This window comes from Cervus canadensis, chromosome 26, assembly GCF_019320065.1.
Source record: "Cervus canadensis isolate Bull #8, Minnesota chromosome 26, ASM1932006v1, whole genome shotgun sequence".
NCBI classification, from domain to species: Eukaryota; Metazoa; Chordata; class Mammalia; order Artiodactyla; family Cervidae; genus Cervus; species Cervus canadensis.
Window position 1 is genome coordinate 44,598,899 of NC_057411.1, and position 71,917 is coordinate 44,670,815.

Below are 71,917 nucleotides of genomic sequence, written 5' to 3' on the forward strand. Positions count from 1 at the left end.
GATGTGGGTATGGATCTAGGAGGATCCCAAAGATGAGAGTGCAGGAGGGCATCCCCGGGACAGTGGAGAGAGGAGACCCAGGGCGAGACGGCAGCCAGCCCAGGACGGAGGAGCGACTCAGACAACTGATAGGCTGGGAGCTGTCTTCAGCCAGATCCTCCCGGCCTCGGAGCATCTTTTACAGTCTAGCAGTGACTGCGAGAGTTTGGCCTGAATTCTTTTGGAGACTTGGCTGGCCTGGGTCATGGGCTGATACAGCTAGCACTTGCTTTCTTCTCCGTAATCTAAACGTGGGAGGCAAAAACTTCAAAACTTTTAGGAGGTAGCTAATTGCTCTTGAATCTTAAGACATAACAAGATCTAATTACAAAATGAAATTTATATTCAATTACATTAAAATTAACCAAAAAGTATCGTAAAGAAAGTGGCAAGATAAACCTGTGTGTGTGTGTGTGTGTGTGTGTGTGTGTGTGTGTGTATTTGGCAGAGTGGTATTTGCAACAGGTTTACATGAAGGTTTATTGTGCAATACATAAAGACATGGGCTTCCTTGGTGACTCAGTGGTGAAGAATCCACCTGCCAAGGCAGGAGACGTAGTTTCAATTCCTGGGTCAGAAAGATCCCCGGGAGAGTCTGGTGGGCTACAGTCTGTGGGATTACAAAGAGTCAGACACAACTTAGTGACTAAACAATAGCAACAACAATACAAAGATATATTCAATATATTTATAACTTTATATAAAACAGTGAATATTTATATTAAATATATAAAGGACTCCTACAAGTCAATAAGAAAAACAAAGAACCAACTGGGAAAATGACATGAACAGGTATATCAGAAAAGAGGAAATAAGGATAGAAAAGAAACACATGAAAAGATGTTCATCCAATGCAATTGGTTGTAAGCAATGCAAATAAAGACCACAATGAGATATTTTATATCCACTCCATGGGCAAAAATCAGGAAGTTCTATCTCACCAAACATCAAGGGAAGGAAACACTGCTGGTAGGAGTACAACATAGTAAAAGCATTTGGAAACAAACTGGCATTATCTTGTGAAGCTGAAAATATGCTTACTCTAGGAATCGGTTGTCGGACACTGAAGCAGAAAGCTGGGTGTGTCTCAGTGTGGAAAATGGGGACATAAATTAATCCTTTAGCCTTTGAAGTTGACTGAGTGGCCTCTGGTTCACAGGCTAATGGTCATCTCAGGCAGCCCTCAGCCTGCTTTTTCTGCTTTCCTTGTTCAGTTCAGTTCAGTTCAGTCAGTCGTGTCTGACTCTTTGCGACCCCATGAATGGCAGCATGCCAGGCCTCCCTGTCCATCACCATCTCCTGGAGTCCACCCAAACTCATGTCCATCGAGTCGATGATGCCATCCAACCATCTCATCTTCTGTTGTCTCCTTCTCCTCCTGCCCTCAATCTTCCCCAGCATCAGGGTCTTTTTCAATGAGTCAGCTCTTTGCATCAGGTGGCCCAAAGTATTGGAGTTTCAGCTTCAACATCAGTCCTTCCAATGAACACCAAGGACTGATCTCCTTCAGGATGGACTGGTTGGATCTCCTTGCAGTCCAAGGGACTCTCAAGAGTCTTCTCCAACACCATAGTTCAAAAGTATCAATTCTTCAGCGCTCAGCTTTCTTCACCGTCCAACTCTCACATCCATACCTGACCACTGGAAAAACCATAGCCTTGACTAGACGGACCTTTGTTGGCAAAATAATGTCTCTGCTTTTTAATATGCTGTCTAGGTTGGTCATAACTTTCCTTCCAAGGAATAAGCGTCTTTTAATTTCATGGCTGCAATCACCATCTGCAGTGATTTTGGAGCCCAGAAAAATAAAGTCAGCCACTGCTTCCCCATCTATCTGCCATGAAGTGATGGGACCGGATGCCATGATCTTAGTTTCCTACTTTCCTTGATGTGACTATAAATGTCATTTTCTATGTGTACAATGATAAGTTTGGGAGGCTCTGCCCACAGAATATCATAGAATATTCACAGAAGCACGGTTCCACCCTGAAGCAATCCAAAGGCCAGTAACAGGCAAATGAACAACTTAGTTTATTGTGATGTACTCTTTCAATGGAATACTATACAGCCTTGAAGATATAACTGAAGCTATGCACATTACTATGGATGAATTTCAAAGCACAGCATAGAAGAAAAAAGCAACTCAAAAGACCCTTAAAATAGAATTCTGTCTACATAGTTTAAAAATGTATTCAAAACTTAAAATATTGCTTACAGATGTGTGTGTGTGCGCGCGCGTGTGTGTGTATAGAGAGAGAGTGTAATGTGATAAACTTGTATTCAGAATGGTGGTAACCTTGGAGGCATGCGGGAAGCTGCCAAGGTGTTAGTTAATAATAGTATTGGCCTATGCTTTCAATGTGTTAGGGGCTGCAGCTGCTGTATTAAACTACAAATAAACAGATTACAACCTGCTGAACGAGGAGGCGTAGATTACCGCCATGGGGTTAGCAGTAGCTCCCCCGCATTGGAGCTCCCACCCTGGGGAGGTGAAAACCCCTGGGTCACCTTGATCACACGTGTCCTGTGTGACGTCTGGACAGCAGTCCAGCGCCCCACAGTTGTGTTCTGCACGTCTGGCCGCCCTTGGGGATGTGGCTCACACTTGCGGCCCCGGTGCTCAGCGAGGGGCAGCGCAGATATGCATCTTCCCGCCCAGCAGGCCCAGTGGGAAGACGCTGGCTATACAACCATCTCCTTCCCCTGAGAAAAATGCCTCTGTCAGGGTATGGTCAAAAAGGTCTTGTTCTTGATTTGACTGCACAAAAATAGCTCGGCCCCGATCTTAGGAAATGTTAAGATGATCTTGCAGGTGGAATGAACAGTGTGTAAAAAACAAATGAAAATCAAACCACTGAGGGGACCTCCCTGGTGATCCAGTGGTTGATTCTGTTTCCAGTGCAGGGGGCATGGGTTCAATCCCTGGTCAGGGAACTAAAAACCCACATGGTGTGGGATGCATGAAGGAAAAAAAGTAACACACACACACACACACACACACCCCATTATTGGGCTGGAATCGCCCCCTGCCTCCTCAGATCGTGTAGGTTTCATCAGCTGTGATGTCTGGGAAACCTCCAGTCTTCTGGTCCAGCCGTCAGCGAGCTGCTGTGGAGGTAGGGTCTGTCCTCCCCACCGTGGGGCTTGGCAGAAAAGAACTCAGACCCGGGGTTAGAAGACAGGAAGGAGGGCTGTCCCATCTTGGCTGTCACTGCGAGATCACCAGATGGCCATGCTAATGGGCGGCCTTGGCACGCCAGAGCCGGTAGGCTCTAGTCTTCAAGGGGTCCACGTGATGGCGGTCTAGCAGGATCACCCTGAGGAAGGAGGCCTGAAGCAGGGCGGGAAGGGCCAGCTTCCGCTGCAGGGGAATTGGCCATGTCACTTTCACCCTGGGACACGCTGCCCCTTAGGGACGCCTTGCTGGATAGGCCCAGCCTCATGCCGGCTCCTCAGATGGGCCACTGTTCAGGTTCTTTACAGAGGAGCAGGGAGGCATGGTCATGGTCAGTGAGACCAGAGCAACGTGGGTCTGCAGTGGTGTGCTGTGCTTCTCGGGGGAAAGCCCCAGCATCTCGGGCTGTGGAGTCGGGGGCTGTCCTGTGTCTTGCAGAACACTCGGCACTTCAGACCTCTTCCCTTCTACAAACGCGGACCAGTGTTGCCAAACATCATGATGCCGAGAACCACTTGCGTGTATCTCTCTTGCCCCTCAGGGTACTCGCTCCCCCTACGTGGCTGTCGGAACTGCTGGAGCTGAAGTGGCCCAGCTGAGTTCTCCAGCAGACAAGTCCTTATGCAGTGCTGAGGCTTCCTTCAGCTGTGTTAAGGGACCTGCACCCCCTTACACCCCAGCTACGCTGCTCAGTCAAGGCTGTGCCCAGGGCGGGCGGGACTAAACTCAGTAACTCGTGGAGAACACCGTGGATAAGCAACTCTGGTGAACCAACCCAGAACCATCGAGTGAAAAGACGGTTCACCTAGGAGTATAGAGTCTTGCAACCTGGTCTGGCTTCTTACCCTTAACTAACTTTAAGACAGACCACTTTAGAATTCTGAGCTTTGGTTAAATTCAAACAAATCATGTTCTTGTCTCCGAAGCCCCTTCCAGATATAACATTCAGTTCTACTGAGAGAGGCCATTGCCAACTCAAGTCTGAATGTGAAAGTGGAACAGTATATCTAAGACCAATTATTTAAAGAGATGAAACAGCTTTCACAGGGAGACATTTTAAAATAGGGGAAAAAAAAAACTCTTAACACTCAAGTTTTGGGAAACATTTTATAATTTATATATAAAATCTCAGTAAGAAACAATGTAAAATGACAGAAATATCCACCTTACATTAAGAGTCCAAAAAAAAAAATTCACACACACTGAATGTAAATTTTAATTATAAAACAAGAATATGAACAAAACATTTTAAAATAATCTCAATTATTTGGCAACTCATCACATCATTGCTAGAGACAAATTTGATCTTAAGAAAAGTTTAATTTTATGAAAAACTTAAGTTGGACAGTTTGCTCATATGGGAGTTAAAACATGTTTAAAAAAGAATCTGGCAATAAAGCCAGGTTCTATCTTGAAATAATTGTGTATAAAACAACATATAATCCTGAAGCTCGACAGACAGGAGTGACCTAATCTTCAATGCATTTCTCTTCGCTGAAAAGGACACTGTGGGAAGAATATGGGGCAGCACAGAGAGACATGGGTACCGACAGAGGGGTTTCTGCTGCAGGTGACGGACCCAAAACCCCCGACGCCGGAGGGGCTGGTAGTAAAGTCACAGATGCGAGCATCACCTACAAACGAGTTACACTGTTAAAAAGCAGTCACGACTGTGAAAGGAAACGCAATGGAGACCCTTTCTTGAGCTAACCTACTTTACCCGGATACATGCGAGAAGCGTCTGCATTTCCTGCCAGATGAGATTCAGATAGTTACGGGGGAGGCAGAGTCCTAAAACATCTCTACTGATGACTGCATAGCATTTAAAACCCCCTTTTTTATTTAAAAAAAAAACAATAATAATAAAATAAAATAAACAGATATATAGTAAAGTTCACAGATAAGTTTTCTCTGTAAAATAAATAAAGTGTTCATTGATTAGCATCATACATAGAGTAAAATACAACCTATTTTTACATGTTTATATACTGTACACAGATTACCAGTGGGCAGCCTGGTGTCTGATGGGCTGGAAGGGTTTGCATGAGTGACGTGTCACATCGGGAAATCCCAATTTCGAATGTTAAAATATACAACTACTTTGTTTTGAGTTCAGATACAAAGTAAACTTATTTTCCTTTACCTGAAATTAATGTACATAATACCTCTATGAACAATAGTTTATAAAGCTGTTTAGAACGTAACAAGAAAAAGCTTGCACCTAGGTACTTGGCGCACATGCACAGCCTTCCCCCGGTTAAACGCTGCAGCTCGTGGCCCCGTGGCCCCTGCGGACCGGCCGGGGTGGCCGCGGTCCCATTACCGCTTCGCCTTCTTCACCGGGGCCTCCTCCACCCTCTGCTGGCCTCTGGTGCGCGCCCCGGGGGGGCTGGCTTCTCTCTTGCGCTTGGCAGAAGGGGAGAGCTGTGCCTTTGATCTGCAGGAAACAGAGGTCAAGGCTGTGGTTAGGACTTGACGAATAGGACCTGCTTCAAATAATTTGGGAGTCCTTCAAACACTGGAAGGTTTTTGAACTTGAGAGCCAAGAAGAGGAAAGCTGGATAAGGGCTACACGGGAAAAGGGGACCCTGGAAGAGCCTGTGCTGACTGGCTGTCTACCGACAGCCTCGTTCCTAACAGGCCATGAGGAGGAGTAGGAAGCCCCAGCCGAGGTTCTGGGTGGGTGTTGACCTTGGTCAAGTCCACTTTCTTCTCTAGCTCCTAGTTCTGGTTATCTATACAGTAGAGACATCAACAGCTGGTCCCGCGTTGAAACAACTGTTAACACAGCAGGATGGCATGATCTGAGCACACGCACACCTGTGCTCACAGGATGCTCCCAGAGGAGAGCTGGCAGTCTTGGAGATGACGCTGGAACTCGAGAAGAGCTCTCCATCCAGTCTCCCCGCCAGCAGCCCAGCCCAGCCCTGCTCTCCGTCCTGCCCGCAGAATGACTTGTCGGAAATGTCAAGTTAATCGCGTCCACGTCACCATCTTGTTTATCTCCGTCCTCAGGCTCTCTGACGCCTTCAGCACAGAATCGTCCGCGGCACACAGAGCCCCTTACCACCTGCCCGCGACACCCGCCCGCACTGCAGTCCCGACAAAGCAGCCTGGTTTCCAAACTCGCAGTGTGTTTTCACACTGTCTCCTTTGGCACCTAATATTTTTTGGCTTCCCCGTGACTCAGCAGTGAAGAATCTGCCTGCAGTGCAGGAGACACAGGTTCGATCGCTGGGTGGGGAAGATCCCCTGGAGGAGGGCATGGCAACCCACTCCAGTATTCCTGCCTGGAGAATCCCATGGACAGCGGGGCCTGGCGGGCTACAGTCCATGGGGTCGCAGAGTCGGACAGGACAGAAGCAACTGAGCACGCACGCAATTTCTAAAAATAACCCACACCTCCGATCTGGCAAACTGCACTCTGGAGCCTCAGTTCAAAAACAGCTCCTTCTGGGGAACTCCTTCTCATCACAGAGCAACCTGCCCTTCGGAAAGCCCGCAGACAGCACTTTGTGACTCCACCACTGCCCTTCTGGTTGTTCGTTTGTCCACTGGGGTTTTTCAAATGGCAGGTTACAGCCATTATTTTAAAACAACGTATTAATGGGACACAATAGAAAATACCATTGATGTCACGTCTATTCAGTTTGGGCATGAAAATTTTGTTTCAGTGACAGAGGCAGTATTGCAAAAGAAATTTTTCCTGTGAGCCGCCTGCTGTCAAGAGAGTTTGAAAACCAGCTACACACGGTCCCCCTAGTTAAGACAGGATGTTTCTCCAGGGCAGCTGTGGAGGTTATTCATTTTCCTCTCTCTGGGGCCTAGTACAAAGCCCGATCTGTGTACACAAGCAATAAATGTTATACCAAAGAATAAAGACACTTGGATAACTAAAATGACAGGAACTGGAGAAATGGGACTTCACTGATGTGAAGACCTGTCTGCTCACTGTTCCTTTGACAGCAGAGGTAAATACGCTCAAGCTGAGTCAGATAAAGCTGAGTCAGATATTGTTGTATACGATGCAGTTTTAACACAGTATTATCTATGCATGTGTTGAGAATGGCTAAAAGGCAGTTGCTTGTCAATATCCCGTTTCAAGCCGTGTCCAGGGAGAGCCATCAGCCAGAGTGACCGGCTGTTTACCCAGGAGTGGGGGTGCGGCAGCACAGTGCTGCCGCCACGCAGCGGAGGACAGAAGCTGGGTGCAGGCGCTTCTGCCCGGGGCGTGAGCCTGGCCAGGGAGGCCCTTTCTTCCCGCCCAGAGGGCGGCCTGTGCCAGCGGCCCTGGCAGCACCCGGGAGCTCGTCAGCAATGCGGACTCAGGTCTTGCCCCAACACTACAGAACCGGAGCCTGCGTCTCAGCAAGAGCCTCTGTGACTGGCCTGCACATTTGAGTTTGAGAAATAACGAACCAGACCTTTGTGATTCTTCTCCTCAAATACACAATAAGGATAAATACTGTGTCTTACCTACTGAGGAATAAGAGGAAAGAATCCATGTGAAAGGTGCCTGGCACTCCAGTTTGCTTCCCTTTCTGTCATGGGGAAATAACAGTGCGTGCGTGCACACACACACACGTATGCTGTGAAGACCTAATGTGATTGGAGACACCTAAACAGCCTTTGTATACTGGGAAGTCTTATTTTTTGATGCTATCATGTACAGAAGGTAAGTCAAGTCCCTGACCTCAAGGAAGAAGCTTATAGACCAGGGAGGAAGACAAAACGAACACCCCCAAAGCAACAGCACGTGCCTCTGCCCACCGCGCAGACTGGGCCGGAAGGCAGAGGACGGGGACGCGGACGGGCGGAAGCAGGCAGGCGGTGTGTGTGCAGGACGGAAGGACCTGGTGAGGGGGGGCTGGTGGCGAGGGTGCTCCTCAGGGAAGAATTGGCACAACCTACGGGACGCGGGGAGGTGACTCGGGCAGCATGAAGGTGCCCGCGGGCCCACGGCTGTGCCTCCGGCGGGGGCCCTCCTGCTACCCCATCGCCTCTCCAGGGCTCTGCGCAAAAGAGACCCGACTCTGGGCTCCGCGCGACCAGGCTGCACTGCTGTAACCCAGCACGCAGAGCCGGGCGCACCTGGGGAGAGCCAAGCCGTGTCTTTGGTCCTGGGGGGCAGGAGCTGACGGTACGGAGCCCAGGGTAAAGCCAGCAGGAGCGCTGGGAGGCAGGGAGGCCTGGCGAGGTCACCGAGACTCCCTCTGGGAGTCCTGCCCGCTCTGTCTACAGTAGGTTTCCACTTGGGAAGCTGAGGACCCCCAAAGACGGCTGTGTGGCAAGACAAGACTCGTACAGAAACTGAGGGAGAGAGTCTCAGGGCGCCACAAAAAGTCTCGGGGTAAAAATGCCTTGAAGTGTCAGCAGGGACTCTCCTTCCTGATGGGGGAAAATTTACTAACGCCTTCACTGGTTGATACTTTTCCTTTTGCTAATCTTTGGTGACATCTAGTAGAAACCATTCCTGGGCTCCCAGGTTTGGACGCTGCGCGTGTAGACAGTGCTCCATGCTGCTTTCTGAAACAGATGACAGAAGCCCCGGGCGATGGCAGCACTGAACGCTCCAGCCCCCGAGACTAGAAAGGGCAAGGATCCTTGCGGACAGGGCAGAGGATGGGACGAAAAGTAGGAAAATGCCTGGTTCTCCGGGTCTTGGCTGATGAGCAGAGCTTCGTGTCACCCAAGACTAACTCTGCTTCCCTGACTCCGGCTTTGCTTTCACGGAGTGGGGGATTTAGAGAAAGATGAACTTGTGACAAACAGAAAATATGCTGGCTGGTGAAGTAAGATCCCCAAGTGCCCACCAGAGCAGAATGTGGGCCAAGATGGATGAAAGCACAGCGCGAAGGCCCGGTAACCGGGTCTAAGCAGTGTGGCCCGCACAAGCAGCAGGTGCGAGAAGGAGTGCCTCGCGGGGACGGGGGATGCGCTGAGCTGGCGCGCAGACCAGGCTGCGGGAGCCCAGCAGGCCGCATGCAGACTGGGCTCGGTCTCTAGGAAACAAGGCGGACAGTCCTCTTCTGGATCCGTCAGCGCATACTTGGCATCAACAGTTGCTTCTTAAACAGAAGAGTCACTAGATAAACTGACGAGAACAAACAGGATGACGAGGGGGCCCAATGCGAGAGGAGAAGACCTGGAAGCTGTCCTCTGGTGTCGGGCCAAAGTTGTACAGGAGGCTCTGAGAGCAGACGCTACGGAAGAAAATCTTTCCCACCCGAGGTAACACGCAGAAGCAGAAAGACCCTTCCAAAACGGCCGGGGCACCATAATCGAAACCCTGACAGGCCAGCAGTAAGTGCGGACCCACCAAGACCCCACGCAACCCTGAGAACCTGGGAGATGATACAGGCGCCACTGCCCGAGAACCAAACCACCAACACCAAGGAATCTAAAGTGAAAAAAACCCACATGCAGACCACAGGCTCCTGCAGTGCATCGAGGAGAAGCATCGATAATCCAGGTGATTACAGAACTGTAAGCTAAATACAATTTACTTCTGAAGAATGGATTTGAAAAGGCACACGTCTCAGCTACTGCAGACGCTCACTTGAAGGTGCCTCGGCGGCCCGCGGCGCGTCCTGCGTCAGGCCCCACTCCACTGGGTGACTCCCCGTGACGCACAAGAGGGCGCGGTGGTGCTGGGGCGTCTGTGCTGGACGCGCCCCACCCTCGGTGCACCGTGAGGGGCACTTCTCGGTCAGCAGGTATCTTGGGTCTGTGATTTCTAGTTATCCGAGCTGGTTATCCCCGCCTGGAGAACCTTTCCTTTAGCCCTGTGAGCTCCTAACGTCTTTTGGCTCTAAAAATCTGACCAGGGCACTAAATCAGGGCACAGAGCTAATGATTTACAAGTTTAGAGGAACTAGAAATAGGCTGATTTTAAGTCTTTACAAAGACACATCAGAACTACAGTGGCAGATGTTAATAAGTGATATTCTTGAAATCAATATTCCTCAACTTTCTAATCTTGGATAATGAAATTATAGAAGATGGTACTAAGATTAACAGCTTGTGAATCACATTAAAAATGGAAAATATTTATGCTTCAGAAGTTATAAAACTGTAAAGTGATGCAACATTTCTCAAAATGTGCTGTGGGAGAGGAGTATCGGTCGATGCCATCAGGTATAATGACACAGGGTGGGGGGCTGGGCAAAGTAAAACTGACAAAGTTGGACAGGTTTCCCTCCCCAGGACCACGGCAAGTGCATTACAGTGGACACTGTGGCTCAGAAGGAGAGGGAACTCACGGGCATTCCCCAGACTCACGAGAGCCCCGGCCCTCTTTTCTCCAGAGGCTTCTGGCCACGTGAGGGCTTGGGAGCACGCCCCGTGGGAAACGTAGGACGTCCCAGCTGTGAGTGGAGAATGGGGGCACTCGGGTGGTCTCTTGGGACGGCCCTGTGATACGGCGCTGGGAGGGGCCCCTGACGACGGGGACGGTCCGAGCCTTCTCCCTCACGCAGCTAAGCAGGCCGCGCACATGGATCACACTGTACACGTCCGGTTTCCACCAACTGCTCAGCACAGTCTCTGAGATCTAATCGTACCTGATAAATACTCATACAGGAACCGAACAGGTTCCACCAAACAGGCTTCAAAGCCTGGCAACGATTCTAAAGGGCTCCTGGAAAATGGTTTAAGAGGGAGAACGGGCTTTCCCGGGGGAACTGAGATGTCAGAGGGCTTGGAGCACATGCTCGCTCTCTGTGGCACGAGTGAGGCAAAGAGGAGAGCACCCATGGAGCCCTCGATGTGGTCCGACGGAGAGCTGGGGGAAGGTTCTGGAAGCCCCCGTGGCCCCGTTACCTCTGAGCCTCTGATCTGGTGCTGGATCTTGTGGTGGCTCCGGATGGCTCCTCGTCTTCCTCCTCCTCCTCCTCCTCCTCAGACTCCTGGTCTTTCTTGTCCTCAGTCGCTTCAGAAACTGATTTCTGACGTTTGCGCTCTGGCTCTGAGGATTCTGTTCAGACAGAAGGGTAACATCTGGACTGTACAATTCCCAAAGACACTTCCAGAGGACAGAGTCACAGAGTTTAGAACAAAGGATATTAGGGACTTGGAGGCAGAAGAAGTGGTTTTCCACTTCCTTTTTGTTTCAGCACTTGCAATTCACAACTGTTTAACTTAATCTCAAACACATTTGGGATAGTTTACTTAGGCAGTTCACAGCCAGCATTTGCGAAAAATTCACATGTGCTCAGAAAAGCATCTGGAATGTGCCATTTCTGACACAGGATTACAGTCATTTCACACATATTTATGTAGCATTAATACTAGCTGGACCCCACTGGATTTTTCCTCATCCAAAGAAAAAGTCTTAAAAAGGTGACTCTGACATGGTAAGAACCTGCCAGGAACATACCAGCATCATCTGACAGAGTGAGCGAACGCTTGGGCTTTCTTCCTCTCCGACGCAGACTTGCCACAGATTTTTCTTCACTATCATCCTAGAAGAAATAAAGTTAAAGTGAAAAGGGTGGTCACTTGAGCATTTACTAAGTTTTATTTCTAAAGGACATGTCTTGATCAGAAAATTAACACTTACATTGCTTCCACTTCGTTCTTGAAGGTTAGGTGTTTCTTTATTGGCTTCATCTTTAAGAAAAGAAAGATTTCTACATTAATATTTTATTACTGTCAAATTAAATTTTAACAGTTTGTTGTCTGTGAATGTACCTAATTAGTGTTAATTAAGGTACCATTACACAATTCATCATTGTTTTTTTCGTATCAGCCAAACAAAGATTGAGATGGAATACCTAAGCAGAGAACACATCAGAATGAAAGTCAGGACACGAAAGTTTGCCTCTCAGACCTGGCATGAATAAGCTATGTGATCCAGGCCAACTACTTAAATTCCTCGAGCCTTGATTTTTTATCAGTGAGAAGGAGTTTGGTTAGAACGCCTTCATGGTCTTTCTCTTTCAGCTCAAATATCTGAACTTGGAAAGGGAGGAGCAAACGGGTATCTAGGGAGCCCCAGAGAAGCAGCAGGAACTGCAGTTCAGGATTACAGACTTCACTCAAATCGTAACATAGCTCTCCAAATAGTTTTTCCAGGGTCATGTACAGATGTAAGTTGGACCATTAAGAAGGCTGGGTGCCGAAGAATTGATGCTTTTGAACTGTGGTGTTGGAGAAGACTCTTGAGAGTCCCTTGGACTGCAAGGAGATCCAACCAGTCCATCCTAAAGGAGATCAGTCCTGAATATTCATTAGAAGGACTGATGCTGAGGCTGAAACTCCAATACTTTGGCCACCTGATGCGAAGAGCTGACTCTATGAAAAAGACCCTGATGCTGGGAAAGACTGAGGGGATGAGGAGAAGGGGACCGCAGAGGATGAGACGGTTGGGTGGCATCACTGACCCAATGGACATGAGCCTGAACCACCTCTGGCAGGTAGTGAAGGACAGGGAAGCTGGAGCGCTGCAGCACGTGGGTTACAGAGCCAGACAGGACTCGGGGACTGAACAAGAACGAGCAGTACAAGCGCCACCTGACAGGGAGGGACAGAGGCTTGAGCAGCTCGGTCAAGGGCGCTGTTCAGAGTTCCGTAACCAGTACGCGGGGTGGGAACTGGGTTCTTAGGACGCACATACTTCCATGATGGGATCTAGAAAACTATATTGGATGAGTCTATTTTAGGTTGTGTATACCTATTCTTTATTTGTTTCCTGTAGACGTTACCATTTTCTGAGATTGTATCTTGGTAAGAAAAGTGAAATTTACTTCAGTGCACTGTTAGAAGCCAAAATTATGAACATGTTGATTAGACAACTCAACAACCCAGAGGTGAACTTATCCGTAATGAAGACTGTGTAGCTGCCCTTTCTGAAAGTTTACTATACTAACGTAGATACCAGAGTTAAAAACCAAGAAAAAGGCCCACAAAGAATCCATTCTTAAACTGGTCATTGTTACTCAGATTCAGAAAACTACTGCTGAACAACAGCATTAAAACATAATCATGTAGCTTAAAATAGAGTCATGTAGCCTTAAAATAGGGCATTTGAGTTATGGAGATTTCTTGTTGTGTGGATTTAAAACATACAATTATGGATAAAACAATGTTAAAAACAAAACATTCTTTTTTTTGTTAAAAATAAAACATTAACTTTCAAAGAGATAAGAAAAAGTAAAGTATGATCATAAGATCCCACACATAGTTAAATGTGGAAAAATTATCAAATTATACATTTGCTTTTATCTTGCTGATCAGAATATATATTTCTTGATATTACCATGCTATTTATTTGAGCCAAAATAGCTGTCATATTCTTTTTTTTTTTTTTGCCTAATCAACATTTAAAAGCCCACCAATGGCTCTTTTTGCTTTTATGTAAAAAGAAAAATTTAAACCATGAAATTAAATATACACATGGTAAAAATTCTGGAAAATGCAGGCACTAGTGAAAACATGAAATCTTCCTATTATCTCACCAAGGTGGCTCAGATGGTAATCTGCCTGTAATGTGTGAGACCTGGGTTCAATCCCTGGGTTGGGAAGATCCCCTAGAGGAGGGCATGGCAACCCACTCCAGTATTCCTGCCTGGAGAATCCCATGGACAGAGGAGCCTTGCGGGCTACAGTCCACGGGGTCACAAACAGTCAGACACGACTGAGCGACTAAGCACAGCACAGAACTAATCATTATCAACATTTTAGAACATTTTTTTCTCCTTGGAATGAGGACAAAAATACCTCATTGAAACAATTTTATCTCTTGCATCCTAGCTCTGTAAGCAGTACCAGCTGCTTTCAAAATTCTTCTGCTGAAAACAACAGGCTCTTGGGCTGAATTCTTATCTTCCTGATAAAAGTTCTCAGTCCCCAGGTTCATCTGTTTTTCCCTTAAACAAGTCCAGGAAAGTAGGGTCTGGACGTGGCCGTCCCGCCACCCTCCTCTCTGAGGCTTCCTGGACTGACAAAGACAAGAATGACTCAGATCACAGGAAAAACCAGCAACTAGAATCTCTCATGGCTACAAGGGCAGCTGCTTTTACCAAGGAAGCCACTCACTTCATTGAGAAGCAAGGACATCCTAAACCGCCCCAACCTGTGGTTTCCCCTGGCCCGCCCCCCTTCCTTAGACCACACACAGAGCAATGCTTTCAGGTACACACCTGTGTGCATGACTTTCAGCTTGCCGCCAGGTGGAGATTGTTCTACCTAAGTTTAAACAAGGAAAAAAAAGTGAAGTCACTGGTGTGTCATCATCACATAGGAAGTCAATCAACAATGTGAAGAAGGGTGAGGACCTCTGTTTATTATGCAGGCAGAATATCTAACTTACTTCCTGCAGTGGATTAAATACACCCAGCAAATATGGATGGCTACGAATCTGAATGCACGGGTCTTTCCACGAGGATTAGGGCTGCCACACACCTCTTCCCCAGTCATGCTCCCGCTGCTGTGAGCACTGGAGGTGACAGAGGCCTGCTGTTCACATCCCCCAGCCTGGCAAACCATGTGTGTGCTGGTACAGGCACTCACACTTTTACATGTGGCTCTTTGGTTTAGTTGTCTTTTAAGAATTCCAGTGAGATAATGATTTCTTCATATCCAAGGAAATGGGAGTCTGGAGAGGGTCATGTAACTGGCCCTGTGTCACAGAGTCTGGGAGCAAGTCAATGGAGATAGGTCTGTTCTCTTAATAATGCTCTCACTGAAAGTCATGCAATGAAGTCTTGGTGCAATGATTTTGTTGGGTACACACTTCAGGGTCAAAGATAAAGAACGGTAAAAAAAAATCAAGTATTACTACAGACTTTCCTGCACTGAAATTAGTGTCCATTCTAATAAAAAAGGAACCCCATTGAAAGTAGTAAAACAGACACTTTAGGAGGGTTCCATAAAGAAGCTGTTATCTAAAAATCATATAAAACAGCTATTTTCTATGTTTTAATCAAGGATGACAAGAAGATAAGTCCCTAGATAATTTTTATACAGCCGATCTGACAGGTGAGGATAGAGTCAGACTAAATTACAATGAATATAATTATGTTTATATGGAGTTATTAGTAATTAAAATAGTATCTGAATGGTTATTTGATGTTCTATTTTAAAAAGTTTCTTCAAAGCTTTACAAATACTTAAAAAAAAAAAAGCTAGTTGAAAATACTAATACTGCAGTGTACTCTTTCAGGTCAAGAGCAGCCAGTTGAAGAGTTCTCATCTTTTGCAATTACTTACAGTGACAAGGCCAGCATCTGTTTTGCAGTCATCTTCTGAAAAACAGGAAATAAAACTCTCACTTAGAAAATAAGTTTGAAAATTTCTTGTGTGTGAACTGAAAACACACCAAATACCTACTTGTTTTTAATGATGTTTCTACAGGGTGTTTACGAGGTCTTCCTCTTTTCCTTTTAATAATTACTGGCTGATCTTCCTGAGGGGGAAAGGGAAAAAAAAAAGGGAATAAAAAAGTTCTATCATCTATTACACAAGTAGTTTGCTTTCTCAGAATGGAATTTAGAGTTCCCTCCCAAGAGGGTTCAAATCCCAGCTTTGTCTCTTAAAGAAACACGTGACTCGGGCTGAGTGGTTCGTCCTTCTCGGCGCAGTCCCCTCGGCTGAGGAACACCGGCAGCTGCGTTATGAATTCCCGGAGCCCTGAGGACTGTGAGGTAAAGAGGCAATGGGAGTACTCCGTGTCAGCTTTTACTTCTGCAATAAATATGCACGTCCACTTGGTGGGGATTTACTCCTGGGCACTTGTGATCAATGCCATCCCTTACAAAAAATAAAGGAGGCCAGCGAAGACAAACAGAACTACTTAAAAACTGTATCAAGACAGGCAAACTTTGTGAGGGCTATCTAGAGGATCTGGCTGGGGTACAGCTTGTCTCTCTTGATTTATGGGCCTGCATCTCAGGTCACTGCGACTCTGGGTCCCACTGGGTTCTCTGCAAATCCAAGGGGCCTAGAGCGGCAGAACTGGAGGTCTGCCTCTCCTGCGGCCTCTCAGGAGTCCCTGACCTCGCCCCGTCAGGCTGGTCCCGGCTGGCACTTGCAGCCGGCGCTCTGCACAGCCTGCCGCTGCTCCCGTTTCGTCCCGCGGGACCCCCGGGCTCGGCTGCCCCGTTCTCTGCCCTGAGCTGGAGCCTGGCTTGGCTGTGCTAAGCTTCCCGGTCAGGAAGGCACGTGGACACTGAGGTACAGATCTGGGCTGACCCCATGGGGCTGACAGGAGGAGGTCTCATACAAATGTTGGGAGAAAATGAAGACACAGAGGACAAAATACATCAAAATGACACTGATAAAGTGCTCTGTGTGAAATGCTGTCCGCTGCACTAAAAAAAGACCTACTTCAAAAGCATTTAAGAACGACCTTGTGTAAGAGCACACAGATGCACTGTTTTTAGTACTTGAAGAAACCTGAACAGACAAATATGAAAAACATCTTACCTCCTGAGATTTTACGGTGTCATCGTCATTCTGCTCTGTCTTTTCACCAGCAGCTTCACTGCTGCTGGATTCATCTGCAGAAAGAGCAGAGCTCGTGACCGCCGGGCCCACACTCAGCCTCAGTGCCAGGACGCCCACCAAGGTGACCCAAGTCATCCGCAGGCACAGACCACGTTGCCGGGCGGACACGCTAAAGCTGTAAGCCAGAGTCTGGTAAGCCAACAAGCAGCCCACTTCGTGCAGAGCAGGACCTCCATTAAAAGCGATCTCCAAGCCCTGTTACACTCAGCACGATACACTGTGCTATATGAGGGGAGAAAGACCAGCAAACCGCAGTTTCAGCTGGCGAAGCCTGGTGAGAGAGGTGCTGACTGCTTTGAAGGATTAGTCTCTCTCAACAGTTTAACTGAGGAGATGTCTTACTCACCTTTCTCTTCCATGGCCCTTGAAGCAGTGATGTCTGTCTTAGAACTTGCTTTAGATAACTCTTCCAAATCCCCAGAGCTCTCTTCCTATGAAGAAGTTGAACAAGAAAAGAAGCTCCCTTCTTATACCCATTTCCATATAATTACTTCAAAACTAATCCCTAGCCTGTTTGTTGGACATTTTTTTAAAAAAGTAACTCTTTTGCTGCTTGGCAGACTATACAAAAAGATTCAAATTCTGAAGGCAGAAAAACACAAGATAAGGTTATAAAGCAACAAGGCCATTATTTTTCCCCCTGCAAAATAGAAACTGGTTTTTTCGCTGACCCTGGACTTTACAAGAGAAACTCCAAAGAAAGAACTTAAAGGAATTTCCAAGAGATATTTTTTTCATTGCTGGTGGAGGGGAGGGACCAGAGGAAAGGGATAAAGAAGGAGCCAAAGAGAACTTCTGGTGTCCAACTGGGCTGATTTAGAGAAATGGTCTATCAATGGTTATATTATCTGCCCTTAGTTGCAAAAAAGTTTTGAGCATGAAATAACCAGTTGTTTACACTATAGTATTAGTATACAAAAAATTATACAAACTAAATTTAAAATCAGAGGACTGTTTTATATATGGAATTTTTAAATAAAAATAATTAAGTCAGAATACATTTAAATTTAACATTAAAAATCGTACATGAAGTTAAAAGGAAAGTGAAAGTCGCTCAAGTCGTGTCCGACTCTTTGCGACCCCATGGACTATAGCCCACCAGGCTCCTCCATCCATGGAATTCTCCAGGCAAGAATACTGAAGTGGGTTGCCATTCCCTTCTCCAAGGGATCTTCCCAACCCAGGGATTGAACTCAGGTCTCCCGCATTGCAGGCGGGTCCTTTATCGTCTGAGCCACAAGGGAAGCCCTACATGAAGTTAAAGAAAAACTTAAAAGCTACCCTTTAATCTGCCTCGCTCCAAATTAAGAAGTACTGTCCCAAGATTTTTGTCCTCAACAGGGCAGGGGAAGGGGTGGGCTTTTGAAAACCTGTTTCTTTCCTTGGCCATGACCAATTGAAATTCATGACAATATATGACTTCACCTCTTCGGTTGTTAAAATTCTTTTACTACTTTTTATTTAGTATATCAGTTACTGGGGGGATAAAGGAGACTATAAACTGGCTTCTGTGGGCTGGTAGTCAGCTGTATATATTTTTGGAAGCTGACTTAATACTTTTGGTACAAGCTGGAAAAAACTAGATTAGGGAAAGAAAGAGAAAGAGAAGATAGTGGCAGACTGGAATAGTCAGTAAGTATTGAGTCTCAGGAACGTAAGAGTATCTGTGAAGAGGAGAAACCTGGCCTAGAACAAAAGACAGAGTAAGAACAGAAATAAATATTTGTGTGTTACTTCCGCAAGGCACAAGATGAAAACAAGACCACAGGAGAAAAGGGCAATGAGTGAGGCCTCATCCTTGGACAGGCTATGTTTTAGGGGCTGGAGGTATGGTAAAGAGAGGCCTGTGTATTAAAATTTTTAAATTGCATGTATCACTGTATTTCACTGTTCTGATATAAGTATATCTGTAACAAAGCTTATTATACTTGGGAACAAAGGACCTAGACGTCTAAAGAAGTCAAGAATACCACTGAACAAAAACCTAAGCAATGATTATATATAAACTGTCATAGGAATACAATCTTGCAGTTTATGATTATAAAGTATAACATTTTTCTTTGATAGAGTCTAAAAACTATACACCTTTTACAATAAATACACAAAATACATATACACAGTGATGTAAACAGGCTTCCCCTAAAACTTAAATTAAAATATGTGGAAAAAATACCTTTCTATTTTGTGGCTCAGTTCCGGAACACTGCCTCTGTGCTGTTTCTATTTTGGAATCCAGGACATCTGGGGTATCGTCTGTAAATCAGTTTAAACAGAATCACAAAGGAATAAAAGCTAAATGAAAAATGAAATGCATAGTTCTATTTTAAGACAGTTTGAGACTTCTTTCTTAGGCTTATGATACAGTGAAGCCAAACTTATTCTAAATGTATTTATAATGTCATGTGACATGAGTACTGAGCACTGGCCTTGGTCTTAGCAAAGCCAAAAAATAAAAAATCTACAAATGCTTAAATGACTCCAACAAAACAGGAGGTTCTGTGGAGAGGGCTTAGGGCATAGGATTTCTAGACATACTTTTTAACTTCCTGAACAACTTACCATCTAAGTGGTCTGGCTTAGTGATGAAGACCATGATCTTGGGAATCAGATTTACTTAGTGGAGAAAAAGTCACAATTTCTCAAAATCTTAATGTCTTTATTTATAAAATGGCAATAATATCTGACTCACATAGTTATTGGGAATGTGTATAAAGTACTGGAGATAGTACCTAGCTTTGGTATGAACTCAATAATTACAAAATACGTTCCCAACCAAAAAAGTAAAGTATGTAACTATCCACTGTTTCTCACATATTATTTAATATGTATTTACTGAGTTTGCATTTTGTGTCAGGTATTAAACTATAAAAGTCTCTGCACTGTCCAAAATCGGAGCCACTAGCCACAATGGCTCCTAAAATTTAAATTAATACAATTCAAATACAATTAAAAATTCAGCCTTTCATTCACACTGACTACATTCAAGTGCTCAATAGTCATGTGCCTTGTAGCTACTAGTAAACAAAACAAATATGGAACATTTCCACCTCTGAGCAAGTTCTATGGGCTGGCATTGTTACAGACTGAGAGAAAATCAACAGTATGAAGCACAGAAGTGTTCTTATTACATGCATATTCCTAGAGTGCTTCACTAGTTCTGTGAGGCCTCTGTTTATGACATAAAATAAGGAACTCAGTGGCACCTGGGGCCCAGGTGACAGAGGGAACCTGGGTTTTTATGATTTCCAGGGGCTGGGTCTTCGCCAGGAACAATCTAGCTTCTAGATCAAGTCCAGAAAAGACCCTGGAGGAGTCAGGCTGGTCTGGAAACACATGAGACTCAAGAGTTGTAAACGATTACTACCCTCAAGAATTTCTTGCTATTGGCCCACTATTTGGATGTGGAAATAATATGATTTTCAGAGATGTTTAAAATAGGAACATGTATATTCTAGATACCCAGTTCATCTTCGGAAGAGAGGTACTGCTTCTTCCTTTTTCTTTTAGGTATGTGCCTTTCTTCCTCTTCAACCTGGAATTAAGAGTGACTGTAGTAAAGGCAGGGGAACCTGGATCCAATTCTGCTTCAACGGGCGCACACTGTATTAGTTTCTAGTCCTTGAGACAAATTTTTAAAAAATCGAGAATGATACTTCTGTCATCTAGATTCAGACTAGACTCATTTCGTAAGCTTGAGTCTTTTTTTTGTTTGTTTGTTTTTAAAGACTGGAATATAATAAACTCATAAAAAATATCCAAATCTATTTCTGATTTCATAATGTATTTCAACAACCTAAAATATGTTAAAAATGTCCTCATTTTACCACCTTTGAAGTCAATCTAGTTTTGTAATTGATGGCATGTCATAAATTAACTGGCAGCATTTTTCTGCTCTCTTGGTGACCCATTAAAAGGCTGATGAAAGGCAGCATATGAGAAAACAGTACAGACACGTCCAAATAATTCTACAACCTGCTAAATTACCTAATCTTACAAAAGCATAAACAAGTAACAGATATAGAGAACTCCTAATACCTATTAACACATTTAATTGCTCATTTATACAGAGAGCTAAAAGCCCTGGTGTACAGGAGAAAGCACTATTCATAAAACATGGAAGTACTTGGGTTTCCTACCAAAACCCACCTCTTTAGGATTTGCTTCAACACCGCGACATCTTAAGGCTTCTGTGTTGTCTTTTCCACCATTGGATATCTCTGAGTAAGAAATACAAAAGAAAAAAAAAAAACCAACCCCCTTAAGTATACACTCCAATACTTACTTTAGGCACATGTGCAGAATGGGAAAGGAAAAGAGGAAGGGACTTGACACGTGATTGTGGTGTGATCCTTACACAACTATGTCAGGTTAAGTTCCATGATTTCCATTTCTAGCATGCGTGAGCGGGGCTCAGTGACAGGCTCCCTGGCACTTACCCGGCAGACTTCACGGCCTCTCCCCCAGCCCCTGAGCAGCAGAGCGTGAGCGCGTGTCCAAGGGACACGGCACGGCATGCACAGCCGCGCTCTCTGGCGCTCACGGACAAGTCACACTTGCACGCTAACCGTCCTCTAACAGAAGGGGCGATACAAATAAAAATAACTGTACAGGGGGTTAAGACCGCTTTCCCCATTCCTGAAACAGGGAATGAACAACATCAGTGGGAATCAATACAACTCTGTAGCTTGTTCTGAGACCAGAATTGGCCCTCTGGAGCTGGCCGTCTGCACAGGTGGCGTGGAATAAGGCCTGACTCCTGGAACAAGCACATAAACATGACGTCCCTGGTCTGCTACCACACGAAGGCTGCTTGTCAGAAGGCAACACAGTTAACTACGCAGCACAGACCCTCTCCTATGAGACAAAGCACAGGGGACTATACATTTTGTATTCACAATGGATAAACCCTTTGTGAGGTTCCTGCCAAACTCTAGTTGTTATTTAAGGCAAGGGACCATTTATAAGCTACATGACCTTGAGGGAGCCAGTGGCCTGCTCCCTATGTCTGTTTCCTCAACTACAGATGTGATGCTGTGAACGTTCACTTTACTGGATTATATGAGTTACATGATTAAGAATTTGCCAAGTAATTATAATTAGCACAGGGCCTGCCACATAAAAGGCACTAGACAAATGACAATTACAACTAATATTAAAATTATACTATGAAATTCATTAACTTACCTTCTTTGCTATAAAATTTCCCATGAACTTCAGTTGTTTCTGAGCCTGCATTTTCGACCTAAACACACAATAGAAAAGGCTATTTATGGATATTCTCACAAAAATCTTGAATATCTAGAAAATAATCTGGCTGTTTGTGAGAACGCTTAAAGGGACTGAAGAACGTGTTCTTTTAAATTTCACCCAGAAGTTCAAGAGCAGAGGACACTTTCTTTTTGAAGAAGTTTCAGTTTAACAAATTAGCATCCTACTATGTTTATTCTCCTTGTCTTTAAAGCAGTTATGGTAAAAGAGTAAGAAATAAAGAGAGAAAAAACTTTGGAAATTCTCTTTTCATCCAATGATCCTTCATGATTTTCTTTTTTAAAAAATGTTGAGGGATTCTGTCAATCTGTTATAATGTTTCCCTCAGGTAAACTTTGTCCATTTTACTGTTTTTTTAAACTGAGGGAAAGTCTCCAGATATCCCTCATGTCTGCTCAGTCACTTCAGTCGTGTCCGACTCTTTGCAACCCCACAGACTGTGCCCACCAGGCTCCTCTGTCCATGGGATTCTCCAGGCAAGGACACTAGAGTGGGCTGCCATTCCCTTCTCCAGGGATCTTCCCCATCCAGGGATTGAACCCGAGTTTCTTATGTCTCCTGCACTGGAAGGTGAGTTCTTTACCACACTAAAGCCACCTGGGAAGCCCCCAGAATATCCTACACAACATTCTAAACCCCAGCTACAGAATTTCCTACTTGGAAAGGAGGACAGACATGCTCAGATAGGGAAAAGGCAGCTGCTGCAGCACACGGTGGGGCAGCCTGGAGATGCAGCCACATTTCGAATCCTTTGAGCTCTTCGAGGGTAAACCCCAACAGAACCAAGTGGGGCTTTTCTCTCCCTTTCCCTCAGCAGACTGGGTTGAGGGCCCAGATACAGCCTGGGATGTCTCAACAGGGGGAGGTAAGCCCCCCAGCACCACGGGTGTTTGGTGGGAAGCAGGGCTCTTCTGAGTCTCCTAGTGACACTGGAAAGAATGTGACTATCTGTGATTTACAAGCATTTTACAAAATGTGCACTCCTCTATGCATGAAGAAAGACCAAAAAAAAAAAAAATTCCTTCAAGGACAAAAGGGATTATGAAAGCCACAGCTAGGAAAAAAATATGTATTCACGGCAATTACAGTTTAGTACATTCACAAACACTTTCTAAAGATATACAGTGAAGTTCTTAAAGTTGGTTTGGTCGACAGCACCGGGATAATTTAAAACACCACAGTCCAATTTGCAGGCCTATTATAGCAATAAAAAATAGAAAGCTCCCAATTCTTCAAAGAATTTCATTAAGATTACCAGGGGAGCTCCCAAGTCCGAGGGATCTGGATCTATTTCCTTGGTTCTGTCTCATGATATTTCCTCGGTTCTGTCTCATGATATTTCCTTCTTCTGTTTCCTTGGTTCTCTCTCATGATATTGGCGTAAAGAGCCACTAGAACACAGGGCTGCTGAATTCAGAGTGACTCCTTTTTTTCTGAGATAAGCAACTAAATTTCCTGACATCACTGGATAAAGTTGAACAGCAACTAAATTTCCTGACATCACTGGATAAAGTTGAACATGAAATTAAAGATGTGAGTAGGGTGAATTTCAATGGAGAGCACACTACAAATGGCCTCACCTCCTAAAGAAACGCAGGGCCAGCCCCTCCCAAAAATGTAATCACTTTCAAAACCCCAAATCAGAACAATCCCAAGTGATAACAACAAAATCCAAACAATTACGGTGGCTTACATTTGGTGATTCAATCGCCAGCGAAGGCTCCCTCTGCAGTTCAACTGTTCAAAGACAAAAATGAGAAATGAGGAAGCTGAAAGCTGGTTCTGAACTACAGAAACAAATCGAGAGCTTTTAGTTAAGTGAGACTGTGTCGCTAAGGGGCCCAGCTGCCTTTGTGAATTATAACTTCTGGGCCAATTATTTTCTATCAATACCATCTATGTTCTGTCACACAACCAGAACAACGACAAAAATAACGTTCCCTGTTTTTAGAGTAATGGCAGCAATCCATTAGATCACTACAGTGATTTAACCATGTTGGCGATCTGAGGCTTGGAAGGAAGGTGGGGAAGGTCTCCACTGTAACTGTTAAGTGACAGGGTAACGCTGGTTCATTTAAAAATAATCCCATCAAATGAAGAGTTAGATCTTATCCCCTAGAACAGCAAAGGTCTATTTATATTCTTTGGAAGACTGAAGTACAAGGCCTACTGTTTCTACTCAACAATGACAGAACACACATTTTTCTTTTAAACAACTTCCTTTTACGTAAGTAGATCTCTTATTGAACTGTACCTAAACACAGTCTGAAATATAACTCTGGGAACAAAGAACTTTAGAATCCAAAAATGTTACCTTCTTGACAATTAACAAATGGGATGTTAATTATGTGTACTCTAACACATACACAGGAATTTTAACTAATATCATCTATCCAAGTTTTGGGAAGATTAGTCATTGTTAGGGTTTTAACATGTCAGGACAAGTGGCTTACCAGGTCTTGGGGTGGTCTTCCAGGAACCCCTGGTATTTCTGCTTATAAGGTTCCTGTGGTCACATACTTCAAAGGCTGCCCTTTCAGATGGTTTGCCTTGGAAGATCCCCACCCTGACAGCCCCAGATAGCCCGGACTGAGGACTTATACACACCACCGCTCACACACCGCCTTTCTCTTTGCCTGGTGCACCGAATACACACCTACTTGTTCTTCAATATTTGTCTCCAAATTAGGGGGGATATCAAGTGCTTGAAATGAAAATTTAAATGTATATGTTCTTTGACCTCTCGGTTCACTTTTTCAAAAACACTAGGGGAAGTACATGGTTACACATATATTGAAGCTCACTGCAAGCGTTATTTATAACAGTAAAACCCAGAAACACTGGAGGGCACTAAAAGACCTAACAACAGGTGGGACCATGCGTTACAGACCACTATTAAAACAAATGAAGTTGATCTGTATACACTGACAATGAAGGATGCCCACAAGACATGGCTGAGTTTAAAAAAAAATTATAGAAAATGTAATAACTCAGGCACCTAAACTGAATTAGAAGTCTCAGGATTTCGGCCATGAATGACAGCACAAGGTATCTTCCTAGAGGCCAAGAATGGGAAAGCGACTGCTTCTGCTGGGGATTAAGAGAGAAGGTAAGAAACTGGGCCTTCGAAAGATGTCTTTGCTCCTGGACCGTGCTTTGCCTGAACTTCTCAAGTGTTTTGAATGCTATGGACTGGATGCTTGTGTCCCCCTCATACTGAATATACTGCCACCCATCCCCTATATTAAACACGTCATCCCCAGGGTGACGGTGGTATAGTGAGGGTCTCTGGCGGGTGGTCAGATTTACATGAAGTCATGTGTAAAGTGGTCCGGAGACCGAAGTGTTTGAGAACTGCTGTCCTAACCCTGTCTGAGGCTGAGACTCTACCCTTCACACCTTTAGCGGAGGCTGAAGACTGGCGCAGAGAGAGACAGCAGAGGCTCTGCAAGCGGGGAGGAGCTTCAGTGACGCAGCAACGGCCAGAGCCCAGGGGTCAAGAGCGTGAAGTTAAAAGAAGTGGGCACACGGGCACAGACTAGCCTTTTGAAAATGAGCTGTGATGGTGCCTGGAAGGACAGGGAGGGCCACAGAGACACACGTGTGGGTGAGAGCAAGGGTCTGCTCCAAAGTAGCTAGTTTGGCCACAATTATTCGGAGACATCAGATTTAAACAACAACCTTATGTGATTTTGACTGAGGTTAACACTTGATGAAGAAAAAGTGTAAGTTAAAAATGAAATAGCAAAGAGTTTTCTCTAACCTATGTTAAAAAATGAGAGGTAAATCCATATAGCCTATCAATGTTTTATTACGAATTAGCTATAAATTTTAAGTGGTAATAACAGATAAATCCACATATAAGGAAAAAATAATGTGAACAACCACTAAAAGGAGTTTACCTGTTCCACTCAGCTTTCTCCCACTTGGACTTCCTGGTGGTGCTGAAACGTCATGATTTTTCTCTTCCCCTGATGGCACAAATACCTAAAAAGTCCAAGGCACCGTAAGAAGGTAAATGAGGTTTTTGAAATAAGAAGTTATTTTTGTGTATAGTGTTAGAAAGTGTTCTAGTTTCATTCTTTTACAAGTGGTTGACCAGTTATCCCAGCACCACTTGTTAAAGAGGTTGTCTTTTTTCCATTGTATATCCTTGCCTCCTTTGTCAAAGATAAGGTGTCCATAGGTCGTGGATTTATCTCTGGGCTTTCTATTCTGTTCCATTGATCTATATTTCTGTCTTTGTGCCAGTACCATACTGTCTTGATGACTGTGGCTTTGTAGTAGAGTCTGAAGTCAGGCAGGTTGATTCCTCCAGTTCCATTCTTCTTTCTCAAGATTACTTTGGCTATTCGAGGTTTTTGTATTTCCATACAAATTGTGAAATTCTTTGGTCTAGTTCTGTGAAAAATACCGTTGGTAACCTTGATAGGGATTGCATTGAATTATAGATTGCTTATAGGTAGATATAGAGAGGGTGTGGAGAAAGGGAACCCTCTTTACTGTTGTGGATCAAAAACTAGTACAGCCGTATGGAAAACAGTGTGGAGATTTCTTAAAAAACTGGAAATAGAACTGCCATATGACCCAGCAATCCCACTTCTGGGCATACACACTGAGGAAACCAGATCTGAAAGAGACACGTGCACCCCAATGTTCATCGCAGCACTGTTTATAATAGCCAGGACATGGAAGCAACCTAGATGCCCATCAGCAGATGAATGGATAAGGAAGCTGTGGTACATATACACCATGGAATATTACTCAGCCATTAAAAAGAATTCATTGAATCAGTTCTAATGAGATGGATGAAACTGGAGCCCATTATACAGAGTGAAGTAAGCCAGAAAGATAAAGAACATTACAGCATACTAACACATATATATGGAATTTAGAAAGATGGTAACGACAACCCTATATGCAAAACAGGAAAAGAGACACAGAAGTACAGAACAGACTTTTGCACTCTGTGGGAGAAGGTGAGGGTGGGATGTTTCGAAAGAACAGCATGTATATTATCTATGGTGAAACAGGTCACCAGCCCAGGTGGGATGCATGAGACAAGTGCTCGGGCCTGGTGCACTGGGAAGACCCAGAGGAATCGGGTGGAGAGGGAGGTGGGAGGGGGGATCGGGATGGGGAATACGTGTAAATCTGTGGCTGATTCATATCAATGTATGACAATATAAATAAATAAATAAATAAAAATTAAAAAAAAAAAAAAAAGAAGTTAATTCACCTCAAGTGAGTTAAACAAAGCACTCAGCATCCTGTCAACCTTTAGGAACAAAAAGGTAAAAGTAATCTCGTATTTCATCCATCAATGGCTCTCCTACTGTGCTAAAGTGAAATGCTGAGTACAGAACACAAGTCCTTCCTGATCTGGTCCCACTTCTTTAAGAGGCTTGAAGTCTCAGCACAGCTCAGCCCCGGAACTACTGCAACGCTCAGGACTCACGACTGGCTCTTCCCTTTCTGTGTCCTCGGGTACACTCCCACCCTATTTGCAAAAGTCCACTCCAACGTCCTCCTGCAAGCCGTCTCCCTCCCACCCACTGGCCCTGCTGTGAGTCGAGGCGCCTCTGTCCTGCACGCACAGCCCCCATGTTTACCACTATCTTGTCATGTGGCCTCCGAGGTGCCAGGAGATCAGGTGGGAAGGGGGCATGGAGACTAAACTGTGGAAAGCACACAGGCTGTGGCAGAAGAACAAGAGAACCTCCTCCCAAACTAGATTTTATTCTAAATGCAATGAGGAGTCACTGGAAATTTCAAGCAGAGCAATGACATGACCTAATTTATGCTTTTCAAGCTAACTCTCAGGGCTGGGTGAAGACTGGAGGAGGGGCTGGAGAGGAAGCAGAATGGGGACACTACCTACCCGGGCTGAGGCTTAGACGGGGTAGGAGCCGTGGAAACAGAAATAGGTGGATTCAAGTTACATTTTGGGAATGGAGACGATGAGAACCAGCAATAGATGAAATGTGGGGTGACGGAGGGTGACCCTTGGGTTTCTGGTCTGAGTGGATGGATTGATGATGGTGCTATCAGCTGAGACTATTGAGGCTCTGAACTCTTCCCTCACAAGACGTGACAATACAGAACTGAGATAGCTTCAGTGCAGTGAGAGCGGGGGCTGCATTCTGCTCGTGTACATACACCTACATATGGTGAAAAGGTACGGACACCACTGACAGTTCAGCAGAACTGAAGAATCAGCCATACCTCAGGTTTCAAGTTGGTTTTCAGTCCCAGTCCCCCCAGAGCATTCAATGGAGACTCTTCGCTGCCTAAAGAAATGCAAACCATTCAATCAGTTTAAGAATTTGCTTGCAAAATACATCTTGAGTCAAAAGGTAACAGAACGTTGTCTAGTTACTATCTAGACATGCCATGCCCTCTTCCATCCTGTTTTAGTTTGCTGTCAGTAGAAAACAACAAAGGGGAATATGTCTGAAAATTCTCAGATAAAAGGCAAGGGGTCATTCACTCATTTTAGGGGGTGCTCAGCCCTCACATTTGGGGGGATGGAATGTGTGTAAAAATGTTTCCTGCTGCTATGATGGCTGCCCACAAAGAATGATACGCTATCATTTGCGAGGACGTCTTATTTCCAAGTATTTTTCTATAGATATCTGTATCAAGCTTGTCCCTAAAAGAAAACATTCAAGGCCACTGAGATATATTCCTAATAAAGACAGTGATTTGTGAACACATTCATTTTACTTGCTTTGTGCTGACACAGAAAAGTTGAACATAAAAGTTAAAAACTGTGAAGCAGATAAAAAGGGAACAGGATTTTCTCTACTAGACTCAAACCTGTCCCTTTCTTTCCTTCCCTCCTCTGTCCTGCGAATTGTTCCTCTCACCTGCCCACATGGAAGCCTCCCAAGAAAACCCTTACTTTCTCCAGGAGGCTGTGGGCTTTTCCTTGCTAAAAGTCCTTCTATTCCTGCTCCTTCAAAGGGAAGGAGAGGCAGGAGGCAAGAGGAATAACAGACTGTAGCAATGGCTGAATCAGAGAAACTTTCAGAGCATTCAACTCACCCTAAGTTAAAGTCAACAAATAAATTTAAAGTCATTTATTTCAACCCTTGGAACATCTCAGTGTCTCCGAAGTCCCCATAAGGAACAGGCCTCAGCCTCCGAGTAGCACTTAGGTGGTATTTCAGCTTAAAAGCGCAGCTTGCTCCCATTTACACAGAGTGGAGAGGAAGATAGCATTCCCTGCTTGCTTCCCGTCCAGCCCACGTACCCACTCTGAGTCCTCACAGCATCCTGTTAAGCCTGTCCTAAGCACCTGTCACGGTGCTGTATCACAGCCTAAACACAATATGTGGCTGGATTCACAACCATCTTCCCACCATTTCTGAATCCACAGTGGTACCTGGTATCATGTGTCTGAAGTGGGTGGGTAAGTGGTAATCAATGACTGAGCTCCAAGCTTACACCTTTGAAAAGTACCAAGTTTCCAACAAGACTGGCACTCTCTGAAATCTAGCACAAGAGAACACGATTCTTTTCTTCTTCAAATACTAAGCCAGAAACTAGTCCATTTACACAAACAATAAACGCTGCTAAATAAAACATAATTAGAAGCAGCCAGCTAGACTGAACAGACACACACCTGGAATCTGTAATAAGTCACATGAGGGCTGGAACGGGGTTGTTATGTGCTACTGTCCCCTTTTCACACAACAGAAAGCTGAGGCTCAGATGTACTTTTTTTCCTAAGAGGCATCCGAGTACTGTGCAAGTTATTTAAACTCTCTGAACTTTCATTTGTAAAATGAGGATGATTAAAAAAAAAGCTCATTTCATACACTGCTGTAAGGTGCCTTCATTTTGATTGATAAGAAACCTGAAGGTCAAAGATGGTTAGTAACTTACAACAGTCCTACAGACGACACTTGTCCAGCCAATGAGACAGCTGGCAGTCTCCTCACTGCCCATGTCGCACATGAGCAGTGGGTCTAAGACTAACCGTTTAAACATGATTTAGAGAAGCCTGACCCTCAAGTTGGATGACAGTGATTTTGCTACATTCTAGAACCAAAACCTCCGTGGTGGCTCAGACACTAAAGCATCTGCCTACAATGTGGGAGCCCCGGGTTCAATCCCTGGGTCAGGAAGATCTCCTGGAGAAGGAAATGGCAACCCACTCTAGTGTTCTTGCCTGGAAAATCCATGGATGGAGGAGCTTGGTAGGCTACAGTCCATGGGTCCCAAAGACTTGGACACTGCTGAGCGACTTCACTTTCACTTTCAGAACCAAAACCATCTTAAATGTCCTGTACACACAATTATCTTTATAAAACACGAAAATTTGTACTTAAAGACTCTCACCTAGGTCATGCAAATTTTCTTCAGAAGAAACAGTGACTTGAAGACCTTGCTGGCAGGACTTGGTCACGCTGTTACCTTCTCCTGTTTTCTCAGCAGACGCTGGGACAGTGCACTGGCCACGGTGGTCACTCTTGCTGGTCAAGTTCTGCTCCTGCTTAGAGGCTGAGAGCGCTACACCATAGGCGGTGGGGAGGGCTGCTGTGTGGGAAAGAGCCGGTTCTGACTCCTGGCCATTAACACATTCCGGGGTGGTGGTTTTCAAGTTGCCCTCAGGCCCCCACGGGTCATCAGCTTTTTCAGCACCGGGACTGACTGCTGTCAAACAGCACACACTGACGGAGGTGCCCTCGGGCACCTGCTCTGGTCCTTGCGGGTCGACAGGTGAGTCCCCGCTCCCCCCTGCTGGACACCTCGCTGGCGTGCTGCCCCCTGATGTCCCTGCCTCAGGCCTTTCATCTTCTCTCTGAACTCTGTCTGCACAGTCCTTGCCAAGCCCCTTGCTCTCCAACACCCGCCTGACACCTGCAGAGAGCATGCTGACCAACGCTGGGTCATGCCCTTCCCCAGTGCCCCCTGCCACCACGGGGCCCACTTCTTCTCCCCCTGTGGAGGGCCCAGGACACTGACACGTGTCCTCGGCCATTAGGCTGGACAAAGGGGCCTGAGGAGGGCTCGTCTTCGTGGCTGACGGGGCATCCTTTCCTTTGGGGCTGCCTGCACTCGGATGAACCTCTTCTTGCCGGTCGAGACCAGCGGGGGCCAGCAGGCATTCGGCCGTGCTGGTGGAGATGATGGCGGCGTCGCTCACGTCCTCCGGGCCCACGACGGCGGGCGGCTCCTCCTCCTGAGGGAGGGCGCCCGCCATGACCGCCTCACAGCCTTCCGAGGTGCTGGTGGAAATCATGGCCGCGTCGCTCGTCTCTTCCGCCGGCGTGACCGAGGCCCGGGCGTCCTCTCGAGTGAGCGCACTGGACACCGGGCCCTCGCAGTCCTCTCCGGAGCTTGTGGAGATGATGGCGCTGCCGTCCTTCTCCTCCAGGACGGGTGGCTCATGCTCCCGTTCCGTAGCCACACCACACACACAAGCCTCGCAATCTTCTGTGATGCTGGTGGAAATGAGGGCACATTCGTCCTTCTCCTCCTTGCTGGTTGAAGCGAGGGGGCTCTCGGCTTGCGCGGGCGCACTGGGTGTGGGCCCCTCGAAGTCGTCGGCGCTCACGGGGGCCAGCCCTTTGGCTCGGTCTTCCGCGGCTGCCACCGGCTGCGGACTCTGGGCGCCGTGGAGGGCTGCCGCGCTGGAAATGGGCACCTCGAACTCCTCCCCGATGCTCGTGGAAATCATGGCACACTCGTCTTTCTCCTCGTTTCTCGCAGCTGTGAGCTGGCTCCCGTCACCCGACGCCGCGCTGGGCATGGGGGCCTCGAATTCCTCCACGTTCACTCTGGGGCCTTCCGCGCTCTCTTCAGGTCTTGGGGCGCTTGAACGGCCCGCCCCCACGTCTACCACGGTGCTCAGCTGCGGGGTGAGATCGTCTGTCGTGCTGGTGGAGATCACCAAGCCCTTCCCTTCACCTGAACCCCCAGCCACCCCGGCCTGGTTGGCGATACTGTCACTGGCTGTGGCGGCCACAAGGCCGTCACAGTCTTCGTTTTCCACGGAGGTGATGACACCCTCATCTTCTTTTTCGCCCGGCGATGTGTGAGGAGGCCCGTGTTCTGGGACAGCTGCGGACACGAGGGCCTCGTAACTGCCCCCCACCAGGCCGGTGGAGGGCGTGGTGTCATCGGCTTTCTCCTTTCTGCTGAGCTCACTGTCCCTGCGGTCTGAAGCCGTGCTCGTCATGGGCCCCTGGCGACCCTCGGGAGCGGGAGCCGCCACGCCCTCCGCTGCAACCCCGCTGCTGACGCTGCTCTCCACGACCCCTTTGGCGCTGGAGCAGATCTCGGCGTCTTTAGCGTCCTTCTCTGCGCCACTCACGCTGTCCACGGTACTCTCGTTCGCGTGCGGGACGGTGCCGCCGGCCTCGGCATCCACGAGGCCCGCCGCAGGGCCGAGCTGCCCGTCCCCTCCTGCACTCTCGCAGACCGACCCCCCTTCGCTCTCCTCCTCCATCCCTGTGCACGTGGACGCGTGCCCGACCTCGTTCCCCCGGCCCGTGCTGGTCACCACGCCCTCCCCTTCGTCCTCGTCCTCCTTGGCGCCCGTGCTGGTCACCACGCCCTCGTCGTCGCCGGGGCCGGCAGCCACCACCGGCGCATCAGTGGGGTCTTTGGCTACTGTGCTGTCCATGGCACTCTCTTCGTTTTCTTCGGATTCGGAACTCAGGGCAAAGCCTTCGCCGCTCTCCTCCGAACCTGTGCAGCTCGCCAGGCCCTCCGCATCCTCCTCCGTGATCCCGGTGCTGGTGACGGCACTCTCACCCTCCGGGCCGTCTGTCACAGAAGCGCTTTCCTCTTGGGCAGCGCTGGCTGCCGCGGGCGTGGGGGTGTCTACCGGGCCCCCGGGGGCCCCCATCACCCTGCGCTGCTCCTGTAGCCCCACGCCAGCCGCGGAGCACAAGACGCCGCCGTCTCTTCTCCCCCCTGCCCCTGTGCACGTCACCGTCCCCTCGCTTTCCTTCTTGGGACCTGCTCTCCGCGGGCTTCTCTGGAATCCATCCAACTCTTCGTTGCTCAGGGACCCCTCCCTGATGTCCATCCCAGCGCTTGTTACTGCCCCGTCGCTCTCAACCTCACTGATAAACGTGACCGTTCCTTCCACGAGGTCCGAGTCTCCACCTGAAGACCCATCGCACTTGCCCTCAGAGCCCGCGCTGGTCACAGCGTCGTCCTTCTCCTCCGAGGCTGCGCTCCTGGCGTCAGCCCCGGTGGTCCCCGCGGGGGCGATCGCAGGTTCTGTCTTTCTTTCTTCAGGCTCGGCCACCGCGCATTCCCCACTTTCTCCTTCTTTGGTGCTTGTGAGGAACGTTTCGCTTTCTGCAAATCCTTCTGTGACAACACCCCCACCTTCCTCTGCCGCGGCAAAGACAGTGCCTTCTCTGGCTTCCGCCCCGACATGAAGAGGGTGGTTTTCGGAGCACATGCCTGTCGTGAGGCCTTCGTCCGCCTCGATGCTTGTGCAAGGCACGGCCACCCCACCCTCCACCATCTCTGCAGATGTGGTTGTGGCCGTCCCCGCCTTCACCGGGTTTAGGGGAACACTGCTGTCCTTCCCCTCAGTGCTGCTGGCGATGGAAGCCTTTTCTCCTCTACCAGGCCTGGCGGTCGGTGTCTCAGCTTTCCTGCTCCTTTGATGTAGAACAGAGGACACGGCGTTGCTTCCGACACTGGTGTCCACTTCACTGTGTCCGTGCCTTCTGTCAGCATCGACTGGTGTGTTTTTGGCTTCACCTGGGCCTCTGCTCTGCTCAAGTCCAAGAGGATCTGAGTTCATGCCTTCCACCTGATCAACAGCAGCACCAGCCTTGTCACCATTTTCCACAGAAGCCCTAACTGTATGCTTCGAATTTGAGTCCCTTCCTTTCCCATCTGCATCCATCAAGCCACCTTCCTTGTCAGCATCCTCATTTCCCACCGTCCTGTCTGCTGACTCACTGCCCACAGGCGTGTCTGCTTTCCCTTGCCTGCTGTGCGGCTCGAAGGCCTGGGCAACCTCCGGAATGCGTCCTCTGCTCTCCATGCTGGCTTCTGCTGGTGTATCTACCATGGAAACTGCATCGCCTTCTCTGCTGTCACTTGTCCTAGGGACTTCTGATTCCCCAACAGTCCAGCTTTGCCTAGGGATTTCAGAGTGGTGGCCGAGCGAGGGGCTGGCTGTGGCACCTTCTGACCCAGTTCTTTCGTCAACTACAGGAGGCACCCCTGAATCGTGAGAATGTTTCTGAGACCCAGCAGCCATGGGGCCTAAGGACGGGGCGGGATCTGCCTTTGTGGAATGTTTAAGAGTGGCAGCTCCTGGAGCAAGGCGTTCTTCAGTGGGCTTGGTGGTGGTTTTCAAATTCTTCTGTGCCCTGTCACTTTCTGACGGGGCATGGGGTAACAAACAGTGACTCGTTTCAGAGTCTACATTCATTTCGTGAGTTCCTCGTTGAGCGGACTCCTTCTCCCCAGAGTTAGGTTTGGACACGGAGCTTTGGAGATGCATTTTCTTGGTCAGGGTGCTTCTATGGTCAGCGTGCTTTTCAGAATTACCAACAGCTCCTGTTCCACGTCCTGATCTACAGGCCGGAGATGCTGTTTTTGAGTCCCCCGTGGGAGTCTGTAACCCCTCCCTCAGGACTGCAGTGGTGGTTTTTTGTTTCATAACATTTTCTGAGTCAAGGTCTTGCTGAGAGCTACTGCTGCCATCTTGGGTTTTGCGGACCTCTGCTGCATTTTCCGTGGCTGGCTCGGGATCAATTTCCATTGGCTCTTGTTCAGGTATCAGGGCAGGATCACTTTTTTTTGGTCTCTGAAGGGAGGAACTACTGGGAGCGCCCGAAGGGTTTGCTGCTGGTTTTTCTTCTCCTTTAGCCATCTCTTGGGATACGCTGCCTCTTCGATTTTCACACAACCTTCTACTTAACTTCTTCTCTACGACCGAACCACTTCCTCTGGGCTTCTCGTGACTGCCGTCACCTTCTTTTCCATCCTTGTCCTCTGTTTTGCTGTCTTCCTTCTTTTTCGCGTCCTTACTACCGTGCTTTAAGCTCCTGCTTTTGTGCCCGTCTGACAGCCTTCTCTCGAGTCTGGTGGCGCCTGACTCTTTGTCACCCTTGCACCTCTCCTTTGCTGGCGGCAACTTCGCTCTGTGACCAGACTCTCTCTGCACGCTATGTGCTGAAGGGGCCGCGCTCTCTGACGTGGGGTCCACACCACTCTCCTCAGAAGGTCTGTCTTCAACCCTGGACTTGCGCTGTCTCTCTGGGTCACCTTCTTCAGTGTTCTTCTCCTTCTCTGGTTTTGGAGTGGTTGCCAGTTTTGTGGTATTTTCCTGTGATTCTGTTTCAGATGCTTTCAACTGTTTGCCTTGGCTTCTGGACTTAGTCTTCAACACAAGTTTCTCTTCCAACAAGCTCTTGGTTCTTCGCCTCTCCTTGTGAACCACCTCTTCTGGTTTGGAATTACTATCTGCGTTAGTCGAGTCATTATCACATTTATCCTCGGAGTAACTTTCGCTTCTTCTCTGTACTGTGCTTCCATGTTGCCTGGAGCTCAGAGAGTCCTTCTGAATTTTAGAATCACTTGATCTTCTTGATTTGTGCTCTGCCTTCGTTTTGTCGGCTGACCCGTGCCTCTCTTTCTTATTTTCTTTACGAACGTTCTCGTCGGTTTTTATGATATACTCAGAAACTGGTTTACCATCTTTGCCCAAAACTGACAATTTCCTTTCATTCCGGTGTTTACTTCTTCGTTCAGCTTTATCATCTGACGCAAGTTTTGTTTGCTGACTTGTCTTCTGAACGTTCTCATCTTTCAGGCCTCTCTCAGAAGAGTGGACCTCAGCCTCGTCACCTGCTTTATGTGCACTGTCACCTTTGTACTTGTGTTTTGTAGACGGTTTGTCTTCTGACAGAGTTTTCTCTTTTTCAGGCTTTTCCTTGGAGGATTTCGCCTCTTTCTTAGGCAGGCTTTTTAAATGTGGTGTTTCTGAATCATCTTTCTTTAGATGCTTTTCGTTTTTGAGTGTGCTTTTCTGTTTCTGGGGCTCTTCTGTGCCACTTTCTGAGCGTTCCACTGGCCTTTTTCCATCCCTTGTGTCAGTCTCTTCCTGCACCCCTTCCACCACAACAGGGGTAGAAGTCCGTCTCTTGTGTTCCCTTTCTATTTTGGATTCGTTTTTGTTTTCATCAGCTGGGTGCAAAGACTCTGAAAGTCTCCGGGCAGGTTTACTTGGTTCACTCTTTGCATGAACATGCTTCAAATCCTTGGAAGAAGATGCTTTTTCCTTTTCACAATGCTGTAAGAAAATAAAAGTTAAAATATGAGACCTACTAAGATTAGTTTTTATATTCAAATCTAAAATTTGGGTGCATTTAGTATGTTGCATGTTGTAACATGCTTGTTGTTGTTGAAGTTCTTAAGCCACGCGACTCTTTGTGACCCCAATGACTGTAGCCCGCCAGGCTCCCCCGTCCATGGGATTTCCCAGGCAAGAAAACTGGAGTGGTGTGCCATTTCCTTCTCCAGGCAGTCTTCCTGACCCAGGTATCGAACCTGCGTCTCCTGAATTGGCAGGTGAATTCTTTACTACATGCTACACCTTACTTATTTCATCTCTGCCAGCAGCTGGTAGGTATTATTAACATACTTCTATGCATCAGGAACCTGAAACTCAGGAAGGTTCAATAATGAGACACCCAGCAATGAGTTCAGATAATTTCATTCCAGGTCTAATACTCTTCCCACTATAATAGCAGCATCTTTATAGGAAGTAGTTCTTTCTCCTGAGGTGCATCCAGGCATTTGAAGGCCTTCTCAGACTTTAAATTAATAAAGCCCACTAATGCCCAGTGGTCACTAATAAACAGAAGCTGAAAGAATGACATTAGTTCTTTTTAGTCCAAAAGCTTAATACCTAATGAAGGCAATTAAAAATTTTACAATGAAATAAAGGTATCTTACATTTTAATTTAGAAATGCAAATTATCTATGGGAACTTCATGAATTTAGGTTACCAGGAAGACAGTTTATTTAGGAAGCTTCAAATGCACATAGAAACTCATGGTAACTAATAGTAATCATATACATCAGATGTACATGTTCATATCCAAGGGAAGATACCAATAGACCAAAGCAGCCAAACCTTCCTCCCGACCCACAGTCTGGTGCTGACTGGACTGATGTTAATGACCAACAACACTTTATAATAAGGACTCATGAACTAGCTATAATTATTCTTATTTAAACAATGGGCTGAAATCCTCAGAAAGCCCTTTGTGTTTCTGGGTCAGTTTATCACTGCACCTTTTTTACACTTTAACATGAAGATTAATACACTATTACTATAGGGACTGGGACATAGCAAGATCTTAAAAAAATACTTTAAAATTAAATTCCACAAATAAAGAACTAACAGGGATGCCATCAACCTAATTTTACAATAAGTTCTAACCAATTAATGTGAATACAATCTTATGAGATCATTTTTCACAGGAATTTCTCATAAAATAAAGTTAAATATTAAAAATATAACATTAGAATATCAGGATATACTATATGACTCTAATTTCTACATAAAGGCATTAAGAATATTTACCAGCTATGAATAATTAATTACTAAATTATTACTGCTTCCCTTAGAAGTGTTAAGATATTCAATAGTTCAGCTATAGAATTATAAATATGGAAGTGTATAGAAAGATAAAAACCCAGTGAAAACAAACGTTTATCACAGTAAAACAAAAGGGAGAAGAAATGTACTTACTGAACATTTTGAGGGTATTTTTATCTACACAGTTTTACTATTTAAAATGATCACATCTTAGAAAACAGTCTAAGTGCTCAACTATAAGGAAATGCTTAAATTATGGTGTATTCATTCAGTGCAAGCTATATAACCATCAGATATAATAATTAGGAAGCTACAGCATGAAATGAGCATGGGGGAATGTTAAAAACACTATGCAAGATTACATTTGCTCTACAAAATTATGAACATATGTGGGTGAGAAATGGAAAAGAATGATAATTTGTTAGCAGAAGGATTTTAGCTTTTTCCTCCTTTTCTTTGTCATTATTATTCCTGGCTATTTTATTATTGTCAATTTAAGAAACAAGAGGTGGGGGAATTGGGGAAAGAGAGAAGAGGAGAAAAGTAGCTATTATCCAGATAAAAGATCACATGAATCAACTTGCCAAAATGAAGAATTTAGGCCATAATAGGATGGGGGAGCTGGAATGCGACAGACTTTCTATTCAAGGTAGAAAAAAAATCAGACTGTATTCTAAGTTTTACTACAAAGAACTGAATGGCTAATATCTAACAGAAGAGCATTTAAAATGGGGTTTTACTAATTAAGACATACCTCACTTGTTTTGAGTGTTTCTCTAGAATCTTCTTCAGGTTGCTGTTTCTTTTTAGCATTCTCATCAATGTTCCTAGGTAGGGCAAAACGTGAAGTAAGAACTTTGGACCAAAAAACGTGATTTAAATTTCTCAGCAAGATTTAAAAACAAGCCGAGCTTTTCTTTACTATAAAACACTTAACTGGTACCTAGAGACTCGTGCACTTCAAATTAAGTCCTATTCTTGGTTGACAGTGAAGAGCTAAATCCCGAATGTGAAGTGGACCACTCTTGGTCCTACAGGGAAGTATTCTTGAAACAAAAATTTGTGATTTGTCACTTGAAGATGAATATGATATGGGCTACCATTTCATTTTGAAAGTCTTATCTTCTGAATAAACCGAGTAGTTTTATTTATTCAGATGGAGAAGGCTGAAGTCTGTAAGAAAAATGAGAGCCACCTCCTCTCACCGAGTTCTGCAGATTATTGACTCAGCTAAAACTACTGATTTAGTTACCTCAAGTCTAAAATAAACTTACAGAACTGCATGTTGCTGGTACAGCAATGCTGTAGCCCATGCCCACACAGCCACCCTCAGTCTCTTCAGCTTTGTGATTCTTACAGAATTAACCGTGATCATGTGGTGCTAAAAACAATGTTTGGCTTGGAACTCTGGTTTATGGGAAGGAGCATGAGACACTACTGAAGTGTGTGGGCAGGCTAGAGAACGGAGGCAGCCACCGCCAGCCAGAGGGGCCTGAACGTCCGGAACAGGAATGGCTCCTGAGTGCTGCCAGAGGTCTACATGCTCTCTGAGACTCTAGTGACAACTGTGTGCACATGCACACGCATTTCTCTGGGCAAAGAGTCCAATGGTTCCATCAGATTATCAAATAAAGTCTGCCCCCACCCCCACAAAAGAAAGAGATTAGTACACACTATTTTGAAATATCATAGATATTAATACAATGAATTAATACTGAAAAGGAAATCCTAAAAGGTATTTCATAAACATGGAATAATTTGCACGTTCTAGGTCTGGCTCTTTACTGTCATTTTCAATGCCTCTCTTCTGAAAGCATGCCAAGAGAATGTTATAATGGGAATGTGGCCAAATAAATACGTACCTGGAATCCTTTTTCCTCCTTTTGCTTAAGGCTACCTTTTTCTCTAAAACTTTCCGCTCTTTAAGGACTTCTTTAATTCGGGGGGCTTTGGGCTCCAAACCTTTTGTGGATGGTTCTTCTAAGTCCACACTGCTTTTGCCTGAGGAAGAAGCAATCAATAAACTATGTTTCAGAACACAGTTTTTATCAGTGCAATCTTTATTCTTCATTAAGATTTTCTAATCACTGTAAAAATGAAAAATGGCTTCAATATCTCTAAGTTGTATTGGAATAAAAATATTTCATGTAGATGGAGAAGTCTTATATTTTTTATTTTAAGTGCTCATATATGTACACGTGTGTATTTTACATCAAACAAGATCAGTGTCCAGAGGAAGTTCAATGTTGTCCAGTGAAATATTCCAGATAAATGTTTGACATTTTAGTTAAAGTATAGATGAATTCCATTAATATCACTGCAAGGCTTGAGGACTCACAAGTTAACAATAAATTTTCCAGTGATGATTCATTCCATAATCACTGGAAAATAAACTGCTATGAGGTGAGTTGTATAATCTGGTATGTGATAGATAGAATGTTTAACTTAGATATAGAAATATAATAAACAAGTGACTAAAGACATCAGATTAAAAAGGAAATCTTCCACATCTTAAAATACATAGTTTAAAAATCTACAATACAATTTTTATCACTTTATTTTATAATCATATCTCATAAGCTATCTTAATATCTAGAAGTCAGTGGAGTATATAAGTACATGGTTTAAAATATTAAAAGTTAAGATCTCTTATACCTTGACTTTTAGCTTTTGAATACTTTGTCTTTTCCGCTTTCTGTTTTCGTTTTTCTTCAAGTTTTTCTCTATTAATTTGCCTTCTTAAAAGTCTCTCTTCTTTTTCTTTAGCCTAAAACCACAAAATATTCATAATAATGCTGACAGATTCTCAAGTAAGAGCAAGAACACCCTGAAAAAAAATATGCTTGCCCTTCAGATGTTCTCACAAATTAATGGGCTCTGCAAAAGTGCATACATACCACTATAAACACGTCTATGTGTGTGTGCATGTGTTTCAAAAGAGACAGAAGGTGACATTTTTCCCTTACTAACTTTCAGAATGCCATCAATTTAAAGATATCATTTGGGGAAATGGTGGTTTAATAAACTGTTATTACAATTAAAAGGCTAGTTATAAAAATATCTATGAGCATCATAATTTTCTGATTTTCTCAAAGAAAGCTGAAATGCAGATTCAAGTGACAGGATGGTCCTACAATAAATGTTACTTGCTGGCTATACTCTCAGGACCCAGGGTTTGGATGTGGGACTTCCTGTAGTTGTAATTTGAAACCAGGGAGGATCCAGTCATTGTGTTACTCTACCATCTCTTTCCTGCCCAGAACTCAAAGCCTCCAAGTGCCAAACACCCTAAGCACGAGCATAACTCCTGATCAACTAGCCTCTTAAGAGAGAAGCCACCATTAACATTTTGGTGCACTTCCTTCAAATCATTGTTTATGGAGGAGTATTTCCTCATTCTTTGATGCACAACTTTTCATATTTTAATGTTTCTGAAATTGTAAGCCAACTTATTAAAACTGATGTATACATACAATGAGGTAGCAATTTCTCTAAAAAGCTGTTAATAATTCAGTGGTACATCTTAGAAGTACTATCAAATGCAGGAAGTATGTGGACGACTGCACTTCTCTCTTAATAATATGTTAACGGCTGATGCCATCTCTCTTTATGACTGGATCCATACTCAGGTCAAACATTTCCATACTATGAAACACTGAGGGTGTTACCAGTTTTTCACCAATCATGATGATATGAACAGTTCCATCACAAGTTTTTATCTATTCTGCCTAGTTAAATGACAAAGTTCCTGAAGGTGGAACCTATAAGTCACCATTTCGAATGCTCACCAGTAGCCTGTGAACAGACTAGTCAAGTATGCCAACCTGATTTAATAGGTTAACATAACAAGAGCTCAAATCTGACTTACGATAGACTGCCGCCGTTGTTCCACAGTAAGTTCATCATCAGAATCACTATAATACTTTGAGTAAAGATATGGTTTGTGAACATAAGCATGCCGCACATTTTTTGCTTTTCCTTCACTGGGATCACTGGTTTGAGTTTTTGTTTTGTTTTGCTTGTTCTTCTCTTCATCTGGAAGAAAGCCAGTAGAAAGAAGAGCACTTCTGTCAATCAGCAATTAACATCAATATCAAGTGGCAAAAGCTGCTTCAAAGTAGTTTAAAGGTATTTGTAGGTCCAATAGGAGAAATATCAGTATATGAAAATTCAGAAATTTTTAAAGGCTATAATCCATATCTTTATTTATTCAAACTTTTTTTTGGTTTCTTTCTTTGGCTGTGCCACATGGCATGCAGAACTTCTCAGGGTAGGGATCAAACTCATGCCCCCTGAACTGGAAGCACAGAGTCTTAACCAATGGACCACCAGGAATGTCCTCCTGATTTACGTACTGTTTCTTTCTTTCAGCTTCTCACATATCAAAAAGAAAAATTAGACTTTAAGAGTTACTTAAGTTTCCTTGACAAATAGTTAATCCTCATTTGTATGTCAACAGACTTGGCATGAATACTTTACCAGTATTAAGTTGAACAAACTCCCTTCAAGCCACACTTTAAACTTGAAATTTTAATGACCATTTATGATCTTTTGCTTATGGAAGAGGCAAGAATCAATAACTGGACCTACAGCAAGTATATACTAAAACCCCTCTACCCTAGGAAGGAAGAAAAGTTCCCCATGACACAGCAAGAAGCAATGAAGTGGTACTAAGTATTGCTCAGTACTCTCAAAAGAACAATTTTCTTACATTTTGGATTCCATACACAGAAAATCTAGCCCTGTCCAGGAAAAACCTTGAAAAGACCCAATAAAGCATCTAGAAGTAAGATTTCCGTTTGGTCAGAGAAAGTGAAGTGTTCACAGGATAAGGGCATTCTTCCTCCATCAGTACTCAGAAATGACCTCATGAGGATAATTATGAAGAGTGAGAAGTGCTCCCTTGCATTTTGGAGGCTGCTAATCCAGTTTTTGAAATGGATACTAAGAAAATAATGAAAAACGGGAGAGACTGAAAAATATTAATACATCTACAGCATTAAAACTTTCTACTTTTTTTTTGCCTATGATTTTCTCTACAGATATTCTATCCAAATATGTGCTAAGTTGCTTCAGGCATGCCCAACTCTGTGCGACCCCCAAGGACTGTAGCCCACCAGGCTCCTCTGTCCATGGGATTCTCCAGGCAAGAATACTGGAGTGGGTTGTCATGCCCTCCCCGAGGGGATCTTCCTGATCCAAGGATTGAACCTGCATCTTGCATCTCCTGCATTGGCAGGCGGGTTCAATCCAAGAGCCAGTGGCAAATTTACTAGATGATATCCACAGGCAATTGCAAATAACATTCAACATTTTTGACTTTTCAAAAAATCATAAACAATATTTAATCACATGTTAAAGAGAAACATAAGGTATTAGTTAGAAGCCAGGATGTAGGTTTGAAATGGTGCTGTGCTCACTAGCTACATGACTCCTGGTGACTATGTGATTCCGGGTGACGGACTATATAGCCTATTGCCTTTTCCCTTGGCTGATTTTAATGTGTCCCTCAGCTGTAAGAAACCATAACCATGAATTTAATAGCTTTCAACAAGTCCTTCTAGTGAATTACCAAACCTGAGGGTGGTCTTGGGGATCTGAATTTGCAGTGGGTGGCAGAGTGAGGACAGTCTTGCTGACTGTGCCCCTCCAAACACTCAAAACATGGCATGTTCAAGCATGATCTCATCCAACTCTTGTAACAATCCTAGGGAGTGGAGCTAAGAGATAGAGAACCTAGGCTTGTTGAAGTTTAGTAACTTACCAAGCTTGCTCAGATAGACAATCTTGGAGCTGGGACTCAGAAATAAATCTTCCAACTAAAAGTCCCAAGCTCCTGCCACGGCGCCACACTGTCTTTCACGACACAGCCATCTGAATATACAAATACTGCTCAACAGGAAGCTTCACAGAGGCTTTATTAAGTAAAATGCTTTACCATCTGATGTAATCTCTCCTTCTTCCATGCTCTCAGACATCACAACCTCCTCCTCAGTGTCTTCTTCAAAAGATGAAAGGTCACTGGTGTGGACGGAGCTAACTGTGATGTCTGTAAGTCCATCCACATCAGAATCTATCAAAGAGAAATCTACAAGACAATGAAACATAGAAAATAAATCGTCTTGTGTAAGAACAGAAACAGCACCCAATTCCTAAATTACATTAACATTTTTCTGCTTTAACTGCTCAAAGAACTTCAACTTCAGAAATAATCTCTCACCATTAGTAACCAATATCAAATAAGGTAGAGCTGTTTTCAGAAAACAAAAAGGCAAGGTTATCCTATAAAATTAATAAAACTGATGTGAATGATATACAAAAAGCAAATATTAAGTAACTGAAATATTCACTATCTAGTATTTTAAAGATTAGCATATATGACTATTAATTTGCTTGGAATAATGTATGTGAATAAATTATGGGTTAAATTATAAGGTTTAGAATGTCTCTGTTCATTTGCATTGTGAACTGGCACATGAGAATGGAAAGGAAATATACAAATGCTTAATGCTCATTTTAGCAAAGAGAATATGAGTTTTCAGGCTTTAAAAACACAAGTAGCAAATATATTTATAAAACTTTGAAGGCAAATTTGATGTGACCCCAGTGGACACTCATTGTTCTTTAAACTGTTGTAGACTTTCCCAAGTTTTTACCTTCTTTTGTTCCTTCGCCAGTTTTAGCTTTACTATTGGTTTTTTCTGAAGGAAGTTTTGAACATTCTACTTCTTTATCCTTTGCTTGTTTTTCATCTTTTACTCTTTGTACATCTTCGCTTCTTTTTGAGTGATCGATTTTCTTTTCAGTCTTTTCCTTCTTCTCTTTCTTTCTTTCTGCCTTTTCATTGCTGTCTGGCTTCTTTTCACCTTTATCTGCTGATTTGCTTTTTTGGTCACTGCTTTCTTGTTGAGCATCCTTATTTAGCAGAACTGAACTAGTACTTTCTCTTGTGTGATTTTTCATTTCTTCAGTTGGACAAGGGGGATCACTAAGTTCTTCAGACCCAGGGGCAGCTTCCTGCCCTTCCCCTGAAGAGTCAGGTGTAGATTTTTCTTTATCAGCTGTGTCCTCTGAAGTCCTCTCTTTCTCAGCACTAGTGTCAGTGCTTGGCTGAGATGGGGGTTTTTTGGACATTCTCTCACCGGTCTTGGCATTTGACGTTTCTGTCGAAGCCCTGGCAGCACTAGCTTCTTGGTTGAGAGAAGTGATAGTTTCCAAGATGGACATGGCATCACTGGCCACGTTCGCACTGGGTCCGGGGGTGGGGACACCTTGGAGGGAAAGACACGTTTTAGAATAAATTTGTGTAGAAGGTAAAGCCCTCTGCAGACTCAAGGCCACTTGTCACTGTCAGTTTTATGTGACACACACATTTTTAGACTTTCAGGTACTAGTGCTAAGACTTAACACACTCTAAATTCTCTACCTCCGTAATACAGAATCTTAGGCACCATGCAAATGTGAGAACAGTCTAGTTCCCAGAAAAAGAATATGTTCTCTAATTATTGTAATTATTGCCTCTACTGAAACACACACACACCCATCCACTACATTATTAAAATGACCATTATTTAAAAAAAAGAAAAGAACTGTTACGCCAGTTGAAGAATCTGGGTGATAATTAAAATAACTACAATTTCATGAGAATGGCCGAAAAGAGAAATATTTTAAAGAACTAAATACCCCTAACTTGGTAATCAGCGCAAGAAGAGAAGCAAAGGAACTGCCCAGGAATAAAAGCAAAGCACCCTGCGTGATGGTGGAAGAGTCCGGCTTCTCGTCGTCCGGGGCGGTGCTGCCACCCGCGTCCTCCTTGTGATTGAGCGTGGCCAGAAACTCATGCACGGCTTTCTCCACCTGAGGTCTGAATGTGTGGTTGATCTTTGGATCCACAACCTGAGAAATAATTCGGTCAATACCAGACTCCAACATTCCTGATCTGAAACACAGGATAATTAACAGAAAAGTGGGGAAAAAAAGAGAGAAATTAATGTAGTATTAAACAAACTCCTTTTAAGTAAAGCTGTATCAATTACATATATGTTCTCAAACTGCCTCCTCTCCATCCTTCTTGGATTACAAGAAGAATACACAACAGAAAATAAGTTTCACACTATAGCGGCATTTAACATAGCATACTGCAAAAAAAAAAAATTACATAAAATATGTCACATCTACACTGTGTCACTAGTGGAAATACTAAAGCAGACAGAACAAAAGCAAAACAAAATACCTTTAGAACTAGACGTTATCTAAAGGCCAGGCTTGTAGGTGATGCTTACCTCAATCCTGCCCATGGCAGACAGGAATAAATGACCACTAAAGTTGAATTCTGTGTACAAAATAAATCTATGGATTCTACAACTTTAAAAAAAACCCAGAAAGATGTAACTCTCTTACAAGTATTAGTGTGTCCACAAAAACTGAAGAATACACACACAGTGCAATTTCTCCAAACTTTACAAAAAAGAAAAAACACCAAAAGAGACAAAAAAAAGGAAAAACTTTAGAAGAACAAAAACAAAGCTTAAAACTTTTGGCCTTCTTCTTATCTTCTTGCTTTAAAGACGAAATGATTTATTCATTCAACACTTAGGTTCTTAGTGTCTTAAACACAACAGGCACCACACTAGCTCCTGAGCCACTGCAAATAAGACCTGGTCTCTATTTTGGTTGGGGAGAGAGACACAGAATACCACATGACAGGCACTAGGACATACAATACACTATGAGAAAAGAATATTATCATCATTAGCCATCCCTGAGATGATTTGTGAATGCTTTACAAAGGAGAAGACATTTAACTCGAGTCCTGATTCCAGAGAAGAGAAAGGAAGAAAGTGTTCAAAGAAATATCACACCTAAGAGACAGAGGCGCAAAAAGGCCAACAAAGTCTGAAGCATGAAAACCACAGAGGCCTCTGAACAAAATAGGAGGACACACATTTCTGTGAAGAATCGCACTTCAAGCTTGTTTCTTTCTAACAGGGAAGTGAGGAGTCACAGTTCCCTGGACAGTGTTGGGAGAGCAGGTTCGAGGCCTCCGGCTGTCCCTGCACAGGGCTGAGGTGTCTGTCTTTACGCCCTGCAGGGCTTTGTCTGAGTGCTGGGCTGCCTGGAGTGGAGGATGGATGCGATTAGCCTTTCCTGAGGCACCGTGCAGCCCTGGGATACTACAATTCCGTTTATGTGGGCCACAGAGAAAGATGAGACGCCACTGCACAAAGTAGGTAACCTGCTTTCTAAGTTCTAAGATTCTTAAAAAAAAAAAGCTAATCCTCCAAACACCGTTATATCTTAGAGGTGTCTTTAAAATGTAGCAGGTGGAAAAGAAGTGAGGACAAGCAATCTGAAAAATGTTTTAGGGTGCAAACACAAAAAAGGCACAAACTAAAAAATAAAACACACCCTTCAAATGATTGCTTCAGTCTCTTTCCCTGATGCCTACGTTCTGGGCCCCCGTGTACTTATGTTCTCTCTCACCCAGAGGTCCACCCCGATCTTGAAAACGGAGGCCCGCGCTAACAACCACACTGCTCCTCGTGGGCTCATTTCAGTGACGTGTGGGTGCAGCCGGGGCTGCCTCACCAGAGGAGGGGAGAAGTCATAGCTCCAGGTTCAAGGGCAAAGCCAAAATGCCAGCAGCCAGCACTGTCTTCGTGAAGGCTACTTCCCTGTCTTTCCTTAAAACACCGCACAGTTCAGGTCATCATTTCTGAGCTCCCTTGCATTTTAAGGTTCTGTTGTACAAATGAATGCATAAACGGAATAAAATTTTTTTTTTATCTATTGAGCTGGCAGATAGGTTACTGAACCATGCAAAATTGCAGATATTAAACTATCTTGTCTTATGAAAATGGCAACTGTAAACAGTTCAATCTGAGTCAACCGAGTATTTCTCAAAGTATATGCAAGAAAACTGTCCAAAATTGTGTTTATAGGTGCAAATACATTCCTATACCATTAGTAGTTGTCGTTGTTTAGTCATTAAATTGTGTCTGACTCTGTTGCGATCCCACGAACTGTAGCTGCCAGGCTCCTCTGTCATGGGATTTCCTGGGCAGAATACTAAAGTGGGGTGCCATTTCCTTCTCAAGGGGATCTTCCTGATCCAGGGACCATACCCACACCTCCTGCACTGGCCAGCAGATCCTTAAACACTGAGCCACGAGGGAGGCCCTACACCATCAGGTAGACACAGCTAAAAGTTACTCTTTCTTTAGAGTAACTTAAAAATATTATCTAAGAGACTTAAGTTTACTAATGCAATTTAAACGAGAGAACAGTTCAATTAAAAATAAGTAAAGTAGCTAGAAGAAACTGTACAGATGTCGCGGTAAGAGCAATGCCTAAAGTACCCAAGACATGACAATTCGCCGGCTCTGGTCCACAGAGGAGGGTCCCCGTCACCCACAGGCACACTGCTCTAGTGTTAACTGCCGACAGTCACAAGCGCCCCCTACTGCAGTGTCTGGCAATCCCTCACCAAACAAGGTTCTGCGAAAACGTCATTATGTTGGTACAACAATTTTAAGCGCTTGATTCTACATGGGCAAGACTGAGTTTAGCTCTCTTTAAAAGAACAGAACAAATGACTGCTTCCTGGCTTTAAAGGTTTTGCCTGCTAAGAAGTCAATTTCAAGAAATGTGCCTTCCAGCCAGTCTCTTAACATATGAAGAAAAAGACAAAAAGAATCTAAGACCATTCCCTTCCCAAACATGCTTTTAAAACAATGTTATTCTTTGTGAAAAGGGAGGCAGCTATGCACACTGTTGTGGGCTGGTGCTCTGAAAGCCTGGATAGTGTTTGTAAGCCTCCGCCCCCCTCCCCGCCTCAGCCTACCCCTGGCCCCCGACCGACCCCTAGCCTCCGACTTGACCCCTAGCGCCCTACCCCCTTTTTTGGTTACTGTTCTCTTGAAGGCCTGTTGCCCAACCGGAAAGGCCTTGACTTCTCCCTAGAAGCAATCAGATGCAGCCCTCTAATGGTATCTTGTGATCTCACCTGGACTCTTTCACAGGTTCCTGAATATCTTTTAAAATGTAGACAACAAACCTACTGTCAAATTTCCCTCTTCTCTTATTTACTAGGACATGCAGTCTGAGCCCCAGGTTCCTGGTTTCTAGGATTACCTGTGGCTAAATGGATCTTTGAATCAGAGTGTAAAGTTTTATTTGTGGGGCTTCCTGTGGGTGAACTATCAAGGGAGCAACACACTAGGTAGGTTTCCAAGGTCCCTGAGGGCCAAGAGAGAACTGAGGGGCAACAGCTATAAAGTGTGCTTCCCCGGCGGCTCAGACGGTGAAGATCCGCCTGCAATGCAGGAGATCTGGGTTTGATCCCTGGGTTGGGAAGATCCCCTGGAGGAGGGCATGGCAACCCACTCCAGTATTCTCGCCTAGAGAATCCCCATGGACAGAGAAGCCTGGCAGGCTCTAATCCATGAGGTTGCAAAGACTCAGACACGACTGAGCGACTAAGCACACAGCTATAAATCAGATTTGTTTAGCTGTTTAAAAAGCCACATTTCGTCCCAGTAGGTGAACTTGAACATAAATATTTGTCAAGGCAGGAAGACTAAAAAGCACTTTTAAAATAATGCAGTCAGCTTTTCTGGGGTGTGAGGCAGGGAGAGACGGTTCAAGTCTTCTTACCTTGGTGAATACTTATATTCATGAACAATATTGTAAGTCTGCTCTTTGGGGGAACAAATATGATCTTTCTAGGTCCATCTAAACATTGCAGCTTTTCTCGCTCTCTTTGTGTTTGCCAAGAAACGGACTCTAACAGGTCCAAATGTACCACCACTCCCTTTTTGGTTATATCATCACTAAAACCCACAAGCAAAATCACAGGAAAATTTAAAAAAAAAAAAACACACACACCAGCAAGTCCCTGGTGGTCCAGGGGTTAGTACTCAGCACTTTCACTGCTAGGGCCAGGTTCAATCGCTGACAGGGGAACTAAGATCTTACAAGCCACACTTGGCCAGAAAAAAAAAAAGCAAGCAGTTATATTAGAACATAGAAGACACTGTCTCAAATCAGGAGAAAGCGTTTCAATTTCAGTCATCTTTAACGTCTTTATTTGTAAACCAGGAATAATAAAGCCTGGTTCCAGGGTCAAAAAAGTAAGTGTGAACGTAACTGCATAGGACACACTGACCAATCTGGCGTTTGCCATCATTCACATCACATCACATCTAGAGGGCTTTTTACTGAAGTCACATAGTCACTCCTTCAATATTTCCAAAGGTCTATAGGAACAATCAGACTGCCAAATTTATGAGGGAAATTGAAGAGATTTAGAGTCTACTCTACAATTACACTGTATCATTGTAAGAAGTAGCCACACCAGATCTGACAAAATTATCACAAGGTGAACAAACTTCCACAAATGTCTCAGCCTTCAGGCAAGGCACACAGTGACATTCTTAAGCGTTCCTAGGAACTCTTGCAAATCTGAAACTTACTTGAGCACTTGCTGTCGAATATTGTTTCTAAGCTGGTTCTTGTTGAGGTGGGGACTCCATGTATGAGTTGCCAAGTGGTTTGCAACAAAGTTGTCAACACGCTGTCTCAGATTCTGATAGGCAGGCTAGAGAGAAAGAAAAAGATATCAATGTTAAAAACCTCACTGTTACATAATATCAACACTAATATCCATAAGTCCCAGGAATCTGAGTATCTTTAGCAGTGTTAACATTTTACAGCATCAATTTGGCAACAAAGTTTCATGGTTTGATAACCTTGTGTTATGCTCCTGCTTCAGAATAAAACAAGACTCATTCAAATACTATTTATCTAAAACAAAATGTTTACAGATGAAAACAAAGACAAATATACCTATTTATGGACAAGGGACTAGAAGATAAGATACCAAGAAGTGTGACTGTTAGATGATTTGAAGCCAAGAAATGGAGAAGAGCAAAGTGAGGCTTCATTGAGAATAGCATCCCAGTTGGACCTTCAAAGTTTCACAGCAGAGCTGGGAGTAGGAAAGGCGGGCCGCACAGGTACACCCAGCAATGTAAGAGCAGGTGGATGAGAAAACAGGGAGTCAGGAGCACTGGGGAGCCCCCACACCATTAAATCCAATTTTGTTGGAGGATAGAAAACAAAAACAGAGAAATGAGGTTGGAAACATAACTTGGAACCAGGGTTTGGAAGAATTTGAGGACCATATACGAAGCCTGCAATTATTGGGAGAGAGAATGGGAACCCACAGCACATATGAGCAGCGTGTTATGTGATAGCTGACCTGATATTCCTATGGTGAGAGAGTAAACAGACTAAAAATATTCACAGGAAAGCATGCAATAAGTAGAAGAATGGAAATCTGTACTGGAGTGGCAAAAATGGGCTGAAAGGCATGGATCCAAGAGAAATTATGAAGGGACAACTGCTGGAACTAGGTGTTACATTAGATGTAAGGCACTGGTTCCTAACTGGAAGCAATTTTGCGTCCCCCCACTCTACACCCACCCAGGTGACCTCTGGCAATGCCTGGAGACATCTCTAATTGTCACTGCTGAGGGGAGTTGCTAGTGGCATCCTAGTGGGCACAGGACAGTCCCCCCCTACAAAGGACTATCTAGCCCAAAATATCAGCTGTGCTAAAGCTGAGCACTACTGATACGCAGGAAGCAGGAGAGACGACACACGTTAACAGGCCGTTTCTACACTGCCTGGAAGGGCTGTCTGACTGCATGCTTCCTTCCTACAAGCTGTCCCCGCCACGCATGCTCTTTACATCTTTTATGTGACTTTTTTTTTTTAATGTGACTTTTAATGTAGATGAGTCTGAGTATTCCTGAATGATTTTAAGCAAAACTGTACCACCTCCGTTTCTGCTGTTTGCTCCCTTACCCTTCAAAGTTTATGCTCTAGTCCTAAGTTCTCATTATTTTAATCATGTACACCTACCACTCCTTCTCCCTGCCCAGCTGGCAAACTTCTCACCTTCAGAGCCTACCTAACCCGTAAACTCATCCTGACACCCCAGGTAGGCATCCATGGCCCTTCTCCCACGTACCAACTGTCTCCGATACACACTATCATTCAAGTAATTCTTGTATTGTATTCTATTTTAGGGAGTGGGGGTCCAATATTTATCTCTTTACTGAAGTGTAAGTCTTCTCCTCTCACTCTTTTAAACTTTGTTTCCACACACCTTTTCACACTGCTGGGCAGATAAGCAACTAAAAAGTAGTTATCAGATGAGATGACTGGGTTGTGGAGATGAGAAAGATTTTATCCCTCTATGACACCCCTCCACCCCTTCCAGTTACCAGAATTTCACTAATACCTATATTCTATCCTCTATTCTATACCTATATTTAACTGGGAAAGATTGAAGGCAAAAGGAGAAGGGGGTGGCAGAGGATGAGATGGTTAGATAGCATCATTGACTCAATGGACACGAATTTGAGCAAACTCTGGGAGATAGCAGAAGACAGGGAAGCCTGGCGTGCTGCAATCCATGGGGATGCGAAGAGTTGAACACGACTTAGTGAATGAACAACAAATATTACATCTGACCAAAACTAGTCTTGTGATTATTTCTCATGCTCCTCTCCATTTATCCAAAATTCATGTGAATGAGAATTAATTTTCTCCCTGATGATTCTAAAACAATTATTCTTCCCAATATTTCCAAACCTCAGCAACACCAGGCTCAAATGTCACAATGTATTTAGCACTCTACTTGCCCATAAAACAACCTTGAATTTGAACTATTAAAGTTAAATCTCTTGGTTTCTAAGTTCTTGTTTAGGTAAAAAAGCCTAGTGACTACAATAATATTTGGGCCTCTATTACTCTTCTGGGAAGAGCTATCTCTTTTTCCAGTGCTCCTGGCCAAAAGCCTTCACATCGTAGAGGCTCCTCCTCCTCCTCCATGCCTCACCCGAACCAGCAGCAAATCCCCCGGCATTAGCCTCAGAACACAGCCGGAGCCCGAGCCCCTCCCACCCCTCCACCGCTACCACTCCTGCATGGAGCCTTCTCGTCGCCTGCCCAGGTTACAGCTGCGGACCGCCCGCACCTGGTCCACTCCTGCTGTCTGAAGTCTGCTTCCACAGTGCAGCTAGTGCCGATCTTCTACAGTTGGGGGGGACCATGTCGTTACTGTCCAAACCACATCACGGCTAAAGTAAAGGGGGTACTGTAAATGACTCCATGAGGCCAAGCCATCAAAGATGGAAGTCAGATCACGTCCCGCTTCTGCTCTAACACCTGCCAGTGGCTTCTCAGCTCCAGGGAGCGCCAAACTTACCAGGGCTTGGGCAGCTCTCTAAAGCGAGGGTGGCAGGGGGCTCCAACCTCAGCTCTGAGCCCTTTCTCCCTCAGCAGGCTCTGCCTCAGGCCTTCTGCACTTGCTGTGCTCCCCAGTTGGCATGCTCAGCCCCCCGCCGCTGGACAGCTCCTTCAGCGATGGCTCAAATGTCATCTTGTCCAATCTTCCCTGGACAACTTATGCAAAACACACCACCAACCCTTTCCACCCTCATCCTGCTTTCTCTCTCCCACAGAACCTCTCACGAGTGATATACTTCCTCTGATGGGCTTCAAGTTCAAATCAGCAGGGACTTTCTGTTCACTGCTGTGTCCCTGGTACCTAAAACAATGCCTGGTGTATAATAAGTATTTGCTGGGTGAATAAACTTACATTATTTCTGTCTCTGATTTTTCTTTTAAATCTGAAAAGAAATAGACAATAATTATGGTGACCAGGAGCTACTTCCAGCTGAGAAAGTATCCAAAAATTGGCCGCTAAGACCTGGAGTGAAAGGGGCCATATTCACTTGGTCAGGGAGCACCCTGCCAAGTCCCGAGAGGTGGGCCTGTCTTGATTTTTCCTCCTCACTTGCTACTCAGTGCACAGGGGTTGGAATGGCTTTGAAACCTGGCTCCTGGGATCTGGAGGCCAGAGCAGAGGAGCCCCAGCATGAGCTGGATCTTGGGCTGCGTGCTAATGTCAACATGCGCACTTGTTCTAGTTCTCGTTAGATTGTCAAACCAATTGCGCTTCCTTCTTTCCCCCCAAGAAATGTTTTAGGACTCTACTTTGAGAAGTGCTGGCAGGAACATTACAGGCACAACAATAATATTCAGAGGGAATGTGGATGCAGAAAAAGTTGAGCCTTAAATACTGTAGCTCCCCACCCCCCAACTGCTGGTGTATTTGAATTTTCAATCTGCATACACAATGATGACACACGGATTTGTAGGTTTCTAAGGACAGCAAAGTGAAATCTCTACTTGCCAAATTAAAACAAACAAACAAACAAACAAAAAAAACAGCTTTACTTATTGACAGTTGGGTAACATTTACTTCCCCATGTCCTATGGAAAAAAAAAAAAGGATGGAAGGAAGGGAGAGGGAGGAAGAAAGCCAACTGGCATCATTTTCAAACAGGCAGTTGCGCATATTCCCTGAAATGAAGTGAGAAAACTACATACTACCTACATAGATAAATATCCCCAAGAAAATTCAATTTCATGTGGTCCAGAAACTCCAACACCCCCAAAAGGCACATTCTATTTCTGGTCTACAAGGTGGGCCAGAGTTCTTAAAAGGGAAGATGTCCCTAGACTGTCAGAAAGGTTTCCCTAGAGGCGATAAGGGAATGGTGTGTGCTTCACCTCAAAGCCCTTTCCTCAAACAAACACGCTTCTTTAGAAGAGCTGAACATGCTATGTGAAAACCCTGACCCCATCGAAACTCTGAACCAATGAACCAAACCAGATCTAAGTTTAAAAAAAAAAAAAAACTTTCCCCCAACTGGTTCCAACCAAAGCTTCCTGCTTCACTTGCTTCTAGACCTACTGGGTTTCCATCCACCTACTGAATGCACCTTCCCGTTTTCTCTACTCAGCCTTTGCAGAACCACCCAAGATGACCCGCTCCTGCGAATCCCCCTTTCACTTTGACACTTGGTACAAACTCCCTTTCCCTTCCCAGCCCCGCTATTTTTATACAGGGAACCTTTCCCCTATACCCCTTACTCTTCCCAACTCACTCTTCTGTCCAGTCCTTCTTCCCTCCTTCCCTGCCGTCACCCCTCCTCCGTCCTTTCCTCCGTTCCCTCTACCCCTCCCCTCTGACCCCTCCTCCTTTCTCACTTTAGAGACATGACTTGGCCTGAGGGATTAAATCAGAGTCCCTGGGGGAAACAAAAGCCCCAACCCCCGTACCCCACCTTTCCATCGACCAGCTCTGCGCCCCTCACCAAGTCCAGCATTGCAAACACTGCAAACAATTCGATTCATTACCACTTAGCGCTTTCTCCGAAGGACAAAGACCTGACCCTTACCAGCAATCTTCAAGAAAGGAGGCAAAAACAACTTGGGACGCAAAGTAAACCCGAGGTGGGGGGCGGTGAGTGGAAATCAGAGATGAAAGCGCCGTTAGCCTTAGCGCAGACGAGTCTCCAAAAGACCAGTAACTCGGTGTGGCTCACCCCTATATTCCCAGCACCTAAGCAGTGCCTGGCACGTAGGAGATGCTTAACACTAGTCTGTTAAAGCAACGAAAAGCTGAGCGAATGAATGAACACAGCGAGCCCCACAGCGCCGGGCACGAATCGGCCCCTCAGAGAGGAAGCGGCTGCGCAGGGCACTCCGGGGTGGGCAGGCGGCGCGCTCCAGAGCGGCCCCGGGGCTGGGGACGCCGAGGCAGCCGCCGGCCCACCGACCGATGGCGGGCTACCGACTGCCTGCCCGGCAAGGTGGCGGCCCGTGGGGTCGTCCCCGGTCCCCACGCGCCCGCAGCTCCCCCGCGCGCCCCGCACCTTGGTGTCCACGTCGGCCAGGCAGTCCCGGCGGAACTGGTCGAAGAGCCCCTGGCTCTTGAGGTGGTTCACGATCATGGCCACGAGCTGCGGGTCCCCGGCGCCGGCGCCCGCACCCCCGGCCCCGCCCGCGCCCGAGCCAGCCCCGGGGCCGGGCGGCGGCGGCGGCGGCTGCGGCTGCGGCGGGGGAGGCGGTGGCGCGGGAGGAGGTGGCTGCGGCTGCGGGTTGGTGGCCATGGCGGACTGGGCCCGGGGAGGAGCGCAGTGAGCCCCGGGCGGGCGGCGCTCCTGGGAGGCGGCGGCTGCACCGGTCCCGCCGCCTGAGGGAAGCCAACGGGATGTTGTTACGGAACCAGCGGATCCAGAGCGACCCCGGAAGTGAAAGGGAACTACGGGGGGCGGGGGGAGGAAGGAGGAAGGAGAAAAAAAAAAAGCGGTGACAAAGGCCACAGAGGCGCGTCTACGGCGGCCGCGAGGGGCCAGTTCCGGTTTTCGCGGAGCACGGGCGCCCTCGCGAGGCTGGGCTAGGTGGGAGGCGGCGGCCTGAAACCCGGCTGCGCCGGCAGCGAGCGGCGGGCGGTCATCGGGGGCCTGGGTTTGGAGTCCTGGGCAGTCGGGCGTTCGACTGGCGCAACACCCCGGGGCCCGAGGGCCGGCTGAGCGGCGGCACGCGGGGCCGGGCTGGCCGGGGCCGGGGAGCGAAACGTAGGCCGGGTTCGAGCCGCGATGGCGTTTAGGCCTGACGCTCTTGTTCCTGTTTCCCAGAGCGGTTGAGATCCGTAGACATTCCCGTGCAAAAGCGTGGGTAGAACTGCTTATTCTTAACTCTCCCAGACTTCCTTGTTCTCAGTCTGTGATCTCGCTGCTGCCCGCCCCATCCCTTTTTTCCCTGGAGCATCCTCCGTTGCGTCTGTGGCCAGGAATCCGATCCCTCCAGCGCCTCCTTGCTACGCGGGAAGACAGGACTCTCCCCCACCCCCCACCCCGGTTTTCAGCTTTCAGGGTGTTGCTTTTGATTAGTTTGATCATTTGGTAATGCTTATAAAGCACGCTCGCTAGGTGCTAGGCGTGGCATTTAGTTTAGATGCATGAATTTTTCCAGTGTTCGGAACAGCGCTAAACTAGCACTCAGTTCAGTTCAGTTGCTCAGTTGTGTCCGACTCTTTGCGACCCCATGAACGCAGCACGCTGGGCCTCCCTGTCCATCACCAACTCCCGGAGTTTACGCAAACTCATATCCATCAAGTTGGTGATACTGTCCAGCCATCTCATCCACTGTCGTCCCCTTCTCCTCCCGCCTTCAATCTTTCCCGGCATCAGGCTCTTTTCAAATGAGTCGAAGTGAAAGTGAAGTCGCTCAGTCATGTCCAATTCTTTGCGACCCCATGGACTGTAGCCTACCACGCTCCTCTGTCCATGGGATTTTCCAGGCAAGAGTACTGGAGTGGGTTGCCATTTCCTTCTCATCAGGTGGCCAAAGTATTGGAGTTGCAGCTTCAGCATCAGTCTTTCCAGTGAACACCCAGGACTGATCTTTAGGATAGACTGGTTGCATCTCCTTGCAGTCCATGGGACTCTCAAGAGTCTTCTCCAACACCACAGTTCAAAAGCATCAATTCTTCAGTGCTCAGCTTTCTTTATAGTCCAACTCACATCCATGTATGACTACTGGAAAAACCATAGCCTCAATGGACCTTTGTTGACAAAGTAATGTCTCTGCTTTTTAATATGCTGTCTATGTTGGTCATAACTTTCCTTCCAAGGAGTAAGTGTCTTAACAATTTCATGGCTGCAGACACCATTTGCAGTGATTTTGGAGACCCCCAAAGTAAACTAGCTCTAAACTAGCACTAAACTACTATCACTCATTTGCACATCAGGAAACTGAGATCCAAGAAAGATTAATAGTCCAAGGTTACATAGCAAACCAACTGATTCTGGACTGAGTCTTTTAATCTTTAAAATAATTATTAGTATATGATTGATGGCAGAAGGAGAAGGGGGCGACAGAGGATGAGATGGTTGGCTGGCATCACTGACTCAATGGACATGGGTTTGGATGAACTCCAGGAGTTGGTGATGGACAGGGAGGCCTGGCGTGCTGTGGTTCATGGGGTCGCAAAGAGTCAGACACGACTGAGCGACTGAACTGAAGGCAAAGTGAATATTGCCCATGTTTATAATTAGTTTAGTTATGGGAAAGTACATCTTTTGGTGAAATGGATGTTGTTGCTTTTTAAAACCCATAAATCTGTGGATGAATATGTCTTACTGCTAGAATGGGAAGGACTGAGCAAAAGTTTTCTTCATTATTTCTAGTTTCTGTAGCTGTGTGACCTGAGAAATTGAGTTCATATAAACATGTAATGTACCTGGAAACAAAGTTTTATTATAGTGATATCACTCAGTTCTTGATCTCAAAAAATTAGATTTGATGATCTTTGTGAGATTTTTCAGTTAGGCTCCGTTTCAGTTTTGCTGAAAGTCAAGACTTGAAAACCACCCACCTTGCCAAAGGGTTTACCTAGTCCATATTTTTCCATTTTTTAAGTTTCTGGAAAATATACCAGATAGGGTTTATCAAGACATCAAATGACTGGAGTAAGCAGTTAAAAAAGAAAAACAAAAAACAAAAAATGACATGAAGTGACTATGAATTGGACATTTTCAAAAAATGAGATGTATGTGCCTTGTTTAACCTGATAATACTCAAACTGGGAAATATCTAAACATGGCTCATTTGCATAAGTAGTTCTGGATAAAATACTTTTTTTATGGTTACAGGTGGTTCAGTTTTGTTTTTGTCAGAACTTTGCAGCTAATGAAACAGCTCATTAAAGTTGAAACTGTCAAATACAGGAAATACTTGTTATTATAACCTAATTAACAGCCATTTTCATCATCAGACTAGCCAGATCAGCCCTCTTGGATTTACTTTCTGTCAGAAACAGTTTGGCTTCATTGTTTCAATTCAAATGAAGTGTTCCTTTTGAGGAGTATAATGAAGACTTGTTGTTGTTTAATGGCTAAGTCTGTCTGACTCTTGTAACCCCATGGACTGTAGCCAGCCAGTCTCCTGTGTCCATGGGATTCTTCGGGCAAGAATACAGGGGTGGGTTGCCATTCTCTTTTCCAGATCTCCCTGACCCAGGGATCAAACCCATATCTCCTGCTTAGCAGGCCGATTCTTTACCCCTGAGCTACCAGGGAGGCCCATACAGTGTATAGAAAATCCTAAATATTCTAAAACATAATGAAGTGAGAATTAACTATAGTTTAAATAGATAATTCACATTTGATATTATAAAATGTATGTTAGCTATCTCAATGAATAACTCACACATACTGGATACAGTGTAACTTTGAACAATTTTTTCAGCCTTGGAAAACATTCTAGTTACATTGGAAAGAATCAGGGTCACTGACTGTACTGCTTTAGCTGTTCCAGCCTGGTCTTGTTTCCACCTGAAGACAGGTCCTATGGATGAGTACTGTGAATACATGAGGTGGAAATGGGGTGACATGTAACTCTTAAAGAAAAATAAAAAGCTGTTTTAAGTGATCATCATTTCTTACCAACGGCCCTGTTGTTTTGTTCTCTACTCTTACAATTTCTTTAGAAACAGTAATATAATTTTTGATAATAGTGGGGGTATATGACCTCTTGGCAAGGTCTTCAGAATAATTTGCCATTGCTCTCCTACCCCACTGTTTGTATGTCTGAATTCAGAGCATCTCAACTAGAATCAAATAGTTTATCTCTGAGTATGACTGAGCTTTCATTTGGTTTCCCACGTCGGATGCTCAGGTGACAGTTAAACAGATTTTGCAAACACTTTGGGAAAGAGAGGAACCATGGTGGGTTATCGGGCAGTCCTCTGTATCCTTGGACACCAGACGGCTGCCGATTATCCAACTCCTGTGGTTCCTTCTCTTTTTTACAGTTCAGCTGGCCCCACTACACCCCCCTACCCAATCCCCCAAATCCTGTTTCTAGGGGCTAATCCTATGAAAGTCAGACATCGCTTACAGTGGTGATCTCCTAACCCCATGGAGTCTACCTACTTATCAGGCAGAGTGGCTTGTTCCCTTGCCCTCACATCCCCAGGCTCCACTCCCAACTTTGCCCCAGGCCTTGCCTTCCATGGTCAAAAGGCCAATGAATACCATTTCCTAAATGACTTTCCATCAGCTCAAAGTTCAGTTGAAATCTTGAAAGTTTGAGAACTTTCACCTCATCTAGGATGAGCCTCCCAGTGCCGTGGGACAAACAGTGGTCATGAAACGTCTCTCAAATATTGGTCAAATTTCGGGCCATGGAGAGAGCTTGTGAAATGGGCTATTTCCTGCCATATCAGTAAACAAGAATGTCACAGTTGTCAGCGAGTGCAGCCATTCAGTGTGGGCCCAAAGGGAACTGAGGAAGGAGAAGAATATCTGCTATGTAACAGTCACCAGGCTGTGGCCACTCCCTGTGGTGAGCCCTGAGGAAAGGAAACTCAGGATATGAAGACAGGATACTGGTCCCAGACAGGTGAGGTACACATGAAAGGAATGATTTCCATGAGCCCAGACTCTTGCATCTACACATACAGAGAAAAGCACTAAACTCCTTAACTTGAGATACCTGGTTTTCCTTAATTAACAAGAATCTTTTGATGTTCAGACTAACTGCCCCTTATTGCAAACTTCCATGTAAGCTGTCTCCTCCCCCTGCCTCCTTGGAACAGTTCTCTCAGGGTCAATTGAGATGCTATTTTCCGGGCTTGAAGTCCTAAAAATTCCCACCAAATGAAGACGTAACTCTCAGCTTCTAGGCTGTGACTACTTTTTAAGGCAACACTTTTTTCAGTGATAACAAAACATATTTTAAGGGGGGATTCAAAACACTCCCATTGATGGTTTCTGTAAGAGGAAGCAGAGAGGATAATATGTATCATTAATATTTGTCTTTCCAGGGTGAACCCTGTGGTCACAGCTAATCTCTTATTTCCGTTGCAGTATACAATAATCAGTGAAGGTGGAGTGACATTAATAGTTGGGAACAGCATTATAAAGTGTTAATTTAAGAGGAGAATTGGGTTTTTTTTTCCCCCTGAAAGAACTTGAAGGAATTGTCATGATTTGTGAAACAGGAGGGAAGGGGGCAGGGCACAACCTTTAAAAGAATGACATAGCCATAGGACTTGAAAAATCTGGGTTAGAGGGAATTCTCTTGTCCAGCAGTTAAGAATCCATACTGCAGTGAAGGGGGCACATTGATCCCTGGTCAGGGAACTAGGATCCCACATACTGTGGAACAACTGGATCCCTCTGCCACACCTGGAGAGTCCATGTATCTGCAATGAAAGATTGGGCATGATGCAATGAGGATCCTGTGTGCTGCAACTAAGACTTGATCAAGCAAAAAAAAAAAAAAAAAATGGTTAGAACCAATCAGGTCCAGGATGGTGGACTATTCACCTTCCAGTGGACCATGAGCCTCATCAAATGCCCATTGTAAAATGTTAACATAAGCTAAATGACACATCCACCAGTGCCAGGACAGTTCTGAGACTAACAACAAAATGCCCCAAACTGGATGGTGGCCCAGTCTTTGCCCATTCCTCCAAATAATTGGAATAACCCACTCATTAGCCAATGAAATCACCTAGCCTGTAAAAACTAGCCACACCATGTTTTGAGGCTGCTCTTACCTTCTGAGATGGCCCACGCTTTGTTTGTGGAGTGTGTGTGTGTGTATTTGTGCTCAGTCATTTCTGATTCTTTGTGACCCCGTGGACTGTAGCCCTCCAGGCTCCTTTGTCCATGAAATTTGCCAGGCAAGAATACTGGAGTGGGTTGCCACTTCCTTTTCCAGGGGATCTTCCTGACCCAGGGATTGAACTTGCGTCTCTTGTGTCTCCTGCATCTGGCAGGTGGACTCTTTACCACTCACACCACCTGGGAAGTCTGTGGAGTGTGTGTCTCTCTAAATAAATCCCCTTCTTACCTATCATGTTGTCTCTGACTGAATCCTTTCTGTGACAAGACATCAGGAACCTCAAATTCACCAGGAACACTTGGAGGTGAGAGGGGCACAAGGGGATGGCAGGGTGGTGAGGAGGAAGGACAGTTTGGGACATTATTCAGCAGAAGTTGGAAACCTCCTCATTCCCCACCAGGCTAGGAGTGGCCAAGAGTACCTGGATGAGCTGCAGGATTCAAGAGGGCAACTGAATTCTAGCAGGTGGGAAGATAGGAGATGGGTTTGGGACAGCAAGATAGCAATAATGATAACAGAGAAGGAGGACTGGATTACAGAAACCTCTGGGACTTTGGAGCAGGAAATCCAGAGGAGCAGAAAATTTGTGATTCGGGGGTAGGGTGTGAGTGATTTGGGGGAAGAGGGGGAGAGAAGTTTTCTGGTGAAATGGGACATACTGATCACTTTAGTTATTCATACTAAGAGAATGGTGTGGGAGAGTCCTGTGTGAGTCGTCAGGAAGGTCAGCAGTGGCCCTCAAACTTTCAGTTCAGTCGTGTCCGACTCTTTGTGACCCCATAGACTGTAGCACGCCAGGCTTCCCTGTCCATCACCAACTCCTGGAGCTTACTCAAACTTATATCCGTCAAGTCGATGATGCCATCCAACCATCTCATCCTCTGCCGTCACCTTCTCCTCCTGCCTTCAATCTTTCCCAACATCAGGCTCTTTTCAAATGAGTCAGTTCTTCACATCAGGTGGCCAAGGTATTGGAGTTTCAGCTTCAGCATCAGTCCTTCCAATGAACATTCAGGACTGATTTCCTTTAGGATGGACTGGTTTGATCTCCTTGCAGTCCAACGGACTCTCAAGAATTTTCTCCAACACCACAGTTCAAACTTTAGTGAGCATTAATGACTCTCTGGGAGGACTTTTACAACTGCTGCCCCCACCCTCAGAACCTCACTTTTGATAGGTGTAGGCCAGGACCTATTGTTCAGTTGCTAAGTCAAGTCCCCACAGACTGCAGCACACCAGGCTTCCCTGTCCTTCATTCTCTCTTAGAGTTTGCTCAGATACATGTCCATTGGGTTGGTGATGCCATCCAACCATTTTATCCTCTGCTGCCCCCTTCTTTTTTTTGCCTTCAATCTTTGCCAGCATCAGGGTATATTCCAATGAGTTGGCTCTTCGCATCAGGCAGTCAAAGTATTGGAGCTTCAGCTTCAGCAACGGTGCTTGCAGTGAATATTCAGTGTTGACTTCCTTAAAGATTGACTGGTTTGACCTCTTCAAGAGTTAACAAATGCCCATGGATCACCATTTGAAAAACAAGGGACTAGACTAACTATGTCCCACAGGCCTTTATCTGTTTTACCCGTTTTTATAAATAAAGTTTTATTTAAACCCCAATCAGTTTGCTTTCCCCCTACCCCCATTGTCTGTGTCTGCTTTTGCTCCAAGGCCAGGGCTGAGACAAAGATTGCATGGCTTGCAACACTGAGAAGATTTACCATCTGGCCCGTTATAGAAAAAGTTTGCCAACCCCTGGAATAAAAGGAGGAAGCAAAGGGGTGATTGTGACCCTTCAGAGTTGGGAAGCCTGTATTCAAGAACTTCTGCCTGTCACTAGACAACAAGTTGCTTCTCTGAACAATGAAGATAATGCCTCGTTCACAGGGCTGTTGTAACGGCCAAGCCAACTCACACAAATGACAATGTGACATATATCATTTTGTCACAGGACAGCTTGTCATATGCTGCCCAGATGAAATGGATTATTAAGAATGAGTGGAGAGACTTCCCTGGTGGGCCAGTGGCTAAAATCCCAATGCAGGGAGCCCAGGTTTGATATTTGGCCAGGGGACTAGATCCCACGTGCTGCAACTAAGATCCCGCACAGCCAATTAGATACTAAATAAACAAATGAAAAGAACAGGTGGAATTTGGACAAAGAGAGGGGAAATTCTGCATGCTGAGGAAGGAGCAGGTTAAAGGAACGCGTCCGAGTTTGCCTTTATTAAACGGTACTGTGTGCACAAGATGTGCTCAATAAACGCTCATTGAGTTAGCATCATATATTTATTTCATTTTTGTCGGAAATGTTCTGTGAGTCAGTGCTCAGTTGCTCAGTCATGTCTGACTCTTTGAGACCCCATGGACTGTAGCCTGCCAGACTCCTCTGTTCAGGGGATTTTCCAGGCAGGAATACTGCAGTGGGTTGCCATTTTCTCCTTCAGGGGATCTTTTCGACCCAGGGATGGAATCGGTGTCTCCTGGGTCTTCTATATTGAAAGGCGGATTCTTTACTGCTGGCCACCAGGGATGTAGCCCATCAAGTATCTAAACTGTCTGTGAACGTACAGGCAGATTTGCTACAGCGTGAAGAAACTGCTTCTAGCTTTGGGGGAGGGGGTAAGGCAGGTATGTGCACGCGCGGGCTCAGTCGCTCAGTCGTGTCTGACTCTTTTCGACCTCAAGGACCGTGGCCCACCAGGCTCCTCTGTCCATGGGATTCTTCAGGCAAAAGTACTGGAGTGGGTTGCCATTATCTTCTCCATGGCAGGTATACTTAGACAAAATTCTTAAAATACAAATTTCCTCATCAAGGTTTGGGAAACTCTGAAGGCCATTCGTAGTCCCCTTACATGATTGTTGGCCTTTTTTGTCACATTTTTATTCCATGTTTTCTTAGTTTTAATATGTTTTTGTTTTCAGAAGAGGCTACTCCTTTTATGCAAGTAACATTACTTTTTTCATATTTCTTTGCTTTCAAGATTTAAATTTCTAGCCGCTATAGCAACAAAATATATAAAAGTAAGATTTATTATGAAGTTAAGCAGCCGTTGTCTATTAAAGTTACTGAATTGCTAGCTGTTTTGGCAACTGGAATGGCAGTTAATCAAACGGCTTGAAATAAAAGGTACTCCTTTACATGCTTATAAAAACGGAAAGGAATTTTGCATTTAGAAGAGTTAGTCTTCAATATTATTGTTTTAATTTTAAAAATAGCCTTAAGGGGTCTGTGTGTGCATTTCATGAATATTCTAAATAATAGTTGGCTCCCTGAAAACTGAAAGTCACACCTCCTGGAATGAAATTAGAAAAAAAGTAGAAATGAAATAAGATCTGTAGAAACGATGTAATATTATCTGAATCACCTAATTCCAATCCAGGTCTTCTGGGTAGAAATTCTGAGAGGAATGAGAAAACAGTGATTATAACCAAGAAATTGTATACCTAAGTAATGAAAGCATTCTACCTCTGAATAAAGAAACTTTTCAGAGGGGAAATGGCTAGAAAATCATCTATGAAAGTGACGGATCGAAAATGTCTAGAACTGACCTTGTTTCTACAGAAAGCATGCAGTTGCTAAAGGGTACTCGCCATTGAGGTCATCTAATCCATTCCTCTTCTGACTCTGTGATCATTAGACAACCTCTGAGTCAAATTCAGCTTTATATTTAACTTTGCCTCTAGGAAGAAAAAGTGCTGATCAGCAAATAGAGGAAGCGTTTCCCTTGGGGCTTATAACACTCAGGAATGATTTCTTTAAAATTTATTTTTAATTGGAAGATAGTTGCTTTACAATGCTGTGTTGGTTTCTGCCATACAACAAGATGAGTCAGCCATAAGTGCCCATATATCCCCTCCCTCTTGAACCTCCCTCTTAGCTGCCCCATCCCACCTCTCTCAGTTGTCCCAGAGCACCAGGTTGAGTGCCCTGTGTTATAAACATAGCAGGGGTCTGTTTTATACACAATAATGTTTCAATTCTACTCTCTAAATTTGTCCCACCCTCTCCTCCCCCTGCTGAGCCCCAAGACTGTTCTCTATGTCTCTGTTTCTCTTCCTGCTCTGTAAACAAGGTTCATCAGTACCATCTTTCTAGATTCCATATGTGTGTGTTAATACATGCATTTGTTTTTCTCTTTCTGACTTACTTCACTCTGTATAACAGGCTCTAGGCTCATCCACCTCAGTTCAACTGACTCATATCTGTTCCTTTCTTTGGCTGAGTAATAATCCATTGTATATGTGTACTACAACTTCTTTATTCATTCATCTGTTGATCCATGATTGATTTTTATGCATAAAGCTCTAAGGGCTCAGTTAATAGTGAAACTACGTGGGATTCAGGTCCATTCTTCATGAACTGATAGCCACCTTCTGACCCTGCAGGACGGAAGACAGGACCCCACCCTGTGGTGAACAAATTGAGGTGTTGCTGAGGAACCGTTCCTGGTGGGTCTGTCTCAGGTAACCTCAAATTTTCTTGGTTACATTTTAAATTTAAACTCCACAGGTTCCTTGTAGAAAATGAGGGCAACACAGTTTATTGACAACAGCTAATCATCTAGAAATAAACCCTTGATATAAGCTGCATCAATTAGAAAGTCAACTAAAAAAAGATGCACAACATTGAGAGTGTGAGTTAAGTTTTTTGGGGGGGTAAAATGAGGACTGCAGCCAGAAGACAGCCCCTCAGATAGGTCTGAGAGACTGCTCCAAAGAGGTAGAGGGGGAAGGTCAAAATATGTGATTTTGGCAAAGGGGACATTCACGCGATCAAACACTTATCGTACAAAAGGTTTTCTGCTAGCCACAAGGAGCTGGTGTCACCATGAAGGGATTTAGTGCTTTTCTAGACCGGTGAACATGCAAGGATTGTGATCAGGAAATGAGTTTCTGAAAAGATCTAACTATCTAAAGACCTGTTCCACCAGTTTTCCTGGAGCAGCGTGTCCCACTCTCCACGCTGAACTCCCTTCAGGGCGTGTCGAAGGTCAACAGCACAGCATTCAATCTCTGGAAGAGGCAGATGTCAAGTGCCCTTGGCAAGTGCCAATTTGTAGTTGACGAGAACTATGCCTGGGGTTTTTGAAGTCTCCCTCTCTGGTGGCCACATCATAAGTAGATTTCTGGAGCTGTCAACCTCCAGGTCCTTGCCATGTGGATAGAGCCAGTCTGCAGAAGAAAAAAAAAAAAAAATCTGACAACCCGCAGAGCAAAGTGTGGGTTATTGCTTGAGGCACTCTCTTGATCTCTTGATGCACCGTCCTCCCGAAGAGGAAAAGTTAAAATTGTACACAACCTCCTGCTCCTTCTGCCTTTGTAACTCAGCTTGCTCCTCGTAAAGTCTGGATCACGTAGGTCACGTAGTCTCAGAAAGTGGGAATTCATAATACTCTGAACTGGAGTTTATCTCACTCACCCTTGTCCTGCTCTTTGCAATCGCCCAGCCCCTGCAAACCCACAACCCTGCTTAATCATGCCTGTCCATGTATAAAAACTCTGGAACCCCTTTGTTCAGGGCTCAGAGCTTGGAGTGTTAACTCCTCTGGGCCCGCCGGCGTAATAGACCTGAGTTCTCCAGCTCTCCGAGCGTGGTGCTCAGTTTCTCGAGGACTGGTTTCTGCAACACTCCACTTGTTCCCGAGGCCCAGCTGTACTTGTTCTCATCCATCGTTTGATTATGTGAAACAAATACCACAAATTCAAAGTCCCGTTGCTTAACATGGAACACACCTTGTTGCGGTGATAAGGAGGGACCCAAATGGAAAGGGATTGTGAAAAATGATGGCACGTGCTTGGAAGCATTTGTCATTGTGTGCCCCCTTGGTGCACTTCCCACGTGGCTCAGTGGTAAAGAATATGCCTGCCAATGCAGGAGGGGCAAGAGACGTGGGTTCGATCCCTGGGTCAGGAAGGTCCCCTGGAGAAGGAAATGGCAACCCACTGCAGTGGTCTTGCCTGGGAAAGTCCCATGGACAGAGGAGCCTGGCAGGTACAGTCTATGGGGTGGCAAAGAGTCGGACACGACTGAGCACGCACACCCCCTTGGTAAACTGAGCCTCAGCTTGACCCTTACTGCTAGTCCATGCTGGCCTACATCAAAACATCAATACAAATCTGATATTTTTCAAGCCAGATGGCTTGCTTGTTTTCACATTCACATCTGGTTACACCAGGGAGACCATGGATTGGGTGGGGACAACTCTTTAAAAGTGTTGCCAAATGCCAAGTTCATGTCCCCAACGCAAGGTGAGGCCAGACAAATGGAAACATCAGACTGTGGAGCAGAGAAAGGTTTACTGCAAGGGCCAAGCAAGAAGGATGAGTGGCTTGTGTTCAAAAAACCTAAACTCCCTGATGGTTTTCAGGAAAGACCTTTATAGGCAAAATTTGGGGTGAGGGGGCTTCCCTGGTTGTCCTGCCAATGCGGGGGACATGGGTTTGATCCCTGGTCCAGGATGATGCCACATGCCATGGAGCAACTAAGCCTGTGTACCACAAGTGCTGGGCCCGCAAGCTGCAACTACTGAAGCCCCTGCGCCTAGAGCCCATGCTCTGCAACAAGAGAAGCCACTGCTATGAGAAGCCCACACACGGCAGCTAGAGGAAGCCCTGGCACATCAATGAAGACCCAGCACAGCCCATAAATAAATAAATGGAAATGTAGTTTAAAAGACTTTCTTCGGATAGGCTGGTGCTGAGGTTAACAGGGCGTCGTTCCAGGAATCGGGCTTAGCCTATAGCTTTCATCCTCCATTTGCAGTCGGGGCCTTAGTTCCTGCAAAAGAACTCAAGGGTATATTTTATGTGTATTCCTTGGGGAGGAACCAGGACCCAGCTTTATTGCTGCACCGTTGTTTCCTGACTGCTCCTCCATTGTTTCGGCATTCTGCCTTGTCCCTAGTTGGTTACTGTTTGAATCTGCCCTTTGGAACTCAGGGAAGGTCTAGGAGGCCGAGACCTTTTCCTACAAAAAAGAAAGAGAACACAGAAAGACTTTTGTACCTGAGAGAGCCCCCTCAGAATCCTCCTTGGTTTCAAAAGTGGGAGCTTTCTTACTAGAAAGATCTGACTCAAGAATGATGTCCACGACTTCCCTGATGGTCCAGTGGTTAAGAATCTGCCTTGCAAGGCAGGGGATGCAGGTTTGACTCCTGGTGAGGGAATCCTGCATGCCGTGGGGTGAAGCCAGAAAAAGAAAAACAGGAAGGGTGAGGGAAGAAGCTTGTGTTTGCAGGCATGATGAGGAAGAGATAGAACCTGGGGCACTTGGAGCCACAGCTGGGTTTGCATGCCAGCTTTGCTGTTTTCTCGCTTTAGGACTCTGGACAAATCCATCAGCTTCTCTGTGCCTTATTTTCTTATTTGTTTAATAGGAAGGGTAATAGACCTGCTGTAGGGCTTTGGGGAAGACTGATTGAGATCATTCGTTCATTCACTGCAAGGAGATCCAACCAGTCCAGCCTAAAGGAAATCAGTCCTAAATATTCATTGGAAGGACTAATGCTGAAGCTGAAACTCCAATACTTTGGCCACCTGATGTGAAGAACTGACTCATTGGAAAAGACCTTGATGCTGGGAAAGATTGAAGGCAGGAGAAGGGGACGACAGAGGATGAGATGGTTGGATGGCATCACCGACTCAATGGATACGAGTTTGAGTAGGGTCCAGGAGTTGGTGATGGACAGGGAAGCCTGGCGTGCTGCAGTCCATGGGGTCGCAAAGAGTCGGAGACTGCTGAGCGACTGAACTGAACTGAATTCATTCCTTAGCCAGATATTCAAAGGGACAGCGCTCTTGAAGCCATGTGATTTCCCAATAACTTTCAAATCAGATATTCCTCTTCCAAAACTTTAGTTGAGTGGTGTTTAAGTCACTTTTGGTTTCTCTTCCAAAGACAGTCTTTGAATTAGCTTCTCTTTCTAAAAATCTTTCCCACTGGCAACAAACTTGGGCTCCTACTATGTTCTGGGCGTGGGAGAGGATGCAGGTGAGCTGGATAGATGAAACCTTGCCATCAGCTCTTCCATTCTAGTGGAATTAGGTGATCAACAAACAAGTGCATGAATAACATATCAAGCAAAGATAAGTATTCTGACTAAGATGAACTAGGGGGATACAGTGGAGGTTGACTGGACAGCAGCTCACAGGTTAGGGAAGATCATTCTCAGCTCTGACTGTTACAGTGAAGCCAGCCACGAGGAAATAAGGAGTAACTGGTGCAGGGAGAACAGCTAAAGCTGGGGGCCTGGGGCAGGAATCAGCCTGATGCATTTGAGGAACAGAAATGTGGTCATTGGAGCTGGAGGATATTGGGAGAGAGGAGTAGCAGATGGAATCGGATCACATGGGGCTTTGACCACAAGGAGAGGAAATATGTTTTGTCTCAAGTGCAACAAAAAGCCTGTGGAAAATTTTGAACTGGCAGATAACATGATTTCATCAGGGATATAACATGTTCACCACTGGTCCTGGCACTGTGAGTGTGTTAGCTGCTGTTACCATTTTATTTAATCCTCACACCACCCTATGTGATGGTCACTGTGAAAGGAAATCATTCCAAACCTGATCAGGGCAGAACTTTGTGGGCTGGTGTGATTTTCAGCCTCTTTGGGAAAGATCTAGGATTCCTAATAGAGCTCCGGACTATTTTTCTGATGGACTTGAAAGAAATTTAGTTTCCTTCTGGGAAGTAAGACTGACTCCACTCCGCTCTTGCTGTTTAGGTGGGCCCGGTAACCCTTGATCAGATACTCAAAGGTGCAGGGCTTTTTAAGTCACATGACTTCCTAATACACTTCAGACCAGACATTCCTTTTCTAAAACTTTAGTTGAGTGGTGTTTAAGTCACTTTAGTTTCTCCCCCAAAGAAAAATCTTTGAATTAGTTTTTTTTTTTTTTTAAAGTCTTTCCTGTTGGCAACAAGCTTGAAATGAAATGTGGATAAATGTTTACACTGAACTCATCCCCCAGACTGCTTTGACAGTATCATTAATATCACCATTCCACAGACAAGGAAACTGAGCCTTAGAAATGTTAAGTAACTTGGCCAATGCCACAGATTTCCACCCAAATGTTATGCATTTAAGCACTCCACTGTGCTCGCCACAAGGAAGACCAAACTCCATATAAGCAATTCTGAACCTGAAGGGCTATCTGGTCCCCAGGCATCATACTTTCTTTTATTGCAATTCCATTGCTATCTGTTTTATTTTACATTAATTTTTAAAGGTATTCTGTGACTCTTTGTGACCCCTCTATTCCCCCAAGATATATATATGTCGTTTATTTCCACTCCCACTCTGCTCTGCTTTTTGATTTTTAAGTTTTAATTTGCTCTTTTTTTTTTTTGACTGTTCCATGTGGCATGTGGGATCTTGGTTGCCTAACCAGGGATCGAACCCCTGACCCCTGCAGTGGAAGCATGGAGTCTTAACCACTGGACCACCAGGGAAGTCCTAATTTGTTCTTTCACTAATTGAACCCAATCCTAACTAGAATGGAAACTTTTCTCCTGTTTGTCAAGATTCACAGAATCTGTTTTTCTGGTTTAGAAAGTCTCTTATTTGAATCTTCTGTGCATCCAAGCCCAGAGGTGTAAATCATTAGTGTCTATGATTTATGCCAAACATACCACCAGACTGTATGTCTGCCAAGTTGAAGTAAACAGTGCACTAGACCTGGAGAGAAAAGTCCTGAATGAGATCACTGAAGGATGCTAAAACCCTCCAGATCGTTTTGGACTGGAGGATGGGGGAAGTCCCGACGTCTAACCAAGGAGCCTCATTCTCTTAGAATGAAATTGATTCCATGGATGTACTGGAACCAGTGTAAATAAGCTCATGTTAAATTTTCAGGAAATTTGTGGAGTAGTGGATGCCAAGTTGGTAGCTTGAAATTGGCCACAGAGGGAGTATTTATACCAGAGAAATTGGCAAAGGCCACAAATCAGGGCTTTCATACCCCATAGAGCCAGTTTTTAAACACTCAGCAGTACCCCACTGCAAGTGCCCTTCGGGCTCCTGCTTTTTCCTGCCTAGTTATAGAACAAGAGGCTGTGGAGAAACAGTGGGACAGTTTCCGGGACAGGTTTGTGCTGCCATCTGCTTTCCTGCCTGCATTTTTCCTTCTCATACACACTGTCAAGAGAGCTGTAGTCAAACAGACCCCTAGCAGAAATGCAGTTCACTGTTATTTCCCCTCAGTTGAATCCCAGATCTCTTACTATTTGCTCTGTGACTTGGGCTGGTCAGTTATCCACAACTCTGGACCCTTTTCCTCATTGCGATAACAAGGATAATATCTCAGCCTCAGAGTGTGCAAGTTATACATGATGGACAAGGGTATTGAGGAAAGGCTCTGCTTAGAACTTGGTGCATTCTAAGCCTCCAATAAGCAATGTTGCTGCTGCTGCTGCTAAGTCACTTCAGTCGTGTCCGACTCTGTGTGACCCCATAGATGGCAGCCCACCAGGCTCCTCTGTTCCTGGGATTCTCCAGGCAAGAATACTGGAGTGGGTTGCCATTTCCTTCTCCAATGCATGCATGCATGCTAAGTCACTTCGGTCGTGTCCGACTCTGTGCAACCCTATGGACAGCAGCCCACCAGGCTCCTCCATCCACAGGATTCTCTAGGCAAGAATACTGGTGTGGGTTGCCATTTCCTTCTCCCCAATAAACAATAGCTCTAATTCAAAGAATGTTATTATTTACTAGGTATTCACAGACACTCAGAGGTCTCCTGCCCTCTTTGCTGTTATCGTGGTTGTTCAGTTG

The 71,917-nt window shown here is 45.1% G+C and overlaps 1 protein-coding gene across 1 annotated transcript; it reads right to left on the reverse strand.

The window, feature by feature from the left end:
* Window positions 1-4,307: 4,307 nt before the first annotated feature.
* On the reverse strand, window positions 4,308-55,763 carry BOD1L1 (biorientation of chromosomes in cell division 1 like 1). The gene is made up of 26 exons (XM_043447751.1): window positions 55,382-55,763; window positions 50,060-50,184; window positions 45,335-45,525; window positions 44,243-44,857; window positions 43,525-43,674; window positions 41,455-41,621; window positions 40,242-40,353; window positions 39,449-39,587; window positions 38,341-38,413; window positions 30,335-36,272; window positions 28,214-28,278; window positions 25,891-25,975; window positions 23,682-23,725; window positions 21,905-21,962; window positions 20,867-20,937; window positions 20,180-20,252; window positions 18,894-18,973; window positions 17,067-17,151; window positions 16,640-16,713; window positions 15,545-15,620; window positions 15,425-15,459; window positions 14,356-14,401; window positions 11,775-11,824; window positions 11,592-11,676; window positions 11,036-11,189; window positions 4,308-5,651 (listed from the first exon to the last, which is right to left on the reverse strand). The coding sequence occupies exons 1-26, from the start codon at window positions 55,616-55,618 to the stop codon at window positions 5,534-5,536; spliced, it is 8,946 nt and encodes a 2,981-aa protein (XP_043303686.1). The 5' UTR covers window positions 55,619-55,763; the 3' UTR covers window positions 4,308-5,533.
* Window positions 55,764-71,917: the final 16,154 nt, after the last annotated feature.

What these genes read in the sequence shown, in the direction of transcription:
- BOD1L1 (XM_043447751.1), bottom strand. Translation starts at nt 55,618, where the DNA reads ATGGCCACCAACCCGCAGCCGCAGCCACCTCCTCCCGCGCCACCGCCT. An exon ending in TGGCCGACGTGGACACCAAG is followed by an intron (nt 50,185 to 55,381) that starts GTGCGGGGCGCG and finishes CTTTCTCTCTAG; the next exon opens with CCTGCCTATCAGAATCTGAG. An exon ending in CTCTTCCACCATCACGCAGG is followed by an intron (nt 44,858 to 45,334) that starts GTGCTTTGCTTT and finishes TTTCCCTCCAAG; the next exon opens with GTGTCCCCACCCCCGGACCC.